The sequence below is a fragment of the Centrocercus urophasianus genome, unplaced genomic scaffold (assembly GCF_019232065.1).
Source record: "Centrocercus urophasianus isolate 14NV4802_14NV808 unplaced genomic scaffold, USGS_Curo_1.0 seq_30, whole genome shotgun sequence".
Lineage (NCBI taxonomy): Eukaryota > Metazoa > Chordata > Aves > Galliformes > Phasianidae > Centrocercus > Centrocercus urophasianus.
The window spans coordinates 1,231,949-1,302,139 of NW_024884867.1; the positions used below are offsets into that span (position 1 = coordinate 1,231,949).

Genomic DNA, 70,191 nt, shown 5'->3' on the forward strand with positions numbered 1-70,191 from the left:
TTGGGTGTTTGAAATTACATCAACGGTTTTAGGAAGATAAAATGTAATCATGCGAGATGGAAGCCAGCTGGGACAGCAAGGCTAATGTGCCAACAACTGCCAGCAGGTCATAGAATCATAAGGTTGGAAAGGACCTGCAAGGTCATCTAGCCCAACTGTCCTCCCATCACCATCACTACCACAAGCACTAAACCACATCTCATAGCTCCTCATCCAGGCGCTTCTTGAGCACTGCCAGGAACGGCGACTCCACCACCTCCCTGTGCAGCCATTCCAGCACCTGACCACTCTCTGAGAGAAAAAGTTCTTCCTTGTGTCCTTGTGTCTTCCTTGTGTCTAAACCTCCTCTGGTACAACTTGCAGCCATCTCCTTGAGTCCTGTTTGTCGCCTGGGAGAAGAGGCCAAACTCCTCCTCATCACAGCCCTCAGGAAGTTGTACAGTGCAGTGAGGTCTCCCCTGAGCCTCCTTTTCTCCACACTGAACAATCCCAGCTCCCTCAGCCACTCCTCATAACATTTGTGCTCCAGACCTCCAGACCCCTCACCAGTTTCGTTGCCCTTCTCTGGGCATTCCAGAGCCTCAGTGCCTTTCCTGTATTGAAGGGCCTAAAACTGAACACAGCACTCGAGGTGCAGCCTCACCAGTGCTGAGCACAGAGGGATGATCACCTCCCTGCTCCTGCTGGCCACACTATTTCTAATGCAGGCCAGGGTGGTGCTTGCCCTCATGGCCACCTGGGCACACTGCTGGCTCTTCTTCAGCTGAGCATCAACCAACACCCCGAGGTCACTTTCCTCTTCACAGCCATCCAATGATGAGTCTGCTATCCAAGGGCAGCAGCACGTGCTGATCACCTCCACACTCCATTCCAGCTGGTGGATCTGAACCTTTGTACAAAAACGTTCAGGTCTGCTTCAGGAATGGGGGGGAACAGCGGATCTAATGAGTCCGAAGGGACTTTTAAAGGCCTCCAGCACTGTAACAGGGACACCCACAGCTGCTCAGGTGACTGGCCATCAGCAGGAATAGGACACCCACCTGTGCAGGCAGCCTCACAGAGCCCCAGCACTCATATTGTAAAGCACTCCTGCTTTATGCTCAACCTAAAACTCCCCTCTTTCAGCCTGAAGCTACTCCCCTCGTCTTATCACCACTCCCCCTGTCTTATCACACACCCCGCCGCCGCTTTCCTCTCACAGCCCCTTGACACGAACCATCTAGATTAAACACTTAACATCCCACAGCGGCCTGCGGGGCGAACCGAGCCCCGAAGCAGCAAAGCAGCCCGGAGTTCCATCACGGACCCCCGCCGGTTGTCCCTCGCTGGCCGCAGGCCGCACACCCAGCCCGTCCAGCCGTCACGGCCCGCCCGGCGCCCCCCGCCCCGCGCTGCCCACCTGAGGCGGAAGCGCTCCCGCCACACCTTGCCGCGGGGCTGGCAGGTTTCCCTCAGCCGGCGGCAGGTGCACGCCACCCGCCCGATGTCGGCGGCGCCCAGCACGTCGCAGCACAGGATGAGCTCCAGCAGCTCTCCCGGCAGGTCCGTCAGGCACGGCCGCTCCGCCTCGGCCGCCGCCATCTTGGCCGGTTACCTGAGCGCCCCCCTGCGGCGGGGAGGGGTCACGGAGCGACGCGCGCCTCCCGCTTCCGGCCCGCCGAGCGCCGGCTTTCGACGGAGAGCGATAAGGGACAGAAAACAGGCCGCTTCTAGTCAGGGGGGAGCGCGGGGCTGGGGCAGCGATCCCTGCTGACCATGCGGGGGGACGGCTGGGGGCGGGGCAGGGCACAGGGGGAGCGTGTCTGGGGTAATGCCGTGCCATGGCTGTGCTGAGTTGGTGCCACCACATCTGTGGTAATGCCCGAGATGATGCTCCCTATGGGGTCTGAGATGATGCTCGCCGTGGCCATGGCTGTGCTGAGGTGATGTTCCCTATGGCCGTGGCAGTGCTGAGGCGATGCCACCACATCTGTGACAATGCCTGAGATGATGCTGTGCCATGGCTCTAGCAGTGCCTGAGGCGATGTTCCCCATGGCCATGGTGAGACGGTGAGCTGTAGAATACAATATGTAAGGGATCCTTAACATCTCTTAGTTTTGTTAACTCAAAGGGAATTCGCAAATAGCATTGCTTAGAGGATTTATAGCTTAGAGGAACTTATTGCTTAGAAGCATTTGTTATTTAGTTTAACCTCTTGCTACCTCAAGACCAATTTATTGCTTAGTTTAACCTTCTGGGAGCCTTCTCAAGTCAGTAGAAAGGGGCCCCTAAGAAAGCAATGGATGGGGAAATAAGCAGGATGGGAAACTGCTGAGGCATGCAAGGCGGGAAAGGAGCTCAGAACTGGAACAGAGGTCGAAAGGACATGGCGAGGAAGACGTCTGACTTCATCCCAGAACGACCACCGAATGGGGAGGAAGACATCAAGCCTTCATCCAATGGAAACTAATGCACATGCCCTGGGGAGGGGGACAGTATGTAAATGGATTCCTGGAAAAGCAAGTAATATGCTAATGGGTCTTGGGTAATACTGTTGAATATGCATGGCTTGGCTTATGGACCCCACTCTTTGATGTGCAAGCTAGGAGGAGTGATCCCCCTTGCACCCGGCGTGTGGCGCAGCGCTGAAATAAAGACGTATCTGCTCTTCTAACCTTACGTGGGTTAGAGAGTTTGATTCCGCAAATCAATGGCAGTGCTAAGGTGATGCTCCCCATGGCCATGGCTGTGCTGAGGTGATGCTCCCTATGGGGTCTGAGGTGATGCACCCCATGGCTGTGCTGAGATGATACTCTACATGGCCAAGGCAATGCCTGAGGTGACACTACCCAGGGCTATGCCTGTGCTGAGTGATGTCACCACATCTGTGGCAATGCCTGAGATGATGCTATGCCATGGCTCTAGCAGTGCCTGAGGTGATGTTCCCCATGGCTGTGGGAAAGCCTGAGGTGATGCTCCCCATGGCTGTGGCAACGTTGAGGTGACCCTGCCCAAGGCTATGGCTGTGCTGAGGTGATGCCACCACATCTGTGGCAATGCCTGAAGTGACACTGCCCATGGCTGTGGCAGTGCTCAGGTGATGCTCCCTATGGGGTCTGTTGATGTTCCCCATGGCTGTGCTGAGATGATACTCTACATGGCTGTGGCAGTGCCCGAGGTGACACTGTGCCATGGCTGTGGCAATGCTGAGGTGACACTGCCCATTGCCATGGCAGTGCTGAGGTGATGCTCCCCATGGCTGTGGCAATGCTGAGGTGATGTTCTCTATGGCCATGGCAGTGTTGAGGTGACGTTCCCTATGGCTGTGGCAGTGGGTGATGGGTAGCGATGAGTGATGCAGTGCTGTGATGCAGCCCTCGTTTCTGTCAGGTTAGTAGATATCACCGACAGCAGCACAGGTAGTGAAACAGAGCAAGGCCAATGTATCAGGAGAGACCTTTGAGTGCGAAGAGCCCACAGACAAGAGTAGAATGAGGTCTGCTGTATTTTAGGGTTTTTTTTATTCTTATTATTTTGACTGTAATGCAAACAGGCATAAGTATTCCATAAAATCGTAAGATTGGAACTATACAGAAAGGTGCATGCTTTAGAACAATGTGGATATCTTGCAAACAGAGCCAGAGTCAGTCCAAGAGAGGGGGCTGGAGTACATTGTACGAATGGCAGAGATTTTAGCAGCATTGAGAGCTCAGAGGTAGGGGAAAACCATGTTTCTGACCACTTAAAGCACTGCTATGATCAAACACAACGCTGCTTCACCCTTGCTCCCACTCCCCTTTGCTCCTCGGGAGAAACCTACCTTAGAATCACACGAGAAGCTACAAGATAAACCACCCCTCTCCAGTGTCTGATGGGATGCCAAGTGAGATGAAAATGCACCGGTCTGAAATCGGGGCATCATTTTATTGACCAAATGAAGGCACGGTGACATGAGGTGCTGAGGAGAGGCAGGGAGGAGCGGGAGGACCAGGAAGGGGAGAGAAATTGGGGTCCCATCCAGCAGAGCAGAACTTACCCACAGCTGAAGCGTTTAGTAAAGCTCTGCAATGGAAATGCTGGGAGTCGCCTGCCCCAAAGCTACTGCCCTGCACAGAGTGGTTTCCTTTCTCAATTTGGAACCACAGCTCTTTAGGAAAAAGGCCACCAGAGCAAACAAAACAAACAAACAAAAAAAAAAAAAAAAGAAAAAAGAAAAAAAAACACTAAAAAACAAAGCAACAACAAATCAGTCTTTTAGACTTACACTTTCCAGAGGTGCTTGAGGGAATCAGGAGAAGAAATCCCTGTTCCTATTACAAAAATTAATTGGCACTGAATATCAAATTCCCTGGGTGGATGGCAGCACTCATGTTTCTAACTACGTGCAATCTAAAAAGCAATGAGTCCCGGCTGAAAGTCATCTCACTGCATTTGTCTCCTGCCTGGGGAGTTGTGTGCAAGCTAGAAGAACTCAGGATGTTGCTACAGACTAAGGGAACCTATTCTCAAGCTCTTTTTAGCATACGGATCCCAGGGTTTTTGAAGGCATCTCAAGGCAGCAGGGCACATTTAACCTTAGCTATTCTGGATATACACCTATTTTGTAGAATTCCAGCAAAGCAGACATTTTGCACTGAATTTCATTGGCGTCAAAGCCATCACTTCAATGCTGAGCAAGGGGAGATGCTGAAACGTCTTCTATTTCCAGACATCCTGGTGAGCACTGCAAAACATATTCTATTAAGACATGGCTTCATACCATGCTCATACAAACAGAAAGACAAAACCCACGTTTGAAAGCAGGTAGCACTAATGCCTCTTGTTGGATCTGAATGCATATTAAGGCAGCTTTATTGCCTGTGGAAAATTATAAAATCTCCATTTGGCGATTACTGTGGGGACAAAAGACTCAATTTCATCCGAAGCAACAAAAAAGAACTCGTAGATCACTTGGTCTTTTTGATTGGCTTTTGCAGTATTTAGCCTTTTCCGTATTTTTAAGTATTAAAAATGCCTCTCGAAGAAAAACACTTTGTCCTGTGTTATTCACTGGCAGATTTCTGCACTAGCCCTATGGAACTGTGTGCCAGCTCTGCAGTCGGGCCGTGCAGAGTACCTGCAGCCCAGCTCTGTGCTGCTCTCCTCAGCCCCAGAATTACTGCAAGCTCAGCCTGCGGGTCCCAGAGTAGCCCCCAGCATCTTGCCCTGCCATGGCAATGAAGAGCAACTGCAAAGCCTTGGCCTGCAGGCACCTATTAAATAGAGGGTGCTGAAGGCAAGGCTCACGCATCTCACTTTTGATGTCTTTCCTCCCTCCTTCCTCCCTGAAATCGAGCCAGGTAGGCACATGAATGAGTAGGCAGGGAAACAGCAGCACTCACAGTGAGGCACTCTCACTGGTAAACAAGCTGCGGCTGCTCAGCTATGAACTCACAACCTGTTTGGTCGTTGTTTTTTTTCTCCCAGTGATTTTGATGGCTCAAACTTCCATCACAGCCTTCGCTGGAAACATCTGTAGGGGTAGAAGCCAAGACTTTCCGATCTGCTTTTTTCATCTCACAGCAGGATGCAGGTAAGTCTGCATTACAGTGCTTAAATATTTCACGAGTTGCCCTTGCAGCCGTGCTCATGTCAAGCCAATTTCAACCTCCGAAGTATCTATTTTACTTCTGCAACCAAGTGCTTTAAAGCAGCAATCTCATTAGCTTTCTCCAGCTCCCCTGAATTCCCATTAAATACACACGACCATATGGAAGAAGCTAGAGCTCAGATCTTCCCACTGAGGGTAGATTTCAAATGGAATACTAGAGTCATGCATTGCAGGCAGGTGCAAGTGCAGATTGACACGCACAGGAATACTGCCATTGTGAAGCTGCTGCTGCTGCTGTGAAAGCTTTATCCGGCAAGCTGCTGAACACCCCCAGTGCCACAGAAGCCAGTGGTTGTGGAAGGCATGTCGTACCTGGAAGGACTCAGATGCAAGACCTGAGTTTGTGAATTCAATTTTCCAAGCCTGCAATGCTGTCCAGATTTTGCTCCTCCTGTTACAGCAAAGGAAATTGTTCTAACAAAGGCAGAGCTACAGCAAAGTTGAATGGTCCTGTAAGTGTGTCTCCATCTGTTCCGTAAAGAGACTGCACTCCCCTCTGGAACTATCAAAGCAATTGCGAAGTTATCAGAGCAGTTCTGAAACTGAGAACTGGTCCCCAGTGAAGGCAGGAACAAAGTTTAGTTTTGAGCATAAAATTTCCTTCCAAAAATGCTGGGAACTCTCCGCAGCTTCCCCATAGGTATAAATCAAAGGTCTGTAATGGCTTCGGTGGTATGTCAGGAGGCAGCAGCTTGGGCTCAGGCTTAGTGCACGTCCACAAGGCTTCATCAGAAACACAGCCTTCTCTAAAAAGCGTAATGAGAACGTTGGCCTCCAAACCGTGGTAGGTGCTCACCGCTCAGCAGTGTGCAGAAGATGGTGTCCAGTTTGCACCCACACTCCAATTCTGCCCTGTCTTTGTACCACTGTGAAGCCCCACCAAAAGAAAACTGCAGAGCACAGCAGAGCTTATAGCCTGCTCTCAGTGATCCGGTGAGCAATTTACCCACCACGGTTTTCACTTGTGAAATGAAGTCATCTGTTCCTCTCAGCCTCCAGCCTTTGCGTGCTTGGAGCAGCTCTGAAGAGAGCAGGAACAGGAGGGCACCCTCAGCACCTCTTCCTAGCACAAGGCACTACAAGCCTGTTGGCATCCCGAGGACCTGCCCTCACCCAGCTGTGGACAGGCAGACAGGGCTGGGGGAGACACAGGAAGGATCTGCAGGGGGAGACACAGGAAGGATCTGCAGGGGGAGATGGTGCAGGGAGCCTGAGGTGAGAGGCATTGCATGGTAACAGCAAGAGAACCAGCAGAGCAATCCCATTTAGATTGGACACAGCTTCACGCGGCTGCTGTCTCTTCACATCTCCTTTTCTGCACGGGAGAAATCACGTTTGCTCAGGACACAACTGCAATTTTCCCAGACATACACAGACACATCTGAGTGTGGACGCAGTCCCCTGCTTGTCACTGAGAAGTTTAGGCACAGGACAGGGGCAGGGAGCATGGCTGCCCAGCCTGAAACTCTGTTTCCCTGGCCAATACGGATGCAACTGCCTTGATTCCTCCAGCACAATGATCTTAGGTCTACGCAGTGGTGATTGTGAAGTGTGTTGTCTTTGCAAGTCTGATCCTGATGAGAGAAGTCTCATTATTTTCCCGCTGTCTCTCATAGATAGCAGTAGAAAGAAGAACAGCAAACTCCTAAGCAGTCCTTCTGGGGAGATGAAACCTTTGAAGTCATCAACAACACAGGCAGCAGGTACCCTTGTGCTGAACGAACAGCTTATTTTCCCCTGCTAATGGACACAGCAGGTTGGGAAAACACAGAACCATTTCCCATGAATTTTCAAGTTGGTACATAACTTTCTGTGGAGATCTGAGAAACTTACAAATTAAAATCTCTGCAGAAAAAAAACAACCAAAAAAAACAAAACAAAAAAAAAAACAAAACCAACCCAAAACTCACTTGGTAGCATCTTGAAAATCCAATCTCCCATTTAGAAAAGATCCTCTTTGTGTTTAATCTCTGGGGAGCACAAAAGAGCTGAACTGCTGCAAAACAGGCAGTGGTGGAGGGCATCCTCCAGGACAGGGACTGGGGCACTGGGTTGGGCCAGGAGCCCATTGGGTCCTGTGCCCCCTTGCTGCAGGAGCTGCATGGGGCAGGGCAGCAAGCAGCCAGCAGTGACATCTGTGACCCGAGGGCCCAAAAGGCATGGCCCATCCTGGTGTGACACCCTGGGCAGCTCAGGGCACTGGTGTGCAGCACTCCCTGCTGTTTGTACATGATGGAGATACTGTGGCTGCACCCACGTGTCAGACACGTCACACTGAGATGAGCAGAGTCTAGACAACTGGTGGAAGAGCCACATCTGTGGAATGAATGATAAAGCAGATCCACAGGTTCATTTCTCCCCGCGCTGTGGGAGAAAATTGAAGTCGAAGGGGAGCGCGAAGCCTTCCCAGGTCAGAAGGACAAAGGGGGAGTGAAGACATCTGAGACTGACTCAACAAAATGCAATGAATCAAAGTTCCCCGTAGTTTGGCTTGTGAGAAGCCCTGCTGAGGGCAGAAGGAGCGGAGAGGCAGCTCGGAGTCCTGCAGGATGTGCAGCTCTGTGGACCTCTGTGGCAGAGCCAGGCAGGCCGGCTGCCCTTCAAGCAGCATTTCTCTTTGGAAGATTATGAAGGACTCACCTAACCATTGAGCTTCAGACAGCCAAAGCTGTCTGCCCCTTTGGAAGTCCCACTGAAGGCAAGGCGCCCTGTTCCCTCCTTTGTGCTTCCCAGTGCTTTCACTGGTATCTGCTGGAGCAGAAGATGGAGACGGCAGGCTTTGGGGCACAGGAAGAGCAAGCCAATTCATCTCAGTCACAGACTGCAACAGCAATAGGACTTCCAGATGGGAGATGTTAAAGCAGTACAGGCAGAAGGCAGGACTGGAAAAAACTAATTGCTAACAACGCAGGTTGAGCTGAAAAGAGGACGAAGACAAGGGCATTTCTTTGGGCACACCCTCCTTTTCAGATTGTGTCACCAGTTCTATTAAAAGTAGGAGCAGAGCACAGAGTCGAGAGCCATAATCAGCATCAAGGCAGGGATGTGATGTGAATTTGTTCTTTAGCTCTGTTTCTGCAGTGATGGGACGTGGGTTTAGGGCCAGGTTTGCTGTACGTACGCAAGTCTAGAGCCAGGGGTTTGGTTCCCATCAGCAGGACATCCCAGCAAAAAAGGGACCCAGCTCTCTCACCCCACTACCTGCCCTAGGATTGGGGCACAGGCCCTAAAGGAGGACCAGGGGCTGCACTTCATCCCATCCTGTCCAGCATTCACCTCCACATCCCCAAGTCCTCAGGCAGCGCCACGAACCCAGCCTTGTAACTGCCATCTTAACGAGCTCGGCTCTGGCCACACTGTGGCAGCATTCCTTCGCGTTTCATGCCCTGCAAAGTGCGCTGCTGGGACCAACAAAACTGAGACTGGGTCTCTGGTGCCCACCTGGCTCTTGAACTGGAGCTGCTTCAAGCACCCAGGGAGTTGAGGCTGCAGATGGTCCTAGCTACGACCGACCAAGCAGCAGGAAAGGGCAGCAGGCTGAGCGTATGGTAGCTGCACTGCCAGGGAGGCCAGCGTGCCTTGCACCACGGGCTGAGGGAGCAACAAGCCTCATGCAGCTCTTTTTGTTCCCACTTGGTCTTAGGGCAGCAAATCCGAGCCCTCTGAAAGCAAAGCTCTACTTTACAGCTCCTGAACAAGCCTTCTGCTGTCTCTAGAGCGGGTGCTTTGTTCTGTACAAGCTACAGTTCACAGTGCAGCACAGTGGGGACAGGAGGACAAGATCAGCTCCAACACTAGCCTCGTGTCTCTGCCTCCAGCAAGGGCCGCAACCACCCAGAGCCCCTCACCCTGCGCTGAAGGAGGACAAAACCTCCTGAGGGCGAGAAGGGGGGGGGTGAAGAAGAAGGACGCACAAGGTTGTGTTTGATTTACCTCTCTGACAGCTCTCCTCTGCTAAAGGGACCAATACCTTCCTGTGACACTGCTAACGGCTCGTTTGTGGGGCTGCAGTTTTGCAGCTGGGCTGAGGTGTGAGCGTGGCAGAGCCCAGAGTCACGCAGCAGCCTCGCAGCCCATCTCACCTCCAGGTCGACGAGTCGTCCCTGCAGAGACAGCTCTTGCTGCTGGCAGGTGGCACACAGCCTGCAAGAGGGGACAGGCTTGCCACCAGCAGTGTCTTTATTTGGCAGTCAGGTCACTCCATGCTGGCGCTCGCTGCTCCCGAAGCCATGAGTGGGGTTGGGATCTGCTGTCCCAGAACTGCTCACAACACTGCACTAAGGTGGAACTGGTGCTCTCCGTGCTTTCAGGAACTCTGTCAATACAGCCTCAGCAGGGACCAGGTGGTGGGAGCCTTTGTAGCCCTCCAAGTTCTGCTTTCCCACATGGAGGTGCTCCTGCACCCGGGGTTGGAGCTGCTTCTCTTCCCTCCTTGTGGCTTTCCAGTCTCACCTGGGAGAGGGTTCAAGCGTTCACATTGCAAAGCTCAAGGATGCAGCTGAATCTCTGCCCCCAGCATCACAGCTGCAGATTGCACATCTCCTGCAAAGCCTTTTGGAGGACAGCCTGGCAAAGCAGCACTCGTTGCTACAAGTTTCTCCCTAGCACAGACATCCTGTGTGTTCAGTGCTTGCTCTTCAGCAGGAAGACTTTCATGCCAGCGGAAGTGGGGACTGAGCAAAAGGGGAGACTTAGGGGAAATGGGGAGCAGAGAAGGAGGGAAACAGCGCAGAGTGCATTTAGGAGAAACTACAACACGTGAACTGCAGATGTCCTGCCTTCTGGCTCAATACAGATGCATTTGCACCCAGGCTGGGTGGGGATGAGCAAAGTTCACAGGCACAAGGACATGGCACACTGACTGCCCCCAGCCATGGGCTCGTGCCCAGGCCTGAACAAGCCCAAAAGAAAGCAAAGAAAACGCCAGGACTCAGCCAAGCCCCAAGCTTGGGGCTGAGGGAACGGCCCCCGGATCCCATGAAGCAGCAAGAGCCAGCCAGCACACAGCCCCTGCCACTCTGCTTGCCCCCAGAACACTAAAACGCAAATGGTCACAAAAATGGTAATTTCATGCAGCTGCAAAATGCCCTCATGAGAGGATGGAGAAACGAGAAGTTCTGTTAAGAGCCACTGCGAATTATAAAGCCATCGTACTTCAGTGGGGAGATCAGGGGAAGGGAAAGGGAATGAAAAGAAACCACCACAGGACAAGAGAGAGAGCAAGAGAAAGAGGAAGAAAAGGCAATAAAAATCATCATCATCATCATCATCATGACACAACAACAGGACAAGAGACAGAGCGCTTTCCATGGGCAGTTCCCCGGAAAAGGAGCCACTGTGTCCGTGAAATACAAAACCCAGTGCCCTCGGCAGGAGTGGGCAGCAGGTGCCGGGACTGGTTGGGCATCCTTTGGGGCGAAGGGTCCAGTTAGGAGCAGAAAACCCTGCAAGGGAAAGGGCAGAAAGGGCTCAGAGGAAGCAGCTGAGCACCCTGCTGGGTCATGTGGCCCTAATGCGGGATGAGTAGAGCTGATGTAGAGCAAAGCCGTTCCGGAGCTTTGTCCTCTGCTTCCAGGAAGGCAGGGTGGGATCCTCAGGGGTCTCTTTGGAAACAGGAGTACTGTGCTCTCCTGTGTACCTCCCCACAGGGCATCTGCAGTATGGCCAGGGAAAGGCAGTGATCTTCCCATAGGTCCCTCCAGAGGACTGCTTACTGTTGCAGATATGCACAGGGCTGTGGCAGCTGGGTGAGGTGGGCACTCGTTAACCCTCCCTACAGGTGGGAACTGGCGGCTCTCCTTACACAGTGCAGACCCTGGGCATTGGGGCAGAGTTCCTCCCAAGTACCACAGAAGTTGGGAAGCCAGAACTGCACGCCAGGACAAAAGCCAGGATGAGGAGTGAGATCCGTGCACATCCCTCATCCTAAATAAACCTGCTCACTAAGGGAAGAGTCCCTCAGCACAGAGCTGAGCGCATGGCAGGATGTGACAGAGCACAGATACCTCACGGCACCAATTTTGACTTCTTTTGCTTGTTTTCTCCAGAGTGGAAAGACAGAAAAGCCTCCAAATCTTTCCCAATCGGAGCTCCAACATGGGTACCCCCCAACATGGGTAGCAGCTGCCTGCATTCTCTCTGCTATCACAGAGAGATGGCCATGCAGCAGTCTCTGCGACACATGCAGAAGTGAAATGTCTTTTTCCAGCCATTCTTTAGGGCTAGAGATGTGCAGAAGTTAAACTTCCTTTCCCATCCCACAGCCTACACACTTGGGGACCAGAGCAAGGGTTAAAATAAACATGTCAACTCACTCATCCGTATCTTTTTTGCTCTCCTCGATGAATGCAATAGACTCAGATCTAAGGCGGTTAGTCACTTCGTACGTGCGCAGGGTGACTCCAAAAATATCCTCGTGGTACCGGCTGTCATCCTGAGAGTGAGGATGGGAGAGGAACAGGGGGGAAAGGGAAGGGTTTACAAATGGTCGGTGCTGCTATGTCACAGAAGGCTGCGGGGCTGTGGGCAGGTCCCCACTACGCACCAAGTGTTGTGGGGCCGGTGACAAGAGCTGAAGGGGCAGGGAGGGCAGAGGGGCAGAGACACAACCTTCCCAAGGTCATGCTCTATCGGGCAGCCCCGATGTGGGAGAGACAAGCAGGGGACCCGCAGCCTGTCCTTTTATCTTGCAGCGGTGACAGAGGGACAGCGGGCACCCAGTGTGGTGAATGGGCTCAGGAAGGTTGCCCTGAAGATCTCATGGGGAGGAGCTGCTCATCACCTCACTGCTTCCCCTTTGCAGGAAGAGGCACCAGGTGCAATGCCCGGAGCAGGATCTTGTGCAGGGCATGGACACCACTCACCCGCAGCTTGCTGATGAAAGCGCCTGCCTCCTCCACCGACAGCTGGCCCTGCTGCCTCACGATGCGCTGAACGGTCTTGAGGACGTCCCCAGCCATGGTGACATCCCCACAGACGTAGATGTGGCCTCCCTGCTCCTTCAGTGCTTTGTACACCGTTTGGGCCAGCTGCTCCTGTAACACGTCCTGCACGTATTTCTGCAGGAGGGGGGAGCAGAGTTAATTTCAGCTTCTCAGCCCCCTTCACCCACGTGCTCTGGGAGGCCCAGCTGCCTCCATTGCCTCTTGTGGAGAGCAAACAATGCCTTGCTGCACCCCTAAAAGAGGTAGATGGGTGAGTAGCAAAGCTTCATTTGGCACTTTTTTCTGCTGGTTCTGGATCGCCTTGCTGGCTGACACCGTCCTGCTGCCCTTGGCATGGGGTTGCAATGGGGAGGACGCGGTGTTGTGCTGAGGATCCCCACCCACAGCCCCAGCACCCACCAGCACCTTTGGTTTGTCCGGTTCCCGGGAGTAGGCTGTGTACAGCTCTCTGAAGACACCTTGGGTTTTGGCAAACAGCGTCTCCTCTTTGTAGATGTGATCGATCCTGGACTGCCGGCACCCAAACACCAGAACCATAGGACAGGGCTTCAGGCCTGGGGAGAGATGGGGGGAAGCCATCAGCCTGCAGACCACCAGCATCCCTTTCTGCAAACTGCATCACTGCCAGCCACCCCAGCAGCCCATGCGAGGAGCCCACCAGGGCCAAAATGCCCTTAAGAAAACAACAAACCAGCCCAACGCTACAGTACATAGAACCATAAAAACTTTGAGTTTTATAGGAAGATTGTTAGGGAGTTTGAGCTGCGTTCCAAGTCTGCAGCCCCTTTAAGGAGGTCTGGGCCAGCTCAGGGCCCCAACCAGCCCAGGATTATGAGTGCTGCTTGGGGTGAGGAGCAGGAGGAAGAAGTGTCAGCTCACCTTTGTGCTGGATTTCAAAGAGCCGCTGCTGCCAGAAGCTCCGGAATGGGGCAATGCCAGTGCCAGGGCCAATGAGGATGCAGGGCACCTGAGGGTCCTGGGGCAGGTGGAACCCAGGAGCCCTGCATGTGTTGAAGACATCAGTTAAAGCCAGGCATGATGCTTCCTGCCTTGCCTCTGCTAGCTGAGACATTGTTCAGAGAAGCAGGGATTGAAATCTCTAAAAGTGGCATTTTAGTGCAGAAGAGAACACCACCAGAGCAAGAGGGATCCATCTGTTCACAAAGCCAGCCCTGCTTTCTCTGCTTCCTTGGTGCTTTGCAAAGAAGGACCAGGGGGAAAGAGCTCCTTCTGCAAGGGTCTTGCCCCATCCTTCACCCCCTTCTCCCATCCACTCACCCTCTTACAAAGCAGGGCACAACCTCGTCACTCTGGATCCTATTGAGCCAGGAGGAGCAGACTCCGTGATGGATGGGGCCTTCTCCATCTAGGAGGAAGGAGAGGAAGGGCTGCACTTAGCACACCAGCCAGTACTGAAGTCTCTTTCCTTTCTGAAACTCTCCCTGCTACATTTCCTCCTGCACCCTACTGCCCGTCTGTATCTCTGATCTGCTATGTTTCCTCCCGCACACCTACTGTCTGTCAGCATCTCTGATCCATCTCCATGACTTTGGGAGGGGGTTGGCACTTGGATCCCAATCTCCCCCAGACCTGGATAGCTGGACTGTCATGATACCTTGGAAGCCCTCAGTTTTGTCCTTGGCAATCCAAAGTAAATGGCCAGCATATTCTCCCACGTTCTGTGGTGGCATCAATGGGCTCTACCCACGCACACCACAAACAGGGCTGCTGAGAGACATCATTGCTTCCACTGGTACCAAAATCTGGCTGTTAGTTGCTGCATGGACTTTGGTATGGGCAATGGAATAGTCCCACATGGAGTTACTGGTTGGTCTGGGCCAAGTCTTCCAGGCTGCCCTTAGGTGGATAGCCCTGCTCTGTGCTGTGTGACAGCAGTATCAAGGGCTGAAGGCATCTAACTGCTGCAACAGGTAGAAAGGCTTCTACATAACATCTCTCAATCAAAGCCCTTATGGATTTGCCCATGTGCTGATGTTTTTCCCCTGCCACCCCCTCCAAGCCCACCTCCTCTGTTCCCTGGTACCTCTAGTGCGGTAGGAGACCACGGCCACGGTGAGATGGACCTCTCCAGGGTACATCTCTGGGGAGGAGCTGATGGAGTAGTAGCGGGGCTGCAGCAGGGGCAGCTGTGTGAGCAGCAGTGTGGAGGGCATCTGCACCGAGGGGAATTCCTCCAGCACTTCCACCACCGTAGGGTTCTTGGACCACTTCCACTCCTCGTACTCCTGCAAGCCCTGCAGCCAGGTTGAGAGGGAGGGTGGGCTGCAGCATCGGCCTCTGTGTGCCCAGAAATTTATTTTGTCTGGAGCTGAAGGACTGGGCTACTAAACAGGCTGATGCTGAAGAGGAAGGTCTGCACCCTGGGGTGTCATTAATTAATTTTGGGACTGCCACGTGTAAAAATGAAGGAAGTCTGCTCCAGAAGTGAAACAACCCCTGTGAGCCCCTGCAACTGGGATTTGAGTTTTTACCTTGCTAAGGACCTGCAGACGTTTCTTCTCCTTGTCACTGGTGGCCAACAAAGCAAACTGCTGCAGCAGCAGCGGGGTGGGAGGGGTGGTGATGTCCAGATAGTATTTAAAAGCCTGGAAGATGGTGCATGGTGGGATGCGGTTCTCGTCTGTCCAGTTACTGATGACGCCTGCCAGGAGGGAATCCAGCACAACCATGGGTCAGCTGAGCTGCACGGGTCAGCAGAGCCAGATAAATCCTTGCTTTCGTTCCCCCCTGCTCAGCTCTGAGACAGTGAGTGATGAAGAGCCAGAAAGAAGTGTCAGAGATATCTTCGTGCTACAAGTGAGATGCTGTGCCGTGAGTACAAATACGGGATCTGATAGTGCAGCACCTTCAGCTTTGGTCACTCTGAGTGCGTGCTGTTTTCCATCTCCTCTCACACTGTGCATGGCAGTAGGGCACTGGGCTCGTTCCCAGAATATCTCAGAATATCTCTGCTTCTTCTATAAGAATGTTAGCACCTTTAATTGGTCTGGAGAACAAGGAAACCTCTTCTCTGTGGTCCCTGCTCAGCCTTCAAACCCTTTCTTTGCCCCATAAAGAAAGAAGGAGGAATGGCTCTGGGCAGCAGAAGATGGAAGGAGGTGTTCCCAATCCAGATAAATGCAATGAAATGGCAAAATTCCTCCTCGAGGCTACCCACCTCCTCGAGGAGCTACAGGGACCAACGTGGGGGATGAGTAGGGGGGAATCCACCTCCACCTCCAGGGATGTGCTTACCTAGAGCTGTGCTCCTCTCCTCCAGGAGCTCCACCTTCACCAGCTGGTTGGCCGGAGGAGCATCCTCAAGCCTGTCAATCAGGGCATTGACCAGCTCCTCGTGGTTCCCTGGAAAGACACCCAAGTGGTCCCCAGGCAGGTACTGCAGCTCCTGGTGGCCATTAGTGTGGAGACGCAGGAAAATGGTCGACCGACTGCAGAGAAAGGAGACAAAGCAGGATGGTGTTTGGGGGAGAACAACAAAGAGCTGCTGAGTGACATCCTTGACAGATGTGTTGCTGGGCACCATAGCAACTTGCCTTCATAGAATCATAGAATGACTGGGTTGGATGGGACACTAAAGATCACCCAACCCCAACCCCTGCCCTGGGATGATTGCTTCCACCAGCTCAGTCTGCCCAGGGCCCCATCCATGGCCTGGAGCACCACCAGGGTTGTGAGCACCCACAGCTCTGGTCAGTCTGTTCCATTCTCAGGCAGGAGACTACAAGGTGGCTGAAAGCAGGACATACCCTTTCTCAGGCTCACACGGCCATGATTTGCACAAATGTAGTGTCAACGGGACATCTGGGGTCAGGGATGCATGTAGCACCACATGTACAGGTGCTTGGGTGCCCTGTGAGCACATTTGGTTCCAGCAATCCTGGGATGCTCACGTTTCCTACCTGGACTTAGGGCTCTGCAGGTTTTGGCGTGTGATCAGCCGGGCTGCGTAGACACGCTTTTTGTGGATGCTGTACAGCCCTGCAGAGGAGAAGAGCCCATGAAAAGACACAGCAGAGAATCGGAGCCTTGGGGAGGAAGCAGCACGTGTCCCTTCTGCGGAGGACCAGGGAGGGCTCAGCCACCACCTGCACAAGGTGTGGGGACAGGACCTGGCTACCGGTGCCAGCAGCAAGGTGGCTGAATTGGGAAGCGCCAGGGCAGTGCGGCAGAGCATCAGCTGCAGGAGCCATGCTGAGGGGCCAGGTGTCGGTGGGCTGGCCCTGCCATTGCACCACAATGCTCGGATGAGCGGCATTTGGACAAGGCCAGCTTGGAAGGTTCCCAGCTTTCCAGCTCTGTGCTTCACAAAAAGGGGTCAGGAGGAGGGAGAGAAGCTCAGAGCTCAACATCCCTGTTGCAAAAACAGGCAAGGAACAACCAGAGGGGACTGAGGTCATCACAAATTCATCGTTGAGTGTTTGAGGGTGTCCTGGTTTCAGCTGAGACAGAGCTGAATTTCTTCGTAGTGTCTGGTATGATTCTATATTTTGGATTTAGGAGAAAGCAACATTGATAACACACTGATGTTGTAGCTGCTGCAGAGCAGGGCTGCACAGAGCCAAGGACGTTTCAGCTTCTCACACTGCCCTGCCAGCGAGGGGCTGGGGGGCAAAGAAGAAGCTGGGATGGGACAAAACTGGGACAGCTGACCCAAACTGGCCAAATTCCATATTCCGTACCATATGACATCATATGAAAAACTGTAATGAAGGGGAGTTGGCCAGGGGAGCAGCCACTGCTCAGGGACCGGCTGAGCATTGGTTGGCAGGTGGTGAGCAATTACTTTGTGCATCACTATGCCAGGCTAAACCACAACAGGTTGGGGAGAAAGCAAGACTGAAACAATGGGAATGTAACATAGGAAGGCAGGGAATGAGTAAAAAGATTTGGTCCTTTGCCCCCACTGCTCCCAGTACATCTCCCCCTCTGCCTGCCCCAGACCCCCTGGGTCACCCCATCTTTGCACCTTGTGTGAGCTCCGGGGCCTCAGCCACGTAGGTGAGACGGAACTTGCTCCTCTTCCAGCTCCGGTCATTGCTGATGAGGGAGTTGTTGGCCTTCTCGATGTTGACATCATCTCCCACGCAGAAGACATCGCACGCTGCCTACAGCACGCACCAGGCTCTCAGCAGCCCCCCTGCCTCCTGCAGTGCCCTACTGAGCCCCAAGAGCCCCTTGACCCACCCCGACCACAGATGACACATGGGGATGAAGGCCCTAGAGGTGTAGGGCTGTACCAGTGGCCATGAGCATAGAGTCATTTGAGTTGGAAGGGACCCTTAAAGGCCATCTGGTTCAACTTCTCTGCAATGAACAGGGACACCCACAGCTCCACCAGGATGTTCAGAGCCCTGACCAGCTTGACCTTGGGTGCCTGCAGGGATGGGCTGTCCACCACCTCTCTGGGCAACGTGTGCCAGTGCCTCACCACCCTGAGTGTAAAAAAAATTTCCCTTATATCCAGTCTAAATCTCCCCTTTTTTAGTTTGGAACCATTTCCCCTTGTCCCATTACAACAGACTCTGCTAAAGAGATCGGCATGAGTTGGGGCGCCCTCTCCACGAAACGTCTAAGTTTGGAGAATCTCAATAATGGTGGCCAGTGTCCCTCTTGGGCTTCCAAGTGTAGGGAAGGAGAGAAGGCTTCAATCCAGCTCTAACCATCGGCTGTGCAAGTACTGGCCCCGTGCACTTCACCTCACCGGAGCACCGGGGAGGCAGGTTACCTTGAAGACTTTCTTGGCCCAGGTGCGGAAGGACTCCTCCTGGCCACAGAGCTCGTCCCCCTCTCCCATGCGCAGGATCCGCTCCCCGCCCAGCTCCTCCAGCAAGGTATCCACTGCCCGTGCAAAGGCACAGAAGTGGGGGTATGCTCGTGAACCCAGCCCAAACACAGAGAACCTGCAGAGAGAGGACATGGCTGTGGCCGCAGCGTGGGGACAATGGCATCTACCCGCCCTGCTCCAGGGACATGCAGGACTCATCACCTTCCTTCCCCATTCTGTTTACCTGACATTAGCTAGGGGTCCTGTACTTTCAAAGTTGTCCCTGGAGTCAGGGCCATCACTTGAGGACTTCCGTGCATCCGAGTAGGAGGAGACACTGTTGAAACGGACCTTGTAGCTCCTGTAAAGAGCAGTGGCAGAGAGCGTTGCAGTGGTGACAGGTGAGACAAATCCCATTGCTTGAATAGGACTGGGCTCCAGAGGGGACAAAAGCAGAGCAGGCCGAAGCTTGATGCTCAATATTTCATGAGCAGGCAGTAGAGAAATACCTACCCTGCTAAGAGTGAGCCGGAGCACCCCATACAATGCATATCCTCAGCTAGAGCTACTCTTTGTCCAGGGAAGTGGTGGAGACGCCACCCCTGGAGGTGCTCAAGGATCATAGAATCACAGAATAGTGGAATCGCCGAGGTTGGAAAAGACCTCTAAGACCACCAAGTTCAACAGCTGACCCATCCCCATCATGCCCTTTAAGCCATGTCCCTCAGTGCTACACCTGCAAGTTTTTAGGGACATGGTTTGTGGACATGGACCAGCTGAACCATTGGACTTGGTGCTCTTAGAGGTCTTTTCCAACCTTATTGATTCCACAGTTCTATGGTTCTGTGCTCCATGGGGTCCTCTGGTCACCTCCCATGGGCTGACCCACGTGCTGGCCACCACATTCCCACCAGCCATGCTGAGCTGACAAAGCCTTGGCTTTACCTGCCCTTCCCTGCCTGTGCACAAGGTCAGGCACGTGCCTGAGCAAGTATTCTGAAGGTTTTTCCATTCATAGGAAGTGAAAAAAGGGGAGTGAGAGAGGAGGGGGAAGGGGAGCGCAGAAAAAAAATCTGACAACAGCAGAAGTATTTCTGAATTGAACCATCTTCAGAAATTGCTCTACACAAGAGTTTCTAAATATACTGCCTGAACAACGAAACAGTAGTGTGGGGATGAGTCACAGCAGACCTCCGGCGCCCGGCACGCCACGCGGAGGAGACAACCCCAAGGAAAATAGCGCTGGGTCGCAAAGCGCCGCTCCAGCTGTGCTCCACCACCGCCTGCTTTCTGCCCAGGCCTCTTCTGCCCTGCTCCTCGTGCTCACCTGTTTTGCTCCGGATGGATGGAGTCACTTTTCTGCCCTGGGTCTTGTCCCCATCTAGGGTTATGTGATGGTTTGGACAGGCATGAAGCCCCAGTTCCCCATCTGGGTGCAGGTATGGGCATGGCTCAGAGGGCCCTGATATCTGCTGGGAGCTCTCAGCATCCCCTGCATGGAGCTGGGAGCCCAAGGAGCTGCTTTCCCCACCCCTTCCCATAGAACCAGGCTGCCGCTGCCCCTGGATGCTCTCCTTGTCTGTCTTTCCTCATTGCAAAAGGTTTTTTCGTGCTTAACATCAGCATCTCCTGCCATCCGGAGCCATGACCTCTTGGCCCATTCTGGGGGGGGCATCAGGAGTAATTTATTCCTCTGCAGTCACCTTTCCCGTATGTGAAATCTGCCACCGTGCTGCATTTCTCTCTCCTGCAGATGAAATAGCTCTCACCTTTTAATCTGCCCTCATGGGTCACTGTTTGCAGGGCTCTGACCACTTCTGCTGTCAGATAACCCAGCCACAGGCTGTTCCGGCTCTCAGAACCTCCTGCCAGTCCCTTAAATTTCGTTTAGAGCTGACTGGGACAACCAACACTGGTCTCAGAAGCTGTCATCCTCCTGGAAGCTGCTTGGCTTGCTGCCTTCACCTAGCCCCATGCCGCACCAACCCAGCCCTAAAGAGAGATTTCCTAGACCCCAACCACAAGCTGGAACCTGCAAGCACGATGACCCTGTGCTCTGTCCTCCCTGCTACCTTCCCCTGCTCCTTCCCATTTCTCCAGGCACGTCCAATGCCCTGGACTGATTTCCCGCTCTGTTCTAGGAGGAGGCAAATGGAGGGAGAAGAGAGGGTTTTGAGGTGATCTTACTTTCTCTCCTCCAGGTTGGAGTTGGGATTCTTCATCTCCATGAGCGCACAGCCAAATTTCTACAGAGAAGACAGAGGAAAAAGACCATCAACTTTTTTCAGTCCCTGTGCAGGACACAAAGCAGCAACCACAAAGCAATGGACTGCATCCTCACTCTCTGCCTGCCATTCCAAGCAGGTGTACTGCTGTTGTATGGGATGTATGAGGTCATGGCACCCTGGCAAATGGGCTGGCGGCAGTTACAGTGGCATCAGTTGTATGGGATGAATTTAACAAGGCTGCATCTCACTGAGGAATGCACAGTTTTGGAGGGGACATAGGCACAGAACTACTACTGCACTGCACCCAGAGCTTTTGAGGGCTGCCTGAGGTCAGGATGAGCTCACAGGATGGGACCCTGCCCATGTCCTCCTGGATTTCCAGACTTGCACTATACTACCTCTCCATTTTCAGGTGGGTCTCCATTGCCAAAGGTGCTTGTGACCACCAGGACCATGGTTTCATGCTCTAGGTGCACGATGTCATACTCGTCCATGGACATCACCTGAGAGCAACAGAGCTGTTAGCAGGAGCTCCAAAGCCGCTGTGATTGCACCCACCACCCCCTGGGCCAGGGGCTGGCACTCACCTTGGCGTCGAACGCATGCTTGAAGATTTCACACAGGGTTTTTGCGTAGACCTGTGACTTCCCCGTCTCTGTGGCATACAGGATGGTTGCTTTGACCCTCTTGGCCATGGCTTGTCCCATCAGCTTGGCTGAGAACTTCACAGCTCTGAGAAGCAAGAATAAATCCTGGTGAGGGAGCTTGCTGCCTTGTCGGCACCTCTAGCCCAAGCTGTTCACACCACGTTATTTCTTACTAACGAGCAACCTGCCTTAAGAAACACAGCAACACTTTGTTGTTGTTCTGTGCCAAGTGGGAGCTATGGAAGAGCCTTCATCTTGGGGGGCTTTGAGCAATGATCTGGAGCATTGGGATGGGCAATGCTAGCTGAAGGATGGAGGGGCTTTTTGTGAGGGATGGAGAAGCAGAAGATTCAGGGGCAGCAGTAGGAAGATAACCTCAAAGGGAACAGCTGGAGAGCAAGCAGCGCCTAAGATATGGAGGAGCATCTTCACATGTCTCTAAATCCCACCTGGCTGGGGGATGTGCCCTTGCCCAGCAGAAGCACCCGAGCTCCACACAGCCCCCAGCCATGGAGATGGTCAGAGCTGTCTGCAGTCCCTTTGCTTTGTGTTCCAGCAATGCCATGACCTCAGTGGAGCAGCCCTCTGAGGCCACACACTTGTCCCTGTGTTGGCAGAGCTGTGTCTCGCCAGCTGCCTTCTGTGGCTGCATCGTGACTGGGTACATTTGCTCTGGTTTTGCCTGTGGGCTCAGCTCTGACAGAAGGACAGAGGGGCTGGAGAGGTCACGGCATTGCCAGTCCTGGTGGGGAGATGCAGCACTAAGAACACTGGCTCCAAGTTTCTGCATTACAGGGGCAGGGAGAACGCCATGGGAAAATTGTGGGGCTGCAGACTGGGGCACTGAGCTCGGTGTGTTATTGTAGGGCCACTCATAATCACTGAGTTTGGGTGGTGGGGCTGGGGCTGCTGTTTGTTCAACCACTTAGCTCCAATCCAGGCAGTATTAATGGTGAATTGCAAAGATAATTCTTTCTCACCCTGTCCTCTCCCCCGCATTGGGAACAATGGAGAAGATTTTTTTTTAAATTACCTGCCACGCTTACATTTTTATAAAATCATTTATCAGCGGTACACACACGCATAAAAGCTTTGCTTCTCCTGACTCAATGGCTCAATTAATCTCCTGCTCTCCCGGCAGCCCCGGGCTGCAGCCCAGGCCCAGGCACCAGTGTCAGCCCCAGGAGTGCATTCATCAGCTGCTGATCATGGTTATGGATGCGCCTTGGAGAGCAGCTCCCGGGAGGCAACAGCTGAAGAGTGGGAGCAAACCGACAGTGGAGGCAAGGCAAAGCGAGGGGTGGGGAGAACAACATGAGGCCACCTGGCAGCCTGGCCACGGGCACCGGGGCAGCACCAGCCTTGCTGGCCCCCGGGGTAGCATTTGGACCAGGATCAGCCAAGGCGTCCAAATGGTGCTTCATCACAACACCCCCGCTGGGAGCCTTGGCAGGGGACAGGGACTTGTGTGACCCGTTGCTGGGGGTCAGCCAGCCGTGGAGGGCAAATCTCAGCTTGGCCCTGAGCCGTTGCTGCCTGCAGGAAGGCTCTTCAGGAATAGGAAGCCCTCTTGCGCTGCTCCTTGCAATGGGGACATTCAGAGTTTTGGACTTGTGCTGGAGACAAGTGCTCCTTGAGTAATTAGTAGTGGGAGAAATACAGACACAAATGGCAGCTCATTTGTGTCTGCATGGCCCAGAGAGGCTGAGAAAGGAGGAGCAGGTAATAGACTCCCAGGACATGCTAAAGCCATTCCTGAGCACTGAAGAACGCCTGTACTTGCAGGGTGAACCAGCTTGGGAAGAGCCTGCATGGAACACCCAATATTCCCTTGGCCACACCTTCTGAAGGTCTATATGGATTCTCGAAGGGCTCCTGCTTCTCCAAACATCCCCCTTCAGCAGCCTGGACCTGAACTGCCAGCCCCTCAGCTTGCTACCCCAAAGCAGAACCGGCGCCAGGCACTCACTGCCTGCTGTACTTACTTTGCCAACTTCTTAAAGCCAATGGCCCTCTTCTTGGTAGGTGTCCCATTGACTCCCTTCCAGATGTGGGTGTTCCAGGGGTCGGGCTAGGAGGGAGAAAGAGCAGCAGCTGTGGGCAGTGCTCAGAGCTTGGAGAGGTGCTGTACCCACTGCACTGAGCACTGAGTTCCTCCAGTTGGAAATGGGAGGACCAGCTGGCCTGTTAACCAGCTTTATCACTTGTACAGCTCCCCAGAGACATCAGGGCACAGAAAATTACAGTTTAATAAAACCTCGGTGGCTCCTGACAGCATCTGGCCAAGTGCCCTCCCACCTCTGGGACAAGCAGTAACCAACCACAAGGACAGAGCAGGCAGGGCCAGGAGGGGAGAAGCAATGTGAACACGTCCTTCCCCTTCCCAGCCCACAGGTTTCTTTTTCTAAGAGGCCCTCTGGGAAGGGGAGGCAGCTGAAGCAAGGAACAAGAGCACAGAAGCTAATTCAGTGCCCTCGCAGGCGGCTGTCTGTAATCAGGGCCAGGAATCATCGGAGTTCCTGGTGGATTGCTTACAGAAATGAACAGCCTGCTCCTGTTTTCTGATTGTTCCTTGAGGGCTCTTGACTAAAGGTCACATTGTGTGAAAGCCAGCAAAGCAGAGATGGTTGGCTAATGAGGGAGCATTTGCTTAGGGCCCTTTTTTCCCATGGTCTGAAGTGTTAAATACTCCAGCAGCAGCACTGCAAGCTGCTGCTCAGCCTGCTGAGACCTCAGGCAAACGGGAGGTCATTTCAACTCATTCATGGGCTTTGCTGCTTGCACGGACAACTTGGTGAGGGGACTGGGTGGGATCTCTCTCCTTCCTGCGTCCCCCAGTTTCCGTGCCCTGGCTCCCACCCTACTCCTGGTTATTCCTTTGGGTACACAGAAGGTACCTGGTATTCAAAGGAGGGTGTGAGGCGGTAGTTGAGCATCTCCTGGTGGAAAACTGGGGTGATGCTGCCAGACATGGGTGGCACGATCCACACCCAGTCAGCAGGACAGCCCCCACGGCAGCGGTACTCGTTCTCCATGTGCTTGATGAAGGACTCGGTGGCCGAGTGGTGGTCCACAATGGTCACTTTGTCACTCTGATGGGGGAGTAAAAGCAGAGCAGACAACCACAGGTTAATGTTACCCAAAGGGTGGGAGCCAAATGAAGCCATTCCCAGCAAAAGGACTCAGGCCAAGGAGCGGAGCTTGGGGTGTGCATCAGGTGTTCCATGCAGTGGATGGAAATGCTACCAGTGATCAACGCTAGCAATGACTGAGCAGAAGTTCAAAGCTGAAGGATGTTCATTTTGGCTTCTGAAGTCATTTTTTTCTAAGGTGAATCCAGGAGCCATCCAGAAAGGCTCACTGCCATGGTTCTGCAGGACAGTGGGGGTGACTGCTAACCCTGCTCTTCCCAATGAGCGCAGACACCAGGCAATCCTGCCCTCATCCCTTATAAGCAGCCATGCTAGGGGACAGATGCTCCTCCTCTTATTTGATATAGACTGTGCAAGAACCAACATGGGAAAAATAGGCTGGAGCATCACCCTGCACCCCAGAGAGCTCTCAGAACTGCTGGCACAGCTCTGACCCAGCTCCAGGAGGGGCTCCCACTCTCTGCAGTTGAGTGTCCAAGGACCAGTTTTGCTACTCAACCTTCAAGTGCAAGTGTGGGGGAATCTGGACCTAATTTTGCCTCACCAGCAGGACAGAAGGGATGAATGTTGCCCTTCGGGGCCCTCCCTCTGCATAAGCAAAGCTCAGGTGCTGGTAGTGCTCTTTCCAACATCCAGGGCAGAGAGATTATTAAATTTCACCGCAGGCTCCTGGAACAGCTCAAAATGAGGAAGGCACAGCATAGTTTCAGATGAGTTTTATCAACTGCTGCTGTCCTTGTGCAGGACTCTCCGTAATGTCCCACCTCACCCCTGCATCCCTGCAGGCCAGCCCAGGCCTGTCAAACACTGCTGTGCCCCCACCTGGAAGCTGTACAACACAGCGATGTTGATCTCCACCAGGGCCTGATCCTTCCACAGCGAGGAGGTTTTCCTCATGTCCAGGTTCATTTTCTTGGCCACTTGCTGCAAAAAAAAGCATGACAGGAGGTGAGCCAAGGAGCGAGGATCTCTGCTTGGGGACAAGGACCCAGAGAGGAAGAACCCAACTGCTGTCTGCAAGGGATGCTCGGGCGCACTGTCCCCGTGCCCCAGTGACCTCACACCCAGAAGCATCTGTTCTGTAGGAGGAGGGGATTACCTCCAGGATGTTGTAGCGGGAGTTGTCGCAGTAATCCCGGACCCCGATCTCTGTGCCCATGTACCAGCCGCTGAAGGGGCAGGCGGAGAACTCCAAGCCACCGATCTCAAGGAGCATGTTGGACACTGCAGGCAGACCGTACCACTTCAGGCCCAGGTCCTTGAACCACTCGAACCTGCCAGGATGCGACAGGGTCAGGCAATCAGCAACATTCGGCTGGGGAATCAAGGAGGTGGCTTTGGTAGCAACCACTGGGCTAAAGGATGCATTTCCTGGAGAAGGTGTCTACCGTATGGAAGACATTAGGACTGTTACACAGTGAAGTGAGTTCTGGGTGACTTCAAGCAAAGAGAAACCAGCCCTGAGGCAAGAACACAAGTTGCTTTCTGTCTCCAGGTCACCTCCATCTGGGAGGAAGGAAGATCTGGAAGCGGGAGTAGTCAAGCACCCAAGCCACGGCAAGGAGATGCAAGGATGCAAGCCAAGCACAGGAGATAGTTAGTGGTGAAACCAGAAAAGCTGAGCCCCTTTAACTTACTTGGGGTGCCGGATGGGCACTTCCAGCACGAGCTCTGGGGGGATTTCAAAGAGCTCTGGGTCGTTGCCGTTGGCTTGGAGAAGCAGAGGCAGAATATCGAAACGGCCATACGGTGCCTTCCACCCCTGCTGAATGCAGATCTACGACCAAAACAAAGAGGGTCAGAAATTCCTGCATGCCATCTGCCTTTTGGGTGCAGTGAGCAGGGATTCAACCCTTAGGGTTGAGCACTGATGTCCATCCAAGTGAGCTATGCCACGGGTTTGCCTATCACAACCACCCATACCTGGGAACGTTTTTATTCCTGGAAAAATACTAGAGGAGGACACACCAAGCACCAGAGGGGGTTTAATGCACACTGCAGACCCAGAACCTTCCTGGGATGGCCAGAGCCGCTGTGTGTCTCCAGCAGCCCCCTGGTGCCCCACGTGGAGGATCTGGTGCCCCATGGCACTGGTACCTCTGTCAGCTCCACGTTGGCAGGGTCCCCCAGGATGGTGCCGTCGGGCTGCTTGTAGCCGGCGTAGCGGATGAGCTGTGCGTTCCAGATGCGAAAGTCGTGCTTGCTGTCCGTCCGCTGTGGGAAGATGGTGATTGCAGATCTGTGAGGAAGAGGCAGCACTCGTGAGCACCAAGGAGATTGCACGGTACAGCATGGGGAGCATCATCAGTTCCCCAACACCGGGTCACGCTCATGCTCCCCTGGAGCTGTAGCTCTCCAGGTACGCATCCCAACGCAGAAACCATGGTGACCCAGTGGTGGCTCACCTGAGGTTCCCTTTGTTGGTGGCATATTTGATGTGATTGCAGATATAATTGAACATCCCATGGGCTGTGGTGCAGTCTCGAGCATCAAACACCTGAAAGAGTGCAAGCAATAGTGGTGGTGGTACAGGATGCATGCTGAGCTCCTAGGGCAGAGTCAGGCAGAAGGAAACAGTACAGGGAAGACCCTGGAGGCCACTTTGATATCTTAGGCAGCTAGAGCTCCATAATTATGTGACCCCCCACCCCCTTTATGACAGCTGGACATCTGATCCAGATGCTCCTGCTTTGGAGAGGAGATTCATCTCCTGCTCAGGCAAAAGCTTCCTCTGTGCAGTGCTCTCAGCCCAGCTCATCCTCTTGCAGATCTGGTTTCTGTTCTTTCTTGTAGATCATGACTCAAGGCTGAAATTGAGAGGTCTGAGGGGCACTGAGGGAGTGAGGAAAACAGAACAGAGGTTCATCACTAGACTTGAAGCCAACATCGTACAGAAATGGATCCCCAAGGTTCAGAAATGCTAAAAAAAAAACAGCTGAAGGCTAAGCTGCTGCTGAGCCTCAAAAACATCTGATCTATGCTTCGGGTTTCAAAGCAGCCCACCAGCTCCCTGGCACCAGATTCCACTGGAGATCACTAACTCAGATCCTACTCTGGCTTCCAGGTAGTCTAAATGGCATGAAGCCAAATATCTCTGCCACGGCACCTCTGTACCATAGGTGCACTTCTCCGGAGCACCAGCTTCCAGTCGCCTCTCCAAAACCCCAGTAAATCCTTTGCAGGCTGTGCTGCTGTGGTGCTCACCTGCAGCTTGGACCACTGAATCCTGCCCACACAGCGGGCTGCATTCCTCCAGGCATGCTTTGCACCATAGATCAGCTCTGTGTCCCGCAGCTGGTAGGTGTCGGTGGCTTCAATCTCCTTGGTCACCTCCTCCAGCCTCTCCATGTGGGCCTTGGAGCCAGATCTGTGTGGGCAGGGAGTGGAGGAGATGGCATTCACCAGCCTGGTTGGAGGGCAGAGTCCTGCTGCTCTCCTCTTGGGAGCACGTATATGCACACGAGTGCTTTCAGATAAAAGGTGGCCAGATGCAAATGGAAGAGGTCAGTCCTCTGTGTGGAAGCACACAGTAAGTGCTACGAATGCAACTCCATGAAGAAACAGCTGCACCATGGTCTTTGTGCTGACTTGCAAGTGTGAAAGGTCAGCATGAGCAGCCCCTCCTCTGGCCAGCACTTACCTCTTAATGGAGGAGTAGTACTGATCAATGAAGTCCTTAGCCAGGAGGAGCACCTCCTCTTTTGGCCTGGTGTCTTCTGATTTGCGGACGTGCTGGCTGGGGGTCATCACAGAGCCCATGCAGATCTGCTCAGTGCATGCGGTGGTCTGGCAGGACAAAAGGAGGCAAGCATGGTTACATCCAGCTCTGTATCTCCAAGCAAAAAAAAAGCCATCTTAGGAGCACTGTGATCCACTCATCTATGCTCAGACAGCTTTTGGGCAGTGTCTAAAAGTACCCTACTCACCATGGCTGTCTTGAGATGCAGAGTGTCGTGGAGCACGGAGCCCGTCTCCCAGTTCTTGATCTTGACGAACCGCGGGCATTTGGAGGGGCTGCCGTTTGCTGCGCTCTTCGTTGGGGACTGCCGCCCCGATGGTGCTGGCTGGGCAATGGAGAAGAACAAGCACAGGTTAATGTTCATCAGTGGGATACAAGGAAAAGCCACGACAACAAGCAGTGTCTCTTGTTAGTGGATGCCTGCGCTTAAATCTCAGTGATGGTGCAGTGAGAAAAGGTGGATGATCCAAATATTTGGCAGCATTTGAGAATCTGCAATGGAGCAACTAACTCTCAGTGCAATTGAGAATTCATCTCTGCTCACCAGACAGCCAGACCTGTAGGAGGAGAGTCAAAAAAACAGAAGTGACTGAGATGAACACTGTGTTCAAGTTTCCCAGTGGAGGACATACCTCTGTGAAGTGTACAAGATGTATCTTCTTAAGGAGCATCACCTGCTCAGGTTCTGCACGTGCCAAGCTCAGCCTCACAGATATGCGCCCTCTGAGACAGAGCTAACAGCCTCTGAGCAAGCCAGAGAGATATCTGCTTTGATATCAGCACAGGAAGAACGCAGAAATAAGGATGGATACATTATGCAAGTGGGAGGGCTGCTGAATTATGCATGGTTGGATTACTTCAGTGTCAGCTCTGGATCTCCAGCCCACCTCAGTGCTCTGCGTCAGGGCGCACTCACACGGCACGTCCTCAATTGCATGCCAACGTAAGGAAGGGGCTTAGCCAGCAGTGAGCTTTGGCTGCACTTTCTGCTTGCTAGCACTTGTGTTTGTGTGTGCTTTCAGGTCTCATGTGCAGTACTTGTGATGCGAGCTCTGCTCCCCCAAGAACTTGGAAACTTGAAGAGCAGCCCGTGTCTGCTGGGGTATCATGGCAGGGAGATCCACAGCGGTCCTGGGAAATAGAGACACTTCTTTTGGGAATCACATCTCAAATTCCAGTGTGCTTCAATGACTGCTGATGGAGGTTTCAAGGGAAAACCTGAGCCCACAGCAGGGCCAAATCCTGCTTGGATTTAGTGCCACTTGAAAGCTTGCATCCCTGCAGAACAGGTCTGTGGGCTGGATTCTGATGTAACCTTCTTCTGTGAACTCTGTAGTTTGTTTCTTTTTCTAATCCATCCAGAAAGGTTTGCTTGTTTTAAGTGTAGAGGTGGCTCTGCCTTCAGATTTTCACTCCTTGTTGGTGGTTCTGTAGTGAAGCATAGCTCTGGGCTCTTGCCATGATCATGGCTCATGGAGCAGCAGCAGTAAATCCAATGTTACAGCCCTGGTCCCCAAAGGACCAGGATAAGAACAGCCAGCACACAGTGGAGGAATCTCTTATTTCAGAACAAGCTGCTCTGCTGATGAGCAGACCCAGGAGGAAAGCAGGGGGAAAGCAGAAGGATGACAACAATGCTGTTGTACCCAAGAGCACACCATGAACCCAGGTGTAAGACTGAGCCCAACCTTGGATCAAGAAAGCACACAGTCCAAGCTGGTGGATATTGGCTGCCTAACAAATATTCTGTTCTATTCTATTTTATTCTGTTCTATTCCATTCCACTCTACTCCACTCTTCCCAATTCTACTCTAATTTATCCTATTCTGTCTTAAATCTCTCTCAAAACAGCTCCCTTTTGTTGTTGTCTTTCCCCTGCAGATACCTGCAAGGTTTGCATCCTTGCTGAAAGTGGGCCTCAGTCCCAGGGTGTGCTGAAGCCCCAGGCAGTGGGGGTACCACACCTCCAACCATGGCACAGAGCACTGAAGAGTGAGCAGCACCCAGAAGGACCGGGGAAGGACTTCATGCCTTCCCTGCGCGGCACTGCTGGAGCCAAATATTACCCCAGCTTCTGCCAGCCAGGCTGTGCGTGATGCTGTCATGTTTTAATTAGGCAGCTGTGATATCAGTGACTCAGGAGGGGCGGTGAGGCACGCGTCGCAGCATACATTATGCAGCACCTTCCATGGGCAGCCTGGGCACTGACAGGGGGTGCAGCTCACAGGCTGTCTGCAGCTCTTAAGAACTGAAGGAACACACTGGGTGCTGCCTGGGGAGAGTGGGGCTGGGGCATTTCCTCCTAGCCTGCATCAGCTCCACTGGCTGAAAATGTGCTCTTTGTTGTTATGGAGCTGTAAATCATCCTCACAGGCACGGAGCTGGTGCAGGTCCCTTCCTTTGCAGCCTGTGCGTGCGTCCCCTGTGCCATCTTGGGGCTCCAGCAATTCAATCTGCATGGCTGCAGCACAGCACTCCTGCTGGAGTCAGTGCATCTCCCTAGGGCCTAGGGCTCTTGGGAAACAAGCACAGCACACGTTGTGGTTTTGCAAGAAAACCCAAAGTTCAGACCCGGAGAAGGGATGGATGCCCAGCTGCCTTTCAGCACCTTATTACAAGCATCAGTGAACACTGCCCACCTGGCTGAGCAGCTCCAACAAATCCTGCCTTAAAGCTCTTAGGCATAGCTGGGGTTTGGCTTGATGTGAGAAGTTCAGCAACGTTCCCACTGCCCCTTCTGGCAGCAAGAAGCAGCCCTGCCTCCATAACAGTGCTGGGATGAGAGGGATCAAAAAGAGCACTGCACATTGAGCGGGAGGGAAAATAAAGAGTTTAACAGCAGCTTAAGTCTGGGGATTTTGGCAGCCTGAACATGGAGAGGAATTAAGCTCTGAACACAGAAGGTTATAAAGTGCTTATAGTAAGAGACACATCCACGCATGGAGCTTAGAGAAGGAGGCAGAGTGGTTGTGGTTTCCAGAAAGGGAGCACAGCAGTGACCTGTCCCTGGGAGCTGAAACTGAGACCTGCATACTGAGCATAGGGGACACCAGGGCTCCCATGGACATCCATCCATCCATCCATCCATCCATCCATCCATCCATCCATCCATCCGAGGGACACCGGGGCAGAACACAGGGTGGCGATGGGGAGTGGGTTGAGTGTTAGTGAGAGGTTCTGCATGGTGGGCATGGCACAGCTCCCCAGGGCAGTGGGCACAGCCCTGAGCTGCCGGAGCTCAGGGAGCACTGGGACACCACTCTCAGTCACAGGGTTGGGTTTGGGTTGTTGCAGATGAGGCCAGGAGCTGGATTCAGTAATCCTTGTGGGTCCCTTCCAGCTCAGGATGTTTTCTGGTTCTATGGTATAATCCTATGAGCATTGCATGGCAGCTCGTTGGAGGTAGGAAGAGGCACCAGAGGAATTTGCTGAGGGCGCTCCTGAGCTGAAGGAATGCTGATTTTCTCAGAAATCTTCATGTGACCATGAAATCACTTTGTTTCCCTCCCTTGGAGAACACAATGTCATCCTGACAGGGAGAGGGCAGGCAAGAACACACAATCCCTGGATCGGTCCCCATGTCCTGACCCACGGCTGGTTAATCCCAGCGGGACACTCACTTGACCACGCAGGCTGTGCCATGCTCACGCACATCACGTTGTCCCTGGGGTAATTCTGCCTCTCCCTGGCTTTGCTACAAGTGGGAGTTAATCCATTTCTGGCAAGGGAGCCTGAGAATTTATGTCCGTGCAGCGTCAGGAGATGAAAAGGTGCGGTACAACACATTATCTGAAGTGCTGTGTTGAATTGCTGTCATATAAATCAGAATGACCTTAACAATGAGGCTCAACATTTTAGCTATGAAAGGGACAACGGTCCCAAAGGAGGTTTGGGAGACATGTCCTGGCCATGCTCCCATTGCACCGTGGCTCTATGGATGAGGGGCACCTTTCCCCTGCCCAAGCTACGGGGAATTTGGCTGCTGGACCACATGGGCTCAGTACACTGTCAGCTCTCAGGACCAAAGATCCTCAGGACAACCCAAACAGTCCCTGAAGGCCATGCATGGGGTGAGAGCCCGCCAGAAGGGTCCCTGCTCCACCACCCCTCCCCACCCAAAGCAGCACAAGAGGCGGGTGCTTACCTGCTCTGCCTCGGAGTAGGGGTTGTTGAGGACCACAGGCGCATTGCTCTTCCCCCACAGGTCACCAAAGACACGGTCGTTCTCCATCTGAGCTGGGAAGGCTGTCTGCAACTTGTTCTCCCCTTCCCTGAAACTGGAGGGTTAAAACCAGTGGGGTGAGCAGGCTGGGGATGGACAGCAGTGTCTGGGCTGTGATTGCTCCAGGTTCTGATGGAACAATTTCATATAGGAGCCAAAACTCACAAGTTGTGCTGAGGGAGTGGCTCTGTCTTGGCCAAGAAGATGAATCACCTCTGCGAGGTAAACCAAAGCACAACTGCAGGAGACCTGCACCCTGCTTGGTGCTCTGCAGCGTGCCCATACAGCCCCAATGGGGTTATGTGAGAAGCTTCCCAAAAATAAGCAAGAGAGCAAACAAAGCGTTTGGGGAAGGAGAGTCGTGCACATTTCTAGCTACAAAGCCTTGCAGCAAAATCAGATGTGTTTGCAGACAGCGGTTGGTGTTGATGAGTGGAGGGAAAGAAAAAATCCAAGGAAAAGTCGGTGCTCCCAGGAGGGAGAGGCAGCGCTCTCTCCTCTTCCTGACCTTTACAGATGCTGCAAATGCTGGCGGGTGCGAGTGGCTGTACCTGGGTGGATCTGTGCAAGCAAATAGGCAGCCCGCCTACATCTGTACATCTGTAAGTCTGGGGACAGGGACGTCCCCGGTACTGCTGCCCCTGTCTGCACAACACGGCTGATGGAGCTCGCTGCACCATGTCTGCCTGCGTGCTTTGTCTGGGGACCATCTGCAGGGCGTTTGTGAGGCTGCTAAATGCCATCCAACCAGCGGATGGAAAACCACCACCATACGAACCCATGTAAAAGAGAAAAACAAACAGAGTCTGGGAGATGTGAGACCCAGAGTGCGCGGGCTGCATTGCCCACGAAGCACCGACAGCCTCAGTGATGCCACACTTGGGCAGGAGCTTCTCAGCTCCATAGTTTGTGCTGCACGTGGCCACGGATGGGTCCAGCGCAGCGTGGTGCTGCTTTGCCCTTCCTCAACAACCCGACTTGCAGTGAGCTCTGGCAGTAGTAGCGCTCCCACTGTCAGTCCTTAAAAAGCTTCCAGATGTCTCTAAAGTCCATAACGAGCCTTCCCATTAACAACAGCAGGCTCTGGCACCGACCGAAGCAGGACGTGGTGCTCAGGACATGATTCACACCAGCACGGTGCTCTTGACACCATCTCGAGGAGACACGTACGCACAAACAAATCCAGTCTCATGACCTCCCTCGCCCTCAGCGTGGGTGAAGCTTAAGCAAAACACTGCACTTACAGGCTACCTCCCTGAACCCTAACTTTTCAGCAGTTTTTCTGCATTTACAGCATAACATTCAGCTGCCAAGATATCACACTAGGCTCCTGGATGCCTTCCAGACATTGGCTGCCTTAGGGCGAGCATGGCCAGTGCTGTGCATGAGAAGGGTACAGGTGTCATCGAGGCAGTTTGTACCCAAATTTGTGCCCCCCAACACCAAAAAAAGGTGGTGAGAAGAACAGAAATTTGCTGTAGGCTTCGCATCTGGATAAGCATCATTGCTCTTCCAGACTAGAGACCAACCTAGAGCAGGTCATTGGCCATTCTTGATGCTGCTGGGGACCAGCACAAACCACACACTCTCTGCTTTACCAGCCCATCAGGGTCACTGGACACAGCCCTCTATCTAGGGAATTCCCAGCAACAGGACAGCATCATGAATTCCCATCAAATCTGGCTCTCCCACAAGACAATCCCGGCTGTTAAACCTCCTGGAGAATATATGGAGGTGATGGATGCCTCATCCCTGCAGATACCCAAGGTCAGGCTAGATGGGGCAGTGAGCACCTGATCAGATGTCAGTGTCTGTGTTCATTGCAGGGGGGTGGACTAGATGGCACTTAAAGGTCCCTTCCAACTCAAACAATTCTATGATTATGTGATTCTACAGATACCCATTTCCACAGCTGCACATTCCTGCACCTTACCCTGAGCCCCAAGACATCAGAGAGCATGAAGGTTGATGGATGCATAGCCTGTGAGCATAACAAACGATGAGCATGCACAAACCACCCTTTGTAGCCGATGAGCCTCCATGTCCTCCTCCTCCAGGCACAGGCCAGTACCTGTGCCAATGGCACAGAGAATGGCCAGATGCTCAAATTAAGTCATCGTCATAGTCAGCCACTCTGTGCATTAGAATCAAGGAATCATTCAGGTGGGAAAAGATGTCTAAGATCCCCAGGTCCAACCCAACCCCACTGTGCCCACTGACCACGTCCCTCAGTGCTGCATCTCCACACTGAACACCTCCAGGGATGGTGACCCCACCACCCCCAAGGCAGCTGTGCCACTGCTCCTGGGAAGGGAGAGTAGACAGAAGCAGGGTGGATTTGATGAAGAAAAAATATGAGAGGCACCATCTCACAGCACGATCCATGCAGGCATTGGGGTTGGACACTCAGAGCTCCATGCCCTGTTGCACATTTGCACCTGGGACAGCACCAGGATGCACATTGCTGTTTTGGCTTGCACTCACAACAAGGTGGGACCTATTGCAGGAGACACAGCGAAATCACCAGCTGAAGCTGGAGCTGGCTCCGGGAGGGGGCTGTCCCCACAGCACAGCAGCTGTGCCCTGGCTGAGCAAGAGCAGACCTCGTTGGTTTGCCCACAAGTATCCGGCTCTTTCAGAGACAGAAACGAGGAGAGAAAAGCCCATTCAGAGCCTTGCTCCAGTCCTAACCCAGATGGGGGGAAGAAAATAAAACAAAAATCAATAGCTTCATTTTACAAATATTTCCTGCCCGTTCCTTGCCTGTGTGCAGGCAGCAGCAGGGTCTCTCAGACCCGCTGTTTTCCTCCCTTGGCCCCATCCCCGGGGTGAGCTGCCCACGCAGGATGCTCCTGGCCTGGAGACCCGTGCCAGCCTCCAGGCAGCGCTTCCAACGCGCTCAAAACCTGCACACTTGGATTGGAGCAGGATTTTGGGAAGGGACCTCAGGTTTTTTTCTGTGGTTCTGAAAGTAAAACGACTGCTTAAAAAAAGGCAGAGGAATCCTGTCCTCCCCCAGCCGTGCAGATGCTGTCTCACCTCGGAAGGAGCATCTGGCTGTTTGGGAAAATGAGAGGCACCACTGTTTTCTTTTGACTAATTTGATGATGTTGCAGTGCTCGGAGTGATGAAGCAGAAAGGAAGTTGCTGAGAGCAGCCCTTTGAGAAACATCTCCAAAGCTTTTCCAAAAAGGAAGGGAAAAAAAAATATAAATATATGAGCAAAAAAAAAAAAAAAAAAAGAAGTTTGTCACTCGGCTCCTTTGAATTTGCTTGGCAGCAAGCTCTGATTTCCCAGGCAAAGATGAGAGGCACAACCGGCTGCTGCCATCCCCAGGGGCCAATTTGGGTGAGGTGGCGGGGATGGCCGCACGCTGGGGGCTGGGATGCTACTGAGACATGGCTCCATCCCAGCTGAGGTGCCGAGAGTTTGGGGCCCATGTGGGACGGTCACCACATGGGAAAGCACCACAGCCCCACTCGTTACAAGAGCAGTTCTCAGGGTCAAGGCAACCAGTGCAGGAACTGAGATGAGTGGAGCAGAGCTTCAGAGAGGCCGTGCTATGCCATAGGAGGGTGCTAAACAGGGTTGAATGGGTGCTGGCAAATAAAGACCTGGGAAGAGACTGCAATACCCCAGTTGATCCCAGCATCACTCAAGCCAATGTCAGGCATGATCCACAGCTGTCCTTGTTCCCTTCCAGCCATGTTCAAAGGGCATCCAGAGGAGCTCAGCCTCAGTGCCTGATCTGCAGTCACATGCAAGGTACCAATAGCCCCCCTGGGAGAGCCCAGTGCAGTCGGCGTGGTGAAGAGGAAGGGTTTGCACAGGAGCAAGGGGAGGAAGGGGAGGGCTGCTCACTGCCAAGGCTTTGAGCTTCACCATGTCACAGAATGCAGTCACATGATAGTCCCAGGGAACCTTTCATTTCAGAGGTTTTAAAGTTTTGTGTCCAAGTGCAGAATAATGAAGACATCAGAAATGCAAATGAAATGTTTTGAGCAACACAAAGAGATTTTGGCGGCAGCGAGGGAGGTGGGAGGAAGAGAATTTTCTCGTATAGAACTGCAAAATTACGGGGTTTATTCCAATGCAGGATGGAGCCTGAAACCCTTCGTAAACAGAATCCCTGCTCCCAGCACTCTGCTCCCTCCCAGGCCCCCACACTGCCATTTCCATCGTGCCACTTGTGTTAGGGAGCTGACCTGAGCAGAAGAATAAATCACGGCAACTCGGCGGGGTGGAGAGGGAGGAAAGATGGGACATGACAATCTCCCCAGAGCTCAGAGGGAAAGCAGACCTAGGTTCGCTGGCAGGGAGTGAATCAAACTCTATTTTTATTTTCTAGCCCACGGTGAGCCTCGTGGCAGAAATGCCAGCTCTCATCATACCTTGCTCCCCACTTCCACGCTGATTTATGACCGACTTCACAGCAGACAGCTCCAGCCGTGGAGCGGACGTTCAGCCTTGGCTCATCCCATGAACGTGCACCATGTCCGTGGGGCGCCTCAAAACAGGCAAGGAGCTGAGGATGGGTCACTGCAGGAGCACAGACCCTGGCTGCAGGGGTTGGGGATGAAATGATTTTTTTTTTTTGCTATGCAAACTTCCTATCTTTCTTACGAGAAGCAATGCTGAGATCCCACAGCATCAGGTGTAATTCGCATCGCTTTCAGCAAAGCCCACTTTGAGCAGGGAACATTCTGCTGCTCATGGATAACCTCAGCCCCATGCTGCCCCTCCGTGCCCTGGGAGAGCTGTCAGAGCTCAGCAGCCCGAGCGGCTCTGACAATCGCTGCAGGCAGTGAAGGTCAGCACCAGGCAAAGATGGAGATGGAGCGAGGTGGGGCCCGGCACCTGGATTGATGGCCAAGGGGTCCGGGCTGCAGGTCTGGAGGTCAACCTTGGGCGAGGGTTTGCACCCTCCTGATAATTAGTCAGAGCCCTATTGCTGTTTTGATTAATGTCAGCTTCGCGCATTCCCCCCAGCCTGGAGAAACCCCTGCCTGCAGTACCATCAATCCATCAAGGCTTGCTTAGTTTGGGGCATTTCTTTGGCATCGACCAACACATCTTTCCGCTCTCCATCAGTCCCTGACCTTTCTGCACATCTCCAAACCAAGAAAACTCTCCCTGCAGAAGCCCTTCCCAATGCCAAGCTCTGAGACCGAGCAGAGGAGGGGACCCATCTGCAGCGGTGGGTGCAGGCTGCCCTTTCCCTGCAGCACAGCTCCCAACAAATCCCCCAAGCACATTCCCCCCCCCCCAGCTTCTCCCGTCCTGCCGCAGGAGCGGGGCTGCAGCTCCTCATCAGTCAGAAGGCGGAAGGCTAATTTCGATTGAAAAGTGGATTTTCAACTCCAAGCCACTTATATAGATTTTTAAAGGGTATTGGGAAGTGAAGGAGTTGAGCTTTGAAGTACCCACTTTGTTAATATTTTTGTTGGTTTGAGGTCCTTCAATTTCAGTGAATTTAGAGTGCTTCAGTTTAATCTCTTCGAGAGTAGAAGAGATTCCTCAAAGAAAAAAAAAACAAACATATTTTTCATTTCCCTCAACCAGAGCAGAATTTCCTTGGTGGAGATACGGCTGCTGGGCTGGGGACAAGGGGACATGGGGATGGGGCTGCTCCATGCCCACGGGGCTCTGCTGCAACACCGCAGCTGTCCCAGCAAAGAAATGCTCTTGGAGCACTCTGATGTGCCTGGGGACTTGGGTCTTTACATCACCCATCAAATCAGCACAACATGCTATTTATTTCCTAAGCCTCCCCAGCTCCCGCATCTCCCTTTCTTCTGCCACCTGCTCCAAATTTTCCATCCTTTTCATCTATCCCTCACAATAGCTTCCCCTCTTTCCCTGCATCCCATTCCCATCCCGCTGCGTTGTATGATGATTTTGGGAGCCATCTACCAGCACCTCCACCACCGAACACCAGCGCATCGCACCCAAGGTAAAAAATGCATGCAGGACCTACCAGTCCACCTGGACTTCTATATCCCTTGTCTCTACCTTGCAGGGCACATCTCCACCGCCGTCCTTACTGCTGCTCTTCAGGAGGTCCAGGACAGGCTCAATCTCCTTGAGAAGCTCGTTGTCTTCCACTCCGCCATTGAGACAGAGGTGGCTGCAGGCGCTGTCCTTCCCCTTGTTGCCATCCTGCCCTTTGGGGCCGGTGACCAACCCGTTGACATGGACCACGGGCTCCACATCCCGCCCCGTCTCCCTGGTCCAGAGAGAACCCATGGCTGCAGGCAGTTCCTGGCCGTGGAGGTTGGGGTTGGACAATTCAACGGCTCTGGGTGCAGGGCAGAGGGGCCGGGTGACACGGATGGTTTTGGGCGTCCCGTCGCCTGCAAAGGTGGTCTCCAGGTGAGTGGTGAAGCCCTCGGGGCCGCGCAGGATGAGCACCACGTAGGTCTCGGAGGCGATGCTCCTCAGGATCTCCAGCGCGCTCTCGTAGCTGGTGTCCACCAAGGGCCGCCCATTGACAGCTAAAATGATGTCCCCAGCCTGCACGAGGCCACTCTGCTCAGCAGCTCCTCCCCGGATCAGGTCGGAGACGATGACGGGCGGCTTGCTGACGCGCTCCTTCACCAGGAAGCCCAGGCCCCCCACCTTGCGCTTGAACAGCCTCACCGAGATGACGTTGGGCTGCAGCTGCTGCACGCTGAAGGCGTTCTCCTCCATGGCAGCCACCTGCAGGCTGGGAGCTGGATGCTGAGAACCGGGGCACGATGGGGCTTTGAGCACCTCGTCTCACTGCAGCACACCTCGGGGCTCTGTCTGCAGCATCCTTGCAGCAGGTGTCAGCAGGGTGAGGGGCAGCAGGGGCATCGCTCAGCAAGCATCAGGCAGCAGTTCAGTGCCAGGTCCCACAGAGCATCCCGTGAGCTACTCAGGCTGCGGGTGGGCCAACAGCTGCTTTATCTAGGGGAGAAGACAACAAAGAGAGAGGAAGAAGTGACATGGGGTAGATAGAAAGTGCCACAGACACCCACATGGAGCAGCCCAGCCCTGCAGATATCAGCCACCGGGCTACAGCCTCTCACAGTCCTCACTCTCCTGCAGAGCAATCCTCACTGTCTGCTCAGGAGGGGATGGAAAGGTGGAGCAGGGAGCTGGAAGGGCTGCAGGACAGCCCAGCTCACGCCCTGCCCTCTCTTATCCAGGAGCAGAAATTCCTGAACACGCTGTGCAAAGCAGAGCAGTGTGGAGCTCCACAGGGTTCTGCTGGAGATCCGCCTATGTTTTGCTGAGCGTCTCCAACCCGATACATGAGATGTGTCGGGGGAGTGGGATCCATATCCCTGCCCAGGGCACAATCTGGCCCATCGGTACCTTCCCACTGAGCCCGTTCCAATGCACCAGGAGGTAAGGCAGCAGCCAGTAGCAAAGCGAGGTGGTAGGAAAGTACAGTCAGCTCCTCTCACCCGGGCTCTCGCTGAGCTCTTTGCACTGACAGGCGTTTTTAAGCCTGCCTGATGGGATCACAGCTTAGCTCCTCCTCTTCCCGTACTCTAGCACTGAAGTACAAAGCGGGGCTCCCCCGAGCCCAACAGCTCCCCACAAGCTGTCTGCACTGGTAGCAAGCCAACCCCAACTCCTGGGGGCTCTGTGCATGACTGCACAGCGCCCACGGGTCATTGATTGCCAATGGGGCTTTGTGCTCACACTGCTAACGGCAGCTCCCAAACCCACTCTGTGTTCCTCTGGCATTTCTGAGGTGCCCTGGAGATGTTTCTCTCGGGAGCTGTGCTGTGGCGTTTCGCAGCCAGCTGAGATGCAAATGGTGTTTCTTGCTAAACCTGAATTTTGGGGAGGAAACGGAGGGCACTAGGTCTGCAAACTGAATGCACTGATGTGGCAGAATCCTCCTCAACCCCCAGAGGCACCACAGTGGGGATGTTTGCACCTTCAGCATCACCAGCTGTGCCCAAAGGACCAACTCCTTCCTTCTCCATCCCATCTCCGCATCCCCAGCCCCACATCTCCAGCTCTGAGGAGGTCATCAGGACCCCAAATCCCAGGCAAGTCTGAGCCGTGCAGGATTCATTTCCAACACGATGTAGGAACAAATGGCTCTGAGAGCTGTATGAGCAGCACTCAATGCAGGGCCACCAGCCTCCCTGCCGTGGGGTCAGACCCAGTGCTTGCTTTGCATTAGTCACTGCTGCAACAGTGCATATAGAGCCCATGCAATATACTCACAACGAGCCCAGCGCCGCATTCACTGCAAGGACAAATCCCCACAGCCCCAGAACACGCTGCCCTCTGTGCTCAGTGCTGCCTTTCTACCACGGGGCGTGATTTAGATGAGCCTCAGAGCACCGACTCCATGCGATGTCTCAGGGAGATGCTGTGCTGGCGGTGTGGGTTGCTGGGCTCGGCGCTGCCTCCAAGCACCATTAGCAGCCTGATTTATGCAGCCGGCAGCAGCAGCAGGTGTGTCAGGTCGGGTGTTCAGAGCTGCCGTCTCAGTCCTTCAGATCAGCGCAGTGAGTGTTGTCACTGAGCTCTACTTGCACGGAAACGTATTTCAGCCTGGAGGGGGGCTGGTGCTGTGTGCCCCCAGTGCATTACACATCCCCTGCTGGGCTGTCTGACTCTGCCTCAGTTTCCCTCAACTTCTGAAGCATAAACCAGAGGAAGCCAAGTTGAATTCCCAGAAGGCAGCAAGCGCTGCAGAGCTGCAAGCTTTCAGAATCTCATTGCAGTATCACCGAAGCATTAACTCCCTCCAGTCTCCACACCCACCTGTGCAGCTGTGCCTCATTTTGTGGGCATTAACCAGTGCAAGAATAGGTGCAGCACACGTACTCCTATGGCAGGTGTAGGGGCATAGTGCAGCTTCAAGGGCAGTTGCATAAGGAACAAATCATGGAATCATTAAGGTAGGAAAAGACCCCTCGGATCCCCAAGTTCAACTCCAGCCCAACCCCGCCGTACTCACTGACAGTGTCTCTCAGTGACACGTCTCCACGTTCCTTAAACACCTGCAGGGATGGCGGACCCTCCTGCTCCTTAGGCAGCCTGAGCCACTGCATCACCACGTTTTTGGAGAAAAAACTGTTGCTAATACCCAATCTGAGCCTCCGCTGGCACAGCTTAAGAACATTCTCTCTCATTCTATTGCTGCTATCTGGGAGTGTACCCCACTCTACCCCACCACAGCCTCCTTTCAGGAGTTGCAGAGAGCAATAAGGTCTCCTCTGAGCCTCCTCTTCTCCAGACTGAGCCATCCCAGCTCCCTCATCTGCTCCCCATAAGACGTGTGCTCCAGACCCTGCACAGCTGGGGTCCCTTCGCTGGACACGCTCCAGGGCCTCAAAAGTCTTATGCAAGCCAACAGAGAAAAGCATTCCGAACCACCAGATAACATTCCAAGCAACAAACTCCAGCACATGCCTTAATTGGTGATTTGATTTAAAAAGCAAAGCGGAGGGGAAATAAATCTCCTTCCCTGAGCACAATCCATTGCTCATCACAGCCACAACCTGCGGGCTGGGCAGAGCCGGCACGGACCCAGAGCCTCTGGCGTGGGCACCCTGCACACCCCTGCCCTCACAATGTGATTTCAAGTCTCATCTCTCGTAAATCATCACTGCGGTAATGGCTCACATTTCTACGTGCCAGCTTTAAATGGACACCATTGTCTTATTTAATTAGTTTTCGTGGGATTTATGCCGCTCAACGCAGAACCCCAGGGCTGATGGATTTATGCCCGTTTAATTTTTACAACCCGTGGAGCGTCAGCGACTCTGATGAGGAGCAATGGGATGCAACATATGCACAGTTACTGTAAACCGGCATGTTTGTGCATCTGAAAATGGAGCATTAAAGTGATTCACTGGCAGGCAGCTCGCTCATGCCAGCCCTTCTGCGTGCTCAGACCACGCCGTACCTGTGTGCCCTTCCTTCCACTTTCCTCCAGCCCTTCTGATGTTCGCATGCAGCTGCAGCCAAGACCCAGACCCCTGTCCTCCATCCCATCCCTACTGCTGGGACCTGGGGCACTGCACTGCATTTGCTGCACCTTCCTGACAAACCCAATTTACACCAGGTGTGAATTGAATCATGGAATTGTTTTGCCGCTCACACGACAACCCCATGGCAGCACCCAGCCGCAGGGCTTTGCTTTAGGGAAGGCAAATTTTTACACACTTGCTCATCACCACAAATCTGAGCTGAAGCCCCCCGCCTTTGGGCAGCCCCAAATCCCTTTGACCTGCACACCTACACAACCACTGCCTTTGGTGTCCACCCAAACCATCTCTCCGTAGCAAATTAAACAACCAAAGGAAGCCTGGTCCAGTCTGTGCATCCCGTGCGCTCCGTGTCCCCGTCACCTCAGTACCACCAAAACGCCACCACGACCCATCAGAGCACCATGATTCACCTGCACCCTGCCCCACCTGGTGCCCCACACCGGGCAGGCTGCGAGGTGATCGGTTCCAGTGTTGCCAAGACAACTCTGTTGACAAAATCTCTTCTATTTTTTTTTTTTTTTGGCTGACAGAAACCCGGTTTTGTTTTAATTTGGAGTTCGAGGCTGAACATATTTCCGTAGCACGGCTGCCGTTTCTATTTTACTGTTTCGTACAATATTTTCTTGGCGCCTGCGGTGTGCACTGAAACAGAGTTCAGATAAAACCGTCAGTTCCGCCACTAACGCCGCCGCAAACTGATGTTCCTATTAGGGCTCGGCCCATCTGCAAAGCATAAATTTCGCCACGATCAATTTGCCGAGAGGATTGGAGTTGCACCAGCGGCTCCAATGTGACAAATGAGAGCCGTGTTAACACAACAACGCTTTGTCCTAAATGACAAAATAGGTAGATGGGAAATAAATGAGAAAATGCCGCGTGATGGATGGCGCTGAAACCCAGTCCCAGCACGAGAGAGGAATCGTGGCTCCATTTGGAATAAAGGAAAAAGAGAATCTGAAATTGCAGCAGGTTGGCTCGGGCTGCAACTCCTGAGCCATCAGCGTCGGTGGGGCCACTGCTGGGAGTGAAGCTCCTGGCTCAGTGCTCCAATGGGGTTGGTCACCCCTCCAGGACGCTGAGTGGGAACTCACCTCATTGTCACCACCTTGCACCAAGACTGCTTTGTGCCACTACTTACAAACCTCTGGAAAACATCGGGCTCTGAGCTCCTGGTTGCACCATCCCCTGGGTTTTCCATCAGCACGTGTTGCCATAGCACCGACAGCAGCAGCAGTGCCCTCCTGGGACCCATCCCTTGTCCCGCAGAGGGCTTTGGCTCTGATTTGAGCACGATTGGGGTGGGGGGATGCAGACTTTTCAGCTTCCAGCATTGTGCTGCGGGTGCTGCCCCAATGCTCAACTCTCCTAGCTCGTGGGACCACCCTGTGCCGCCTCTGGCTGAAGCACCCCTATGGGACCGGTGCCCTCAGCTGAGCCACAGCTCTGTGGACTGAGGGACGAAGGGTGAGTTCTGCTCAGAAAACAGCCAGATTTTATGACTCTAACAGCAAGGATGGGCTGCGTGCTTTCAGCGTGTCTGAAAGCATAAGCCTGAAAGTCTGCAAAATGGGATTAAGACAAGCCTGCCCTAGAAGGGTACTGCGGGATCTCATAAAGCATTTCGGAATTGTCATGCAAAAGAGGGGCTATAGAAAGAGTTGTATTAGCATAAATACCTCCAGTTTTATCTACACACATGCAGCACTTGCAGGCTTCAACGTTCTGCATGTGGATCAACGTACTGATAGCATACGGGCTTCACAGCCATAGATCTATAGAGCAGGTTGCTGGTTCCTGTGCCCGTACCCTGAGCTCCGGGTTGGTGCTGGTTTACCTCACATTGCAGCTGCCTTGCAGGGCTTGGGCTCTGGCATCACACAGCCCAGCGGGGCTCCTGGGGGAGAAGCAGATGGAAGCAAACGTGCTTTCATCCAGCTCCAGTCACAGACAGTGGCTTACAGCTCCTTCTCTCCTCGGGACACAATGTGTTTATTTTTGGATACGTACAAGAGATCGGATCACGTCTATAGATTTCACTTAATACACAGATACAATCAGAGCAGCGGGAGCAGAGCGAGGGCTTTTCACTCTCATTTGTACTCTGTCAGAACCGGTCCCTTTCTATCGGGGTTGTCTTTCTTTAGTCAAAACTGATGGTATCAACAAGTACCAGACAATACCCTCGTTACTCGGGAAAGGTAAATGCTAATCTATGCGCGCCGAGCTCATGTGACTTATGGTTACTATATATAGTTGTTTTCAGGAGCTGATTTGGGCAATCTGGCAGATTTCCTGAGCCTTTTGTACAGACTCACTACAGAAACACGAAACACAAAATACGCGAGGCAGGCAGCTGGGAGGGGGGGGGAAGAAATAAAACCAAGAGGGTCACAACACCCCCAAGGGCCCCTGTCAGAACGCTCAGCCCCGGGCACGAGGCAGCGATGCCCCCGCCTAAGATGGCCTCTCTGGAGCTCACACTCCATCCCTGGCAGTGGGAATGGGTGGAAAGCAAAGGGCGTGAGAGCTCAGAGCTGCTCTCAGGGGAGCGCAACGCTGCTCCCGGCGCAGATGTCTCATTAGTGCAATATTGCCCCGAACCACGGCTGTGCCAGGAGAGGCTCCGCACCAGGTGTTTGTTTGCAAACACAGGCACGTTCAAAAGCTAGAGTGGTGGGCTGCTGGTGGCAGCGGTAAGAAAATATTCCGGTGACGTAAGCTGGAAGGAAACAGAGGACGAAATTGCTGACACAAAAATCAAACTCTTCAAAAGAAGACTTCCCCACCAGAGACCTTTAGCTTGAAAGGAATAGCAAAGGTGTGCAGCTGGACATCTACAGCATAGTGTTATTTTGTACACCCCCACCACAAAACCTCCCCACAGCTCTCCATCCATGTCCTGTTCTGCATCCTGAACCCCAGCAGTGGGGGATGCAGAGAGGGGTGGCAGAGAAGCAGCTGGCACACATAGCAGTGGGCCCCCAGCCCTGCAATCCCGCACACCTCCCACCAGAAGGAAGGAGACACTTCCCCTCAATATCAGTGAGAGGCGGATCAGCTCCTCGGGGACTCAGCAGATAATTGTCAAGTTGCCTGCCAGAATTTCCTCATGACAGTCGTAACTTGAAAGCGTTGGAAGAAAATGTCTGCACCTGGGCTGCGGAGCTGAGCGGGGAAATGCCCTGCAGGGAGAGCAGTGGGGAGTGATACCCACTGACACCCACCCCAGCAACAGGGGCTCCAGATGTGTGTGCACAGAGGTTCTTTTCTGTTTTGCCAGAGAAAACCCAAAGCTTTCCATCAAAAGCTTTCCACCACCCCAGCTGCTGTGTACAAAGCAAGCCGAGAGTGGGAGCGCAGGCAGGGCCAGTTGGGTTCAGCTCCTGCGCTCCCTACACCGCAGCTCCCAGCTGTGCTGCAGAGGGGACTATTGAGGTCCGCTGTGCCCAGGTGGGGATAAACAAGAGATCAGGTTTAGGCTGTCCCTGTGGGGTTGGGGCAGAAGCCAGCCTTGAATCCCAGGGTTTTGATGCGGGATTGCACCGGTGTACCCCTTCCCCAAGCAGACCTTGCTCCCTCCCCACCCCACTGCCCTGGAGACGAAGGTAACACGCGTGGGGCAGGCGGAGCAGCACTGCGTGGGGAGGCGGGGGCAGGGGGTGGGAAGGTGAAGGGGCATAACCAGCAGCCTCGAGCCCCGCGCAGAGCCGGGGTGGGGGCAAAGGGTGCGGTCGGGGCGCGCGTTCAGCACCCTGGACAGCTCCGGCAGCGCCCGCGGCCATCGGGGAGCGGCTCTGGGTCCGATGGGAGCCTGCGATCCCCGGGATCCCACAGCTCTGCCCCCTCCCCCTCCCCTGATGACCTGCAGAGTGCTGCCCGAGAACCTACATTCCACCCCAGGACCCCGCGCATCCTACAGGAATCAATACCCGCCCCCCTTCCCCTCCCCCCCTCGACCCAGACCTGCTGCTTCCCTACCCCAGCCGCTGCCGGACTAATTACATCCGCCCCCCCCGCCCCTTCTTCGGGCAAATTGCCGCCCGTCCCGGGCACACTGCCCGCCCTTTCCAGCCAAATTGGCCCCCTGCCTTCCCCACGCAAACCGTCCGCCTGCTCCTGTTAAACTGCCCCTTCCCCGCCCCCCCTCCCCCCCGCCAGAAAACTGCCCCTACCCCTGCCTGTACCTTCCCCCACCCCAGCAAACCGCTATGCCGCTCGCCCCATGCAAACTTACTGCAAAGAGTTGCAGGGAAGGGAGATAAGAACTGCGCTCCCCCCGCAGCTGTCTCAGCCCCCCCAATCCCGGGGGCGCCAAGGGGGGACCCGGTGGATGAAGTTTGCGGCGGATCGCCCTGGGGTAAGAAGGAGCGCGGAGGGGACATACCTACGGCCGCGGGGTTCCCGCACCGCAAAGTTTCCCGGAGGAGCAGTGTGGGTTTGGGGGCATTTCCCCCCCCCACACACACCGTCCCACCACCTACCGTGCGGCGGAGCTGAGCCGTCCCCGTCCTCGTCCGTGCCCGGAGCATCGCTTCGCTCCCGGCAGCTGCGGAGGGACGAGCGCGGTGCTGTGCGGGGAGGGAGCGCTCCTCGCTGCGCCCCTTTATCCCAGCATCACCGAAACGAATCCGCTTTGACGTCCAACCCGGGTTTTTATGGGTGTGGAGCGAGCCGGTGCAGCCCTCATTAGGAGACACTCCGCTCTCCAAATCATACATCTTTTATATAACCTCATTTCCAGCCTGGCTTCCCCCCCTTCCCTCCCCTTAATGATGAGAATCACCCCCTCCTCAGCTCCCTTATCAATTAAAGAGCCGAGAGACCCTCTCCCTCCCCCCCCGGCCCCCGCTTGTTGCTGGAAAGCCCCACTCCTTGCCCTGCAGCCCTCCACAGCATACCCCGGGGCAGGGGGGCTCAGCCATCTCAGCGCCCCACCCAGCCCCACACCCCCAGACAGCCACAGCCCTCTCCCTGCACCATGCTGCTGTAGGGGGCAACGAGACAATGGGGTTCCCTTTTTCCCTGATAGCAAGCAGCCTCCCTCCAATCTCGTCTATGCACCCCTGAGCCCAGGGCAGGTGGCACCAGTGTCCCCCACTGAAGAGCTGGGCACTGTGCAGGGGCTGCACATGGGGGAGAGTGCAGGGAAGGGGCTCCTCCTCTCTCCACTTCCCCTTCCGACCTGCCCCTGCCCCCAAAAAGGCCCAGTACAGACCCAGGCTTGACATCAGTCTCCAGGCTTTGCAATTGCGCTCATTCCCATGGCAACAACAAACACATAATTATAGATATATAATATTATATAAACCCCACTGGGAGCTCGGGCAGGAGCTCACCTGCATGCAGCCCCCTCCCAGAGCACAGGGGCAGCTCCCCTGGAGCAGAGAAACACATCTGCAGCCCAGCACACGGCCACGGCTGCCCGGTGCTCAGGATGCTCATGGATAAACCATGGCACAGCTGGTGACTAAATGACAAAACTTCCCTCAGGGAGGGCAAAGCAAGCAGCCCTGATCCTCCCTGCTGAACGGGGACTCTCACAGAGCTGGCAAACAGGGGAGGATGGCAGCAGCACTTTTGGGGCTGCACCCCCCCTGCTCCTCTCTCTACTCATACATCAAGCTGTAACGCACTGTCTGGGGCTAATGAAAACATAATTATGCCTATTTAGATGCAGGAGGACTAATTTAATAGCAAGCTTCTAAATGACATCTGCTGTGCTCCATCGGGCAGGGAAGCCTGCCCCACAGAGGGGTGAGCTGCACGGGGTGGGGGCATGCAGGCAAAGAAAGGCTTCGTGACGTGGTCACGGGCCAAAAGTTGTCACCTTCAGCCTGGGCAGCCCAAGAACTTCTTCCCTTGATTCGTGATGTGAGATCCATCTCCTACTCTGCTGGAGAGGAAAAAAAAAAAATCAGGGATCAGAGTAATGGATGCTGGGCTCCAGACAGAGGGGCTCCCACCAGCCAGCTCTGGTTGTCCTGCCCACCTACCCCACTAACAACCACACAAGACCCACTAGGAAGAAAGCAAGCTGTGTTCCATGTGTCACTAGGTAACCATCATCCTCCTCCTCCCAGGACGCTGCCCTGCGTAACACTCAGTAGAGCAGTGCTCACTTCTGTGCTGGCTGAGGCTTTGCCCACGAAGCCCACAGCACAGTGCAGGCATCAGAAGGAGCTGGTGGCCTCTGCACATCCTGCACCAGGGGACTCAGCCTCCAGCTGTGTCATAGCAGCCACCCCAGATGCTGGGGTTGGAAAAGGTCTCAATGTGACAACCAACATTTGCAGCTTTCCTCCTCCAGCAAAAAACGCTTGGGGCAGGGTTTCTCCATGGGGATTACACTCCTGTAACCCTGTCCCATCCAGCCCAGGGAGCCCAGAGCCACAGGAAAGACACGTGCACAAGTCACCCCACGCCCCAGCCATGCACTGAATGCAAACAGCACTATGAGCAAGAGATTGCCTAGCTCAGCTTGTGGCGGGGGACAGCACCTGCCCCTGCCCCTTCCCACGCTCCCCCTTGCTACGAAAGCAGCTCAGTGCCATTTGCCTCCAGCCATATGTTCGCAGTGTTATGGGAGCCAAATATAAACACAGCGCTTCGCTCGCCCCTTCTCCCCCCATCCGGGGCTCACTGCCCTCCCCTCAGCTTCACCCACCTCCATTGGGAGCTGCAGGGGTCGGGGGGGTTCCCAACAGTGGGGGGATGTGCTCAGAGATCCCCTGCAGCCAGCAGTGCAGATCCCACACACACACACACACACACACACAGCAGTCACCCGGCTGCTATTTCCATGCAGCCCGAAATGCGTCCAAGGGATTACTGCAACGGGAATAAAGAAAGAGCTGAACATATTTATACCCAAAGCTTAAGGAGCCGATGGCACCGCGCACACAGACACACACAGCCGCCAGCTGATGGGGGTCTGGCAGCGATTTGGGACAAATCCCAGGATTTCTATCCCTGCTCCACTTCAGAGCGGGTGCGGATGCTGGAGCTGCCTATGGGTGGCAGTGAGCCCGCACTGCTGGCTGGCACCGCAGGGCTGAGGGCCTGGGAGTCCCCGGCTTGGTGACAGTTAGGATACATCTGGGGCAAAAATAAAACGACTTGGAAATGGCATCAAAAAGTCAAACCCTACAGCCTCACATCACCGTGGGTCACGGGGCTGGATTGAGTCTTTCAGAGTGCATCACACCACCTCCAATGGCATAAAGTAGGTTATAAGGAACTCTCTCTCACACACACTCACTCACAAATCTAATAAAGAGATATTAGTTGGAGAGTATTTGGCTTCTGGCATTAAACTAACTCCAGCTTCATACAGACACCAAAGAAATGAAATTATGGCAGCTCACAAACAAGAAATTCCAGGGGGATGAATTAATGTTTCATCACTGTTACAGGGCAGAGCTGTACCTGTCTGTCTTCCCTTTCTGTGTTTCTTTCTCCTTACTTCAAAACATGATGCTCTGCCTCCACGAGTCGCGCACCGCGTCCCTCCCGCGCCAGCCCCACACCTCCCCATCAAAACCCAAATTGTTTTCATCCTCCTTTTAAGGACACGCTGGAGGTTTTACAAACACACCAAAGCCCAAGGACGCCTCGTAAATCCGGGCTCTAATTTGAACAGATGAAAAACCTGCTCAGAGACCTCGCTTGCTCCGCATGCTGGAGCGGCTGGAGTGACTCCTGGGTTATTCAGATGCAAACGCTTTCAAACACAAATATCTGAGGCAGCTGGAAATGGAGGGAAGGTGCTCAGCAGCACAGAGCTGCACTGAAACCATAGAACCAGTGAGATGTGCATCATAGAACCGTAGGATGGGTTGGAAGAGACCTCAGAAACCATCCAAAAATAAGCAGAATGGAGATCATTAAGGCTGGCAAAAGGCAGCCCATCCCCTGAGCTGTACAGCAGCTGGGTCCCTGCTGCGTGCCCACTCCTCTCCAGGAGGATCTGACCCCCAGGTGTTGCTATTTAATCTTTGCGTCAATTAACAGGATAATCATCAAAGTCACTTTGTGCCGACCCTTAGCAGTCTAGGTGGAGATTCCTCCCTATGCAGCAGCACAGCAGAGGGCTGCAGGTCCACAGCTCTTTCTCCAAGACCCAAATCTCTAATCTCAGAGTTATCGGTGTGGGACCTCGGGGTGGGTGGGACAGAGGCAGGAAGGGGCACTGCGTCAGCGCAGCGCTGGGTAAACAGGCGCGGGGCAGCACGGAAGGGCTGCAGCAGGCTGACAGGGCTGATAAGCCCAATCTGCAGAGCATTCACAGTACGAGGAACACAAAGCCAGCCCGAAACTGAGCCACAGCTGCTGCCGAGTTCTTCATTCCCAAAAAAGACCCTGCTAGCAGAAAACAAGCTGCAAAGAAAGCGACAGAAATATTCCGCTACCCATTGGTGAAGCCCCTCGTGTGCTACTGGGGGTGGGTGAGGAGGGGCTGCCGTACCCTCCAGACCCATGGAAATAAAGCAACACGTGCTGGGCATTCATTAAGGCTGAGTGAGCTGCGAACCCCACCATCCCTGACCCTAAAAGCAGCAGTAGGGCAACCCCACGGGCATAGCCCAGAGGCTCAGCAATGGTGAGCAGGGCTGGCGATGGTGAGGAAGGCTCATCCCAGCTCCAGCCTGCTGCTTCAGCACACGTAGGTAGCAGCATGCGCCAGGACACACTTTGCATCGCTCACACAGGGTCCTCCAGACAAAGCCATGCAACAGCACAAGAGCTGCCCCATCCCAAATGCACGTGCCAGCAGGGAGAGAAGCAACAACGGGAGGCACAGAGCTGTGCATTTCCCCCCTTTCATTTTTTCCCCACAGCCAGAAAAACCCACAATAGTGGCACTCGGCCTTCCCAGCGAGCAGTGAGAAGTTTGTGCAGAAGCACTGCCAGGAATTTGGGTTTATTTCTGGAATGACTTCCATGGGATGTTGAAAAGCTGCTGTAATTTGGAGGTATTAAGCAGCTTCTCCCAGTTCAACCAAGATGGAATCGAATGCTGAAAGGAGCCAAACTGCGTGGGGAACAGCACCATCGTGACATTTCACCTCCAATTCAGACAGTTCATTCCCCTTGCCACCAAAATCTTTCTTCAAGAGCAGGAAAAGGAGGAAACAGAGCCAACTGAACCCAGCCCAGATCCCAGCAGCCCCCCCACAAGCTGCCATGCTGACACAAGGCCCCAGCTGTAGCATTTGGCACCCTGCGCTCACCACCTCCATGGAATTGAAAGCAACTTAGAGCTTTTTGGTGCTTTTTGGATCCCCCAGCAATCCACTCACTTGCAGCCACCGGATCCCAGCAACTCTGCCTGCTACTTCCAAAGCCAACTTTGGTAATTAGAGGAACACAGAACAGCCCTGGTGTCACTTGTAGGTGGGCACTGAGGTGATCTCACAACGCTAGCAGGACCTCCCAGATTAGAAATGTTCCTACACTAGCTTCTCCCCAGTTGACCAGCACCCTGTAGGTTCCAGCCCTAACAGGGGATGCTCATTTAGATCACCTGAGACCCAATGCAATGGTGTGTGCAGCTGACACACACCAAAACCTCATTGCTTTGATGTCTCAACCCTCCCATTCAATTTGGTCAAAAGGATGCAGCTGTGCTAGGCTGGGGGTGCAAGAGCACAGCTGGATGAATCACAGAATGCTGGAATCAGTAAGGTGGGAAATGACCTCTGAGATCCCCAGACCAACCCCAGCACCCAGCTCCACCATGCCAATGCCCACGGCCCTCAGTGCCACATCTCCATGCTCCTTCACCACCTCCAGGGACGGTGGCCCCAGCCCTCCCTGGACAGCTGTGCCATGGACCCCATTAACTTATGAAAGTGGACTGAAGGAATGCCTGGAAAGAGCGCGAGCCCCTGCAGCCTGAGGTCTGAGGAAGGCTTTGTGGGCAAAAACACTAAAAAGGCTGAAATCAGGAAAAATAGCCCAACAGTGAGCACTCCTTGGTCCTGTGAAGCACTGCCCTGCAAAATGCCAGAAAACAAACATCCCTCTCCCAACTCTTCTCTTACCAATGGGGAAATGGAGGCACGTGAAGGGCAGGGGCCAATGTACACCATATAAAAGTGGAGAAAAAGGCTCAGAGAGCTGTCTCCTTCTTCAGCTGCCCATGGGTGGGGCCTGGGGGGCACTTTGTACAGGGCAGGCTGCAGATGGTGCCTTCCCGTCTCACCTACATGGCCAGAGAGCCTGGCCCTGTGCTTGGCAGGCAAAGAGCTGCTGTTCCCACTTAGAAATACAAGACTGCCCTATTCTCTGAGAGAAAGATCAGGAAGAAAGGGGAAAATAATAACAATAAAAACAACAACTGAGTGAACTCGGGATCAGGAAAGACAGAAATGAGTGGTAGCACTGCCCCTGGCTCTGCAGCTCCCAGCAGGAGCCCCAGACCCCACGGAGCCCGACTGCTCTCCCCTTGTAGCCATGAGGCAGAACAAAACCCACTTGGGACACTTCTTCTTGCCATTCAGCTCCTCCACAAAGAACCCTCTGTTTTCCCAGAGCGTGTTTTCTCCTTGCATGCCCCCGTCCTTCCAGCCCTCTGCTGCCTCACACACAGCCTCTGGGCCTCTCTGAAATTCGGAGCGATATCACAACTTCGGATGGGATTTGCTTGCTCTCCAGGTTCTGTCAACACCCTGCAGCCCAGGAGCACAGGGCAGCCTGCAGCCCATGTCTGCAACAAGCAGATGCATCTGAGAGCTCTGCGCATCCCCAGTGCAACCGAGACTTGACACAGCCTTGGACAGGCTTCCCCCTCCCCGATACTTTTTTTCCTTTTGATTTTTTTCCCCCAACCTCTTATTCCCAGTGGCCGAGAACATTTAGTCTGGCCGGGAAAAGGAAATCTCATTACAGAATTACGGTTCATTTAGCAGGTCCCGCTGGAAGCCCTGCAATAACCACTGCCTTCCTAACAGGATTAGCCGGTGTCTGAACCTCCCGACCACGCTGCCTGCGGCTCTGCTCCCGCAGCATCTCCCGGACCCCAGAAAACCCCAACTGTTAGTGTGCCAAAGGGAAAAGATGGGGAGGGTGGGGGGCATCCCCACTGTGCTTCGCTGCCTTGGCTTCTCCCATCTTGCTGGCTCTGCACTCAAGGGTGTCGTTGAAAGTGTCCATGAAGTGTCCAAGGGCATCAAGCTCATAAAAACCCACAGGACAGTGGATTGATGTGTGTCCTGCTACAGCATCAGCCAGGACTCACTGTACCCACAGGTTTTCTTCCCACCAGCAGCAGCTTCCATGACACAGAGGCAATGCTGAGACGCAGGGTGGGATGGTGGGGTCCTCCTGGCATCGGTTCTGGAGCCTACATGGAGGGTTGGGCTGCCAACGTGCTGTCTGGGAGCATTCTTACTGGGATCAGCTCTCCGTCTTTAAGAGGTTTAGGAATGAGTAATTTAGAGGTGAAGATGAAGGAGGAAACCAATTTACATGGTGCCACCAGAACAGCCATGAATTTGCCTTCAGTGACACTGAAATCTCATTGCTTCTCCCACCACTGCCCCCAAGAAGTGGTGAAAGGGCAGTAAATTAACGCAGCACCACTTATGGAGATACCCCTATGATTTCAGGGGGCTGAGCATCCAACTGTCACCACCAACCAGCTCCCACTGCTTCAATCTCACACCGCTTTGCACAGAGAGAAACAGCCAGTCCCTACAGAAAGCCACAGCAAGTGGGGAGGGCAACACAGATTGAAGGAGAGCAGAGAACACTGCTTTGTGTGGTAGTTACACCCAAGAGACAGTTCAGTCCTCCCACAGCACTGAAAGGGCTTTTATGGGGTTAAATGAACTCTTGTTTTCCTTTAGACAAAGTAATTCTCTGCGACATGCTTCCAGCAACACCTTGTTCCATTGCACACCCAAAGTGGGCAGCTTCTCCCACGCTGCACACCGCAGGCACCCATCCCACAGCCCAGCCCTGCTCTGACACCTCCCTGCCAAGGGTGGGAGCCTGGAGACCCCCTCACCCCACCAGGCAGCCCAGCACTCCCACCTGCCGTGCTCCAGGGGTGGCTGTGATCCCTCATTACTGCGGAGATGAAAGGCCACGCAGAGCATCGCAGCCCCGTCCCCGCAGCTCCCACGCTGCTCCAGCTCCACCAAGAGCTGCCATCATTAGCAGGGATCTGTCTGCGGGCAGAGGGCTGCTAACGAAGCTGTGTGGGCAGAGTGAAGTGCAGGGAGTCGGAGACGTGGGGACGCTAAGGGGAAGGCGTGGGGACATCGCTGGTCCTGCATTAATGCCAGGGACACAGCAGGGCGCGAGGAGGAGGGAGGGGTGGTGCAGAGCAGGGGAAGTTTTGCTCACACACAAACACGGTGTAATTCAGCTTGCAGAAGCGCACCAAAACCAAGAACTGAGCAAGAGGCCGAAAGGGCAGAAGCGTTTCTGCGGCTAATGAGCATGCATGGACTGATGAGTGCTGCTGGCGAGTGCTGGAGGGAGGATGGAGCCCCACTCTTGGCCTTGCAGAAGCCTCATGTAACTGGGATCATGATCCTGGGGAGAGCACAGTGGTTCTTTTTCACCTCTTGGTGCCCCAGCCTACATCTGTCTGTCTGTCTGTCCTGCAGAGCATGGGCAGTCACCCCGTGCCATGCAGCAGGGCCACAGCAAGGATGCTTCTGATCCCTCCATCCAGAGATCACTTTTTTCACAGCTCACAGTTTTTCCCCGCTGTGTCTGCTGGAACAGAAGTGCGAGCATTCTGCCCTCCTTGGGTTCTTCTGCAGGGAACAGGCTGCCCAGGGAGTGGTGTGGTCACCAACTCTGGAGATGTTCAAGGAATGTGGAGATGTGGCCCTGGGACATGGGCAGTGGGCACGGTGGGGGTGGGTTGGGATTTGGTTTGGGGATCTTAGGCATCTTTCCCAACCTTAATGATCCCATGATTCTGTGAGCCCCGAGCACCGTTGCTCTCCCTGCATGGCTCTTGTCGCTGCACATGGCACAGACGTGTTGCTCATCAAGCTGTGGCTCTGTGAAACAGGCAGTGATCCAACCTGACCTTCCCACACAGCCTTGTAGTACATCCCAGAGCACAGGCCTGGCAGAGGAGGTGACAAGGGCTCAATACAGGACACCTGGCTAGCTGCAAGTCTCAGAGATGCAATTAGAGGCCGCAGGAGGATGTATTACACACTCCACGCATTTATCCCTATGCCATAACAGCTGTTTCTGCCACGTAAGTGACCTTTCCAGCTTTGTTTTTTCATGATATCGTTTGGAGATACATTAGAAACTGTCCGTAAGGGAAGTGCCAGAAGTCAGACAGACTCTGTGTGCATGCCAGAGGAGGAACAGTTACATACATACACCCCACATGTTTGTGTGAGCGTGGGTATTGGGGGAGCCCTGGATTTGGTTTTGATCAGAGCCAACAGCCTGAACAGCTGGACGGAGCAAACCATTGGCCATGTCTTCCTAGACGGTGATAGATGGACTCTACCAGCAGCCTTGCTCTGTGACTGTGGGCAAAAGAGATCACTCTCCTTTCTTATAGGTGCAGTGATTCTCCTCAGTGAACTGACCAAGGCCCTGCCTAGGATTGGGAATATCAGTCATCCCTTCCCCTCCTTTCCCACCTCTAGAGCCTGCTCTTCGCCGAAGAGCCGTGGAGAAGAAACAAATGATGCTTAGCCCTGGATTGCTCTGTGGGCAGAAGCCAACTGCTTCTCTCGTGCCCTCTGGCACGTGTCACAAGCCAACAGGGCCATGTGCTGTTTGAAAAAGGGGCGAGAAGGATCCCCAAGGTTCTGCCTTCCTCCCTACCCCTTAGGTGGCACCTGGCTGTTCCATGCTTCTCCCAATCCATCCGCAGTTTGCCCACCTTACTTCTCTTTCTCTTGCTTCTTGTTTGTTTGTTTTGCCATCCAAGCATTATTGGTAGCAGCAGGGTCTGGCAGCCCAAACTTCCCCAGGGAAGAAGTTCTGGCATCCAGCAGCCAAGTGGAAAGTTGGTCCAAGTCTGTCTCATCTCACTTTTGACATATCACGGCTGTCCATTTCCCTTCCCAAGGAAATCTGATTTGTTCCAAAGTTTATAGTTTCAGTGACCTAATCCCAGCATAGTTGTTCCTGTTTCCCTTTAATTTACTGCCTCAGCTTGTATTAATTGATGTATTGCAGAGGGCTTGAGCCAAGCTAATTGTTTTAGAAGAAGAAAAAAGAAGAAAGGAAGGAAGATGTGAGGTCCCTTAGCGGATTACTGAGGTATTTGAGTGGGCAAACAGCAGCCACCAGAAAACAGTAATAGCTCCAAACAGCATCAACAGACCGGAGGGGGGGGCCCTCCAGATGTCATGCAACCCCAAATCCCTGCCCCAGGGTGAGCTGTGGGAACAGAGCATGTAGAAGGAGGGGGGCTGTGATGCACTGCCTTGCTGGGCTGCCTCCATCCCTGGGTGGTGGGGTCACTGTCCCTGGGGGTGTTCAAGGAACGTGGAGATGTGGCACTGAGGGAGGTGATCAGTGTGCGGGGATGATCTTAGTGGTCTTTTCCGATCTTAATGATTCTATGATTCTATGCACTTGCCTGGGGAGGTGATGGAAAACCCTGCTGGTGGCTGTTCCTGCTCACGATGAACAAGAGCAATGAGAGAAGTGCCTGTAGGGATTTCCCAGGTGTAAATCACAGCCAGCAGCCCTGACTGCCTCCAGAGCGAGGAGGTTGGCTCTGTGGGCAAGGGGAGAGTGGTTCCACTGTGCCACTGCCACTTGACAGCCTCTCATAGCACTCTTGTGGTCCAAGTGGTGAAATAAAGAACAAATACACAGACAAATCGGAGCAGAGCTTGTAGAAGGAGGCACTGTAAGGAGGCACAGTGCTCTGTAAGAACACTTTCAGATGATCCCAGATTAGAGGGACTGTTGGTGTGCCAATGGTCACGGCTCTGCCTGGAGGGATGGTGAAAGGCAAACATCACCTCCTGCCCTGGGTGGGGTAACCCTGGTGACTGGATGGGTCTGAAAGGCTGGAAAACAACTTTGGAGGAAAGGGCATGGTGGCGCCACTGAACTAGAGGATGTGGTTTAGAACAGCTAATCCATGAACTTTCACTTGGCCAAGATCAATGCCTCCTGTGCTGAACAACCATTGCAAAGCCAGCAGGACAATGGAAGGGATTGCTCCCTGTATTTGCCACCTGCAGTAGGAAATGATGCCCTGGGAACACCGCTGAGCGAGGGCTTGGAGCACGCTGTACACAGAATCTGCCTAAAGGAGGGGAGGGAAGAGGAGGAAAGGTTCCACCAACTCCAGCTGACGAGACTACAGCTGTATTAGATGATGTTACAAGTCCTTTCCAACCTTAACAACTTCATGATTCTATGATCACAGCATTTCTGGCACCTGACGCACAGCGTGATGCTCCAGGGCTGGTCACACAGCACGAAGGGGAGCGCAGCCCTTCTCAGCTCTTCACAACCAAGATTCCACGGGAAAAAGCCAGGCCAGAATCAAAACCCCAGTGCTGAGAGGCTCAGCCCTCCCTGGGGGGAGCATTTTGGGGGTGGGGATACAGCATGGGCACAAAGAGCAAGATGGGGATACTCTGTCCAGTCCATAGGGATCTGCAATCCCTATGAACCCAACACCATCCTATCAAAAGTTTCCCAGAGCACAGAGGTGCTCCTTGCTGTTCTCCAGACCAGCTCATGTTCCTGCCCTGCCCATAAATCAGCCTGGCTCCATCACGCAGCTCTCACTGCGAGGTTGATTTATTTGGGAACAACACAGGGAGTTTCCAGATTAACAATAATTGCTCTTCCAAATTACTTAATAGTTCAGATTGCAGCTCTCTCTTTGGAAGTCATCTCAGACAGTTCAATAAAACAACAACAACAACAAAACTATCATCGAAGAGACAACTGCAAATTGATAAAGTCTTTGAGACAGGGCTAATATCATTGCTGGTAATTTTATTCAGCTCAGATTGGAGGGATATGCACTCGGCTCAGTGAGGAGGACACCGCCTGCTACCAAGGTGCTCAGTTTTCCCTTTCAGAGACACTCCTGTTGCTCAGAAGGAGCCTCAGGAACAGCCCTGCTGGCTGCAGTGCTGCAGACAAACAGCTCCAGCCTTCTTGGAGAGAAAGATACAAATAAAAATGTAATAATAACAATAATAATGGGCTGAAGGGCTGTGCTCTCTGTGGCCTTTGCAGGTGCTCCTGCCCAGGACTGGTGTGGGCGCGGGAGCTGGCGGTCACTGCGCTCCTGCAGGGCTGAAATTGTCACCCAGGAGGGGAGGGGAGGACTTGTTTCATTTTGGCCACTTCCCAATTTCCCAGCCCTCCGGGGGCAGGATGTGCAATGTGGCTCACAGGGGAGGGCCGAGGAGGGAGGGGGGAGCGGGAGGGAAATGGGATGCTTGGGGCAGCCCTAAGTCACCAAGGAGCAAGTGCATGGGTGCAGAGGGAGCCCTGGGTGCTGGGGTGATGCCAACCAGAGCAAACTGGTTTCCAGCATCAGTGGGCTTTGCTGTATTTTGAGGCAAGCCCATGCTCGGTGGTGCAGCCTAAAATGCAAAACCTCAGTGGGGGGACTCCATTCCCACTCACCCACATCCCATTTCCCTCAGAACACCCCAGGGGATCACATCTCCCAGCAGCCCGAAGAGATGCGGGCCATGGGGTTAGGAGGAGCCCGGCAGTGAGAGGGTTACACAGCCACTGCCCCGTGCCAGGAGCTGTGGGGGCTCGGAGTGAGCCCAGCCGATGGCTGCCATCTGCTCCTGGCACCTCAGGCTGTGCCGGAGAGCAGGGAAGGGAGAAAACAAAACCCTGGAAGTGGGCTCAGGCAGGAAGTGCTCCACTCTGGCCAACACACCAAAGCCCTGTAGGGCGTTTGAATGGCTGCAAAATGCTGCTCCTCCATCCATCCCCATCACTCCCAAGGATGGGAGTGCTGAGCTTCTGGTGCTCCACACCAGTGTTGTTTCTCCAGGAGGAACACAATCCCAAGGGATGTCTCCAAGCTCATCCTCCTGGGGACGCAGAGAAGCTCATGGGAATACTGCTCTGAAGGGCGTCCTCCTGCGGGGCTCAGGCTTTGCTGTTCCCCAGCAACACACAGCCCTGTCCCCATCACTCGCTGCTCCGGGAGGGCATCCAAGGGAGCTGCCTTCATAGCAGCCACTTACAGCCAGAACCGGGCAGCACTGCACACACTGCCGGGCAGCCCTGAGCCAGCAAGTGCCGGGGGAAAGCGGCCAAACCCAGCCCCACATCCCAGCCCCCCTGGGGGTTCAGAAAGAAGCCCCATTCATCATCCAGCCTCTGTTTGTTTTCTGCACTCTGCTAAGCTCAAACAAGCAAAACAGATTAGCCGGTCTCATTTGTTTCCTTCTTAATTACACCTCTTCGGTGCTGATGTAATATTTCAAGATTTGGGTTGCTAAGGATGAAAATCCACCTTCCCCCTCCTACACCCACCTTGGCTTTTCATTCCCATCATGAAAAAGCCCAGATGTTGGTTTGATTTTTGTTTTGTTTTGTTTTTTTTTTTTTGGTGGGGTATTTTTTTCCCCACAAAAACCTGTAATTATTGAGGAATTCAGAAACTCTGAATTCAGAAGCTGCCGGAGAGCGTTCAGGTTGTCAGAAACAGATGGGCTGGGGCTGCAACTTTTCATCACTCTATCCAGCCCCCCCAGAATGGAGGGCTGCATCTGCAGCACACGCGGCCCCAGATAACTTCAGCTGTGTCCCCCCCCGCAGCAGTGCTTTGCCATCAATAGGACTTCCCAGAAAGTGGAGCAGCTGCGCGCCGAGGGCTGTGGGATGAGCTCCTCGTCCGGGGAAGGAGAGAACTCTTTGTGCTGTCATCCCCACCTGCAAGTCTCCCATGGAGCTTCCCAGGGTGGGTGTTAGGGCTAAAGGGCCTGAATCAGAGCCACGAGAGGGTGGGAGGTGGGAAGCAACCCCAGCGCAGTGCAGCCCAGGCTGTGGGGCAGGCAGGGACATGGAGATCAGGACATTTGCCACTCCTGCGTGCCCACGTAGTCCCCCAGCAGCATCTGAGCCGCAGCACAGATAGAACACCATGGAGACAAGGGGGACACCCCACTGCACAGGCCCCCCCCCCCCCCCCAAGCCACCACACACCACCTCCAACCCACCCACATGCAGGATCCCATCCCCAGCACCAACGCGAGGCACGCACCGACTCCCAGCTCCGGCTCCATCTGGGTGCCATGCGGATGGCAGCGCTCAGCTCGGCGATCCGCGCTGGCTGGCGGAAGAGCTGCAGGAGGGCTGGCAGGGCTGTGCCGAGCCGGCTGCGCAGCTTTCCCACGGTGGCATTCAGGACACCCCACTGCGTCCCCTCCCTGTGCCCGGCGCTGTGCATCCCTCCCAGGGCTCCACACCGCCCTGTGGATGTGGGGTCCGTGGGGTTGGGAGCTGGGGGCATTTCGGATGGTTTGGGTCCAGCAAACAGCTGCAGCACACTGCAACCTGGGGGCCCTGCAGCACTCGGGTTACTCAGTAACTTCTCCCTCCCCAGCTGCAGCGAGCGCTGCTCTTTCCCAGTCATGTGAGCTGTGGTATTCCAGCTTGAGGCCTCCAGCTCTGGGTCTCATCCAGGTGTGTTTTTGTGGGGGGGAGAGGGCAATGCAGAGCACTCAGGTAACAGGACAGAGAGGACAAAGCCCCATCCTGCAGCATCGTGCCAGCTGGGTACCACGAGGGGCACCACCTCCTTCCCCTCCACAAAACCCTAAAGCTGGAATGTGAGGATCTTTGAGATCCCTTCCTGCCCAAGCCATTCCACAATTTTGCAAAAGACACAATTCTAGGAAAATGAACCATGGCAAGCCTCAAACCAAAGGAATTTTACCTTCAAGGGTGTAGGGTCTGATTTTAAGCTTCCCCTAAAGAGTGCTCTTGTCCTCAGTGGCCTTCATCCTCCTCCAGCCCCACTGAGCCCCACTGACCTCCAGCCCTGCTCACCACCATCCCGCAGTGCTGCTCAGTCTGAGCGTGTCCCCACAGCACCAGGCAGGTGCTCCCCTGGAGGCTGCGGCCGCTCCCCTGCACAAACTGCATTGTGTTTGAGGTGTGGGAGATCCATTGTCTGCATAATGGGCACCGAAGGTAGGTGAGCTCCTGGACAAGCCCGGGGGATGGAGCAGGTGGAAATCAGCCAGGCAAAATGCCCTGGTTTCCCCGTTGGCTGGATCCTACCCCATGCACAGATGGGGTTTATTTTGTGGTTGGGAGCAACGTAACACACGCAAGGAGGGAGCTCAGAACCACGCACACCGGGTTGCTGGAACAGGGGCTGTAGCCAAAAATAGGAACAAATAAGTTGGATCTGACCCAGCACAGCAGCATAGAGGCTGAGGGATGTGTAACCCCGAGGCTGGCTCTGCCCTGGGCATGCAGCCAGAAGCATTGTCACCCATTGGATTTGCAAGCCTGAAAATAGCCCTCTGACAGCGAAACCCTACCCAGGGCTCAGACTGACCACAGTGGCACCATGTGTGTCCCCAGTCCCCAAGTGTGGGGCATCCCAGCAGTACAGGAGGGGGTCACTGCAACGGGGTGAGAGTGGGCTGGGAAACAGCCCCGTGGCTATTGGAATGGGACAAGCACGTCCTCCAGCCAGCTTCAGGACACCCAGCTGGAATGGCAGTTTTGGCGACCCACATCACACTGCAGAAATGGGGACAAGGATCTAACGGGTACCGCACAGCATCCCTGTCCATGGGATCAGGTCTGTGGGGCTGTTCCCGTGCCAGCTGGGGACCCACCGGGATGCCCAGTACCCCCCAACATGGTGCCTACGTGGCAACCAGTGAGCACAACCAAGGCAGAAAGCCCATGCTGTAGTGGGGCATTCTCAGGGAGGACATCGACACCACATTTCCATCACCATTCCAGTGGGTTCCAATAGGATATCAAGGTAGTGCTCCAGAGCTCCCAGCCTCACAGTTTGCCATACAAACACATAAAGCCACCCCAGCCCCCAAAACCAAGGAACAAAAAGCTGTCAGGCATAGGAGAGCCTTCAGCTGGTTTCTCTACCTGTGCTGAGGGCATGGCGTGACTCTTCGCCTTGCGAAGGAAGCTGCATCTGTGACATCTGGGACACAAAGCTTGTATCTGTGGATGGTTGCCCCTCCCTGGACAGGAAAGTGTCCTGCAGGGCTCTCCCCGGGTGTCAGTGTCCAGCAGAGCCCTGCGAGGTCCCTGGGTACTGGGTTCAGATTTCGGGAGTTGGACACCCAAGGTCAGGGTAAAAATAGAGGTGAGGAAAGGGAATCTGCTGAGCAATGGGAGCAGGGGGACATGGGGTGGGGGGCAGGCACTGGGGGTCAAGGCAACCCCTTCCCCTGCAGGTGGGACCCCCTGGGCCACTCGCCTCTGTGCTGACGTTAATCTCCCCAACGAGCAGAATCAGCATCCACACCTCAGAGCTGTGTGAGTTTGGCGCTCCTGTATCTCGTTTTTCAAGTTCAGCTCAGCAGAAGGCTTCAGGATGTGTTTAATCTCAGGGGAAGATGTGCACATATCTGTATCTGGAGGGAGGGGTCTCCCAGCAGCCCTGGGGACACAGTGCCACCACCACCACATCCCCACTGGCAGCGGGCACATCCCGCTCCCCTCTTGCTCCCTGAGCTTCCCGGTTGCTGTGCAGTATTAATGGCTCATGATTCATCAGCAGCGAGCCGGGGATGACAGACACATGCATGCACCCCGTGGCTCTGCAACGCGCACGTCTGCATGCAGGGACTCAGATCCAGAGGAGCCTCAAATCCCCAGCCATCACCACTGAGGTTATCTGGGGCTGCAATTTGGATTTTTCCCCATAGTGGTGCCAGGCATGAGAGCTCAGCACCTCCAGCTCTATGCTCAACACAGTGCCATCCCACAAAGCACCAACCAGTTGTGCTCTGGACCGCTGGGAACACACAGGAGTTACTGAATATGTGAGCTATGAGGTGAACCCAACATTCAATCAAACCTGGGGGGCAAAGCCTTGGGCATAGTGGGGCATTGAGTGGTGACTCTCTGTCCCCAGACCCCAATTTCCCTCTTGTTCCTTGCTTCTCCCATCCCTCCCATGCAAACTCCCGGGATGCGCCTGCCCTAATTGCTTCCCACCTCCTGCAGGGTTTGAAAGATGAAAAGCCCTCACCAGGATAAAGTGTGGAGCACTCATGGGTTATTAATGGCAAGCCATCATTATTTTACCTTTCAAGCACCCGGGTGACAGCAACATGGGGAAGGGCTGGGGAGGAGGAAGCAGCACAAACACACTGCAGCTTTCCCCTCCATCCCCTCCCATAGGGATCCCATTGCCACGCTCTACCAGGAGGCTGGGCAGATTGATGGCAAGGGAGCAGCGAGCAAACAGCACAGCAGATGCGTGCAGCCCATGGGGCTCAGCCTGCCGTGGGGGGGCCCAGCGGGGACACAAACCCCCAGCAGCACCCAGCCCAGATTGATGGCCACGCTCCACCCAGCCACCATCAGCCATCATCCCCAAAGAGCTGAGAACGGGCAGCGTGAGGAGGAGGGTGAGGAGGGCAACGTGGGGTCTCCGTACCGAGCACCAAAGACGGAGACTGGGACCCTATGGGACGTGGATGGAGACACTGGCGCCCCCCCCCAGGGACACACACACCACGGGTGACACGTGGCAGCCCCACGGCGCAGCCAGGGGACACGCTTGTTTTCAAAGTGTTTTTTATTGGCATAAATAATTCATACACCGTCACCTCACCAAACACTGCACGACAAACCACGGGGACAAGGGCTCACCACTCTGCGGTCACGGAGGGTCGCACTCAGTCAGACAGCGGAAATTATAAATACTTTCTTAAAGTGTAGAAAACGTTATAAATGTTACTGTACAAATTTACATCGGGGAGATCTAGCGTGCCTTTCTCTGCTTTTTTTTTTTTTTTTTTTTTTTGAATGTGTTTTTCATTTATTATTTTTTTTTCCCCCCACCGAAATCAATTGCTCTTTCCCAGTGACAAGAGTTTTGCGACAACAACAACAAAATATATATATATATATTTATGTATATATTTATAAAAAGGAAACAGAAGGAGGGAGAGGGGAAATGAAAACCAGCTCATTCTGCAACGGTCGGAACTAACACGGAGAAAACAAAGCAGCCACCGAGTTCAATTTGAAACTGTACAGGATTTCGAGCTCTTTAGATATGTATATATCTATATACATACATATGGAGATATGTATATATATTTATATATACCTTATGTACAGGAAAACTGGGGGTTGGACTCGATGATCTCTGGAGGTCCCTTCCAACCCCTACAGTTCTGTGATTCTGTGAAAATGTAACAGCGCCATTTAAAGGGAACAGAAATCAAGAAGGCTGGCAAAGCTCCCCAGAAAAATCACCGTTTGCAACACAAAAATAAGTTAAAATAACTTAAATAAGTTAAAATAAATAAACCTAGGAACGACGCAAGCGACGGGTGCCACACAGCGGTGGCCAAGCACAGCCTGGTTGAGCAACCCAACGGTGCACGCAGCATTTGGGGCCATGCAGGGGCTGAGGATGCGCCATGGGATGGCTTCCCCCACGTGGAGCTGCTCTCAGAGTGCCCCACGCCCATCCCCACGCCTCCCAAACCCACCTCCAAACCCCACACATCTCGTCAGGTGGGCGCCCATTGGCAGGCGTTGCGCAGAGCGGCTCCCACCACCTTCACTCCATGTGGAAGGGCTGAGATATTTAAAATAAAATTAAAAAAAAAAAAAAGCAACACAGATCCAGCAACACAAAGCTGGACTTAAAAAAAAAAAAAAGAGAGAAAATATAAATATATTGTTTTTATAATTAAGACTTTCAAAAATAAGAAGGCATTGATGCAAATAGCACGGCTGTACCAACAGCCGCTACTGTGCTGAATGGAAGGAAGGGAGCTGCTTGTCTGGGCTTGTGGATGGATAAACACAGGGCAGCTCCTTCTGTTGGTGCTGTTTTGTAATGGCTCCCTTGGATGGAAATGTTCCTGGGAGGAAAAAGGGGCAGTGGGGGCAGTTGGGCTGGGCACAGTTGTTGGCCATAGCTTTACCCAGCTCCTTTGGATGGCCAAGGGGCAGCAGGGAGTCGTGTGGTATTTCTACAAGGACCGGGGCAGCGGGATGCCCCAACCAACAGCACTCATCTGATGGACATCTACAAACAGGGGAGGGGGGACCCCATGAGGAGCGGTCAGCAGAAGGCTTGGGGCACAAAGCACACCCACAGCAAGGCTTTTAAGATTGATTGTATCCCATTGCAAACCTGCACGGCATTCTATCAGGCTTTGTCACCCCACTGTTGAGCATCGCCTCCATCTTTCCAATTCACACCTAGAGGGTTCACAACTCCTTGGAAAACAAAACCAAGAGCCGTGCGTTGCTCCTGCATCTGTCACTCAACATGGGCATGGTTCTGGACAGGACAGAAGGGGACAGGGCACTGGAACAGCCCCATCCCCAGCACCCACAGACCCCTGGATGAAGGCATTGGTGAGAAGTCAGAGAGGCTCTGAGGTTTAGTGCAATGCTTATGGCACACACAGAGAGGATGGAGAGAGAATTGTTCAGGTGGGAAGGCAGCAGAAGACAGCAGAAGAAGGTTGGGGTAGGACAGGGCTCTGGGTTGTGTTGGGGAGGGCAGGGGATGAGAAATTCCATCCTTCGTGCAAACAGCCAGGAGGCAACCATGTGGCACAGAAACTACCTGAAAAGCACCAGCCTGAGCCTTGTCCAAAGAACCAGGACATTCTTAGGAAGGACCTTCAGGATCTCTGCTCACGTAATGATCTGCCCAGCACTGAACAGAGGGCTTTAACCTTCATTCATTTTGGATAAAGTGGTTCAGACACCAACAGTTTGAGACATACAAGGCCGATTGCTTTGCAACATCTGAGTTCAAGCCGACTTACAGAACGGCTGAATTATTCAGGATGGCTCCCAACGAGCAATTATGCTCAATAGGATCCTGAAAACACAATTTTCTCTCCACTGCCGTGATGACAGCTCATGTAGAATGGGCTCAGGGGAAGGGAAACACCAGCATGAGGTGCTCGGATGGCAGCACAAAGCACAGCTGATGGGCTCTGGCTGCGGGTGCATGGGATGGCTATGGGGCTGGGAGGGGGGCACTGGTTCTGTACAACCAGAGACTGCTCCCCCTGCTCCCAGTCCTAAAACCCAACACAGCCCACAGCATCTGACAAACAGACATCAGCACCCCACGGCTGTAACCAGAGGGAGAGGAGGAGAAAGGCAAGATGGAAGGGGTGGCAGATGAGCTCCGTGCCAGGCACAGGGATGAGCTAGTGAGGCTGTGGAGCTGGGCCCTGCAGAGGGACAGCCTGGGGAGGACCTGGGCACAGCCAGGAGCAAAGAGCCACCTGTGAAAGGTCACCATTGCCGTGGTGAGGGACCGAGGAGGGGGCACTGTGGGTGCATTTCCCTGCAGGGAGCAGCTAACAGAGCGACACAAACCCACAGATCAGCAGCTCTCCCCCCTTAGCTTTCTACTTTTAAAATAAAAACACTAGGAAATTAAATAAAATCCCCTAGAATGAAAAAAGCAAGCCCCAAAAGAGTGCTGTGAGCACGGACCATACCGATTGGGATCAGAGAAGCCCGGGGGTTGAACAGAAGCCACCTGCCCTCGCACATCTTGGGCCCGGCAGCCCTGCAGCCCCATGTGTGCACGGCCCCTGCTGTCTGCCTGCCACCACGGTGTCCCCACACGTCTCTGCCCATCACTTCCTCTTCAGTGCAGGGAAAGGCTGTGGTGGTTCTATCCCATCCCAGTCCATCCCACAGTGCCCACCGCTCTTCCTTCCTTGGCACATGAAGGAGAGCAGCGAGGAAGAGGAGAAACGCAGGGGAGGAAGGCACCATCCCTCAGCTCCTCCTGTCACAGCCTGGAAAAGAGATGAGATGGCAGAGTCAATGTGGGGCACTGTGTCCAGCAGCACTGAGGTCCTGCAAAAGAGTCCCCAAAAGTGCATCCGTGTGCACGCATCAGCAGGACCCCAAGGGGGCTTTTGTCTCCTGTGCCCATGGCCTTCGTGTAGGACTGCTTTGGATCCTACCACAATAACGCCCAGACCCCCAGCAGTTACACATTCCACTGCTTTGGGGTTCAGCTTTCCTTGCAGAGCCACCCCCAGTGCCTGCTCAGAACACAGACTGGCGATTAGCTCCCATCCTGATCAATGCTGGCTCAAGTTCCGGGTGACACAGGGGACATCCGACCGCTGGCTGCACAATGTTCCCGGGAGCGCTGAGCACGTGGGGACACAGAGTTGCTTGAGTTCCTGCCTTGGAGCATAGGTAGGGAGGAGAGGTTTGGGTATCAGGGACTTACTCTGCTGACTTCCAGAAGTGCCCAGGGTGGGAAAGGCGACGGTTGCGCTTTGGCAGTTTCTCCAGCATGTCCATGAGCTTGGTGAAGGTGGGTCGCTCCTCCTGCTCGTAGGCCCAACAGAACAGCAGGATGTCCTGCAGCCACGCACAGTGACAGGTGAGCACACGGAGGTGGTCCCATAACCACTGCCCACGCACCATACGCTCACCCCACATCTCCTATAGGGAACCCTATCCCCACCTCATACAGCCCCACTAGGGAGCCCTATCTCCATCCTGTACCCCATGAAAGGGACGAGTTCAGCATCGAGACCGAGCCCCACCATCAGAACCCTTTGCCCGACACACATCCCCCATCCCACCCCCCCATGGGTCTGGTTGCCCCGTGGCACCTACCGAGATCTCCTTGCCCATCCCGATCTGGCTGAGGTTGGGTTTCATCCCTCGCCCAACCTGCCATATTATCGCCTCCGCCGGCTGTGTCTTGAAGGGCCATTCTCGTGCATGCAGCTCATACCAGATGGTGCTGGGGAGAGAGCAGTGCCAGGACCAGGGTCATTCCAAGGGGGGGGACACCCAAATGGCACCCTAACGTGTCCCAACTCAAACCCCATCACAACCAACAGAGACCGCTCAGCATCTTTGCTTCACCCCCAAATAGGCCAGCAGTGTCACTCAGTGCTCAGTACAAAGATGCCACTGCTCCCATTTCCAAGGTGGGAAAACTGAGGCCGAAAATCCCAACACAGAGGAACATCCCATTCACATTCCCTGAACTGGGAGAATATCCCTTTCTCCACTGCACGAGGTCCTGAGCTACTTCCCCTCACTCAGAGGCAGCATCCATCTGAGGCATCGTCCACTGCGGGTGGGCAGCCCTGTCCACAGCCATTGTTTTGCTCCACGTTTATAATATCTACCCTGATGGGACGTAACTGTATTTATTGTGCATGACAGCAGTGAGGAGACCGCATGCTTCGGCTGCTGCTGCAGGCACACACCGAGATGTTCAGTGGGGAGCAGGCGGACCCACTGCAGAAAAAAATAAGCCTGAGTAACAGTCTTAGCTTGATCAGATCCCCTAATTACTTTTTTTTTTCTTTTTTTTCTCCGAGCTGACGCTCTGCCTTGGAGGAGAGAATATCCAAACTCTTTCAGCTTTAATTACTGCAGTTTTGATGGAAATATCACCTCGGATAACAGCTTCACGTAAACTAATCACTGCAGCCTGCAGTCTTTAAGGTGTGCATGATAAGATCAAACAAAAACCACAGCCCTACACTCGCCTTGAGAAAGGTTTTATCAGGGCGTGATGGGACTCCTGACACAAAGGATGCTTTCTGCTAGATAAATAGCAGGAGCGATGAGTCGGTCGGCTGAGCGTTCCCGCTGAAGGAGACTCATCAATTCTCCCCTGCTCAGCCTTTTGGCATCTCCTCCTCTGCACGTTCAGCCCCCAGTGACAGCCACGGCTGCTCAGACCATCTGCAGGCACCCAGCAGGGAGGATTGGAGGGCTCTGGGGATTTGTGGGCCAGCATCTGCATCCCATAGCATCTTCATCCCACTGCATCGCCCTGCTGTACCCCTATCCCTCTGCATCATTCCACCACACGTCCATCCCACTGCATCCTCATCCCACTCACCCCATCATCTCACCACAATCGTATTCCACTGCATTTTCATCCTATGAACTCTTCATTCCATTGCATCGCCTCACCATGTCCCCGTCCCACTGCATCCCCATCCTGTGACCTCCTCATCCCGCTGCATCTCCATCCCACCATGCCTCCATCCAATTGCTTCACACTACCATGCTCTCATCCTACCCCATCCTCATTCCACTTCCAGCTGCTTTCCCATCAGTACCCATGCTAAGAAGAGACAATTTCCCAGATTCACCCTTGTCTGCCTGTGACACGGGGGGAGGGGGGCCTGGGGGTTTTTCACTCAAATTCTTTTGAAGCAGGCTCATGCCTCAGTGATGGCAGCAGGTCACAACCAACACTGCCCCACCAGACACCCATCGCACAGCAGGGACTCACCCCAGAGCAAAGACGTCCGAGTGCTTGGAGAAGGGCAACTTGTCCTCCTCAGTGTCGGGCGAGAGCTGGCGGATGATCTCAGGGGCCAGGTGGCACAGCCAGCCATTCTGGATCCGCAGTTTGTTCTCCCTCCTGTAAGAATAAGGAGCCAGGAGCTCGAGTGCTGGGGAGGGCAGGGAGAACCACTGTTGTCTCCCAGGCCCTGCACCCCATTTAAGCCTGGTTTTCCCCTCAGGATCCTTGCAAGTCTGGGCTTTAGCCCCACTGTGACAAAGGCCTGCAGGCAAGATGTCTTCATATTTGTCTCTGGTGGAAGGGCACAGTTTGGGCTGGTGCCTTGGTCTGTTCTGGCTCTCACTGTCACCCCCCACACAATCACAGAATCATGGGATCATTCAGGTTGAGA

The 70,191-nt window shown here is 53.9% G+C and overlaps 3 protein-coding genes across 3 annotated transcripts in view; all 3 read right to left on the reverse strand.

Moving 5' to 3' along the window:
- The window catches only part of FBXO21 (F-box protein 21), a 16,037-nt gene extending 14,456 nt beyond the window's left edge, over nt 1-1,581 (reverse strand). The window contains exon 1 of the mRNA XM_042828559.1: nt 1,400-1,581. Coding sequence (XP_042684493.1) covers nt 1,400-1,581 — 182 coding nt within the window. The remainder of the gene's footprint in view (nt 1-1,399) is intronic.
- A 9,411-nt stretch (nt 1,582-10,992) lies between these two features.
- On the reverse strand, nt 10,993-39,038 carry NOS1 (nitric oxide synthase 1). Its single transcript, XM_042829207.1, has 28 exons — nt 38,326-39,038; nt 32,270-32,402; nt 28,313-28,450; nt 28,027-28,172; nt 27,591-27,753; nt 26,792-26,883; nt 26,484-26,625; nt 26,024-26,163; nt 25,486-25,660; nt 25,209-25,310; nt 24,132-24,326; nt 23,220-23,305; nt 21,175-21,319; nt 20,986-21,090; nt 20,547-20,605; nt 18,604-18,720; nt 18,321-18,495; nt 17,562-17,700; nt 16,495-16,573; nt 15,830-16,023; nt 15,067-15,236; nt 14,619-14,829; nt 13,853-13,940; nt 13,454-13,575; nt 12,980-13,128; nt 12,494-12,688; nt 11,945-12,063; nt 10,993-11,074 (listed from the first exon to the last, which is right to left on the reverse strand). Exons 1-28 carry the CDS (start codon nt 39,036-39,038, stop codon nt 11,059-11,061), a joined length of 4,308 nt encoding a protein of 1,435 aa, XP_042685141.1. The 3' UTR covers nt 10,993-11,058.
- A 28,700-nt stretch (nt 39,039-67,738) lies between these two features.
- KSR2 (kinase suppressor of ras 2) overlaps nt 67,739-70,191 on the reverse strand; it is a 47,256-nt gene continuing 44,803 nt past the window's right edge. The window contains 3 exon segments of the mRNA XM_042828982.1: nt 67,739-67,876; nt 68,138-68,267; nt 69,786-69,917. Coding sequence (XP_042684916.1) covers nt 67,739-67,876; nt 68,138-68,267; nt 69,786-69,917 — 400 coding nt within the window.

What these genes read in the sequence shown, in the direction of transcription:
- NOS1 (XM_042829207.1), bottom strand. Translation starts at nt 39,038, where the DNA reads ATGGAGGAGAACGCCTTCAGCGTGCAGCAGCTGCAGCCCAACGTCATC. An exon ending in ACCCACCTGAAAATGGAGAG is followed by an intron (nt 20,606 to 20,985) that starts GTAGTATAGTGC and finishes TCTTCTCTGTAG; the next exon opens with AAATTTGGCTGTGCGCTCAT. An exon ending in GGCCCCGGAGCTCACACAAG is followed by an intron (nt 16,574 to 17,561) that starts GTGCAAAGATGG and finishes TCTCCTCTGCAG; the next exon opens with GGCTGTACAGCATCCACAAA.